At 44.7% G+C, this 67,410-nt stretch overlaps 2 protein-coding genes across 4 annotated transcripts; one reads left to right on the top strand and one right to left on the bottom strand.

Annotated features, from left to right (window-relative positions):
- Positions 1 to 39,669: 39,669 nt before the first annotated feature.
- On the top strand, positions 39,670 to 51,481 carry PICK1 (protein interacting with PRKCA 1). 3 transcript variants are annotated; one of them, XM_053405962.1, is made up of 13 exons: positions 39,670 to 39,818; positions 40,806 to 40,899; positions 41,454 to 41,565; positions 42,425 to 42,553; positions 42,668 to 42,734; positions 42,947 to 43,036; positions 43,873 to 43,926; positions 44,661 to 44,723; positions 45,565 to 45,698; positions 46,535 to 46,627; positions 47,718 to 47,768; positions 48,251 to 48,395; positions 49,726 to 51,481. In XM_053405962.1, the coding sequence occupies exons 2-13, from the start codon at positions 40,859 to 40,861 to the stop codon at positions 49,977 to 49,979; spliced, it is 1,233 nt and encodes a 410-aa protein (XP_053261937.1). In that variant the 5' UTR covers positions 39,670 to 39,818; positions 40,806 to 40,858; the 3' UTR covers positions 49,980 to 51,481. The 3 variants fall into 3 exon arrangements, with proteins under 3 accessions (XP_053261937.1, XP_053261936.1, XP_053261935.1); XM_053405961.1 differs by having other exon boundaries at positions 39,670 to 39,883; positions 40,810 to 40,899; XM_053405960.1 differs by having other exon boundaries at positions 39,671 to 39,883.
- A 6,251-nt stretch (positions 51,482 to 57,732) lies between these two features.
- Positions 57,733 to 64,104, bottom strand: SLC16A8 (solute carrier family 16 member 8). The gene is made up of 4 exons (XM_053406575.1): positions 63,839 to 64,104; positions 61,840 to 61,983; positions 60,237 to 61,106; positions 57,733 to 58,662 (listed from the first exon to the last, which is right to left on the bottom strand). Exons 1-4 carry the CDS (start codon positions 64,065 to 64,067, stop codon positions 58,277 to 58,279), a joined length of 1,629 nt encoding a protein of 542 aa, XP_053262550.1. The 5' UTR covers positions 64,068 to 64,104; the 3' UTR covers positions 57,733 to 58,276.
- Positions 64,105 to 67,410: the final 3,306 nt, after the last annotated feature.

The raw sequence follows: 67,410 nt of genomic DNA, 5'->3' as shown, positions 1-67,410 counted from the left end.
GGATCCTGTCAGAACCTTGGTTCTGAGCATATTTTTCTGGCAAGAAGCGTGGTTCTCTTGGAGGAGGATTGAGTAGAGTCTATAGGGCAAAGTAACTTCCCTGCTTTTGTCTCTCTGGGTTTCTGGAGTGTCCCAGGAAGTCAGGGGAAGGGTTAAGTCAGGAACTTTTCAGTCTGCTGCTTTGGTCCTTGTAATTCCTCCCAGGGAATAAGAATGGGAGAACAAGGAGCTCTTTCTCTTTTCGAGAATTAATAGCAAAGAGTCATCTGGGGTGTCATTCAAGCCGTGATCGGCTCCCAGAGGAATGTGTGTGTGTGTGTGTGTGTGTGTGTGTAAGTGTGCACATGTGAGAGAGCACAGGCCTAAGGCTGAGATGCTGAAGCAAGGGCAGACACAGTTCTGTTGGTAACCAGAGGTATAAACGGGCATCCAGTTTCTCCTTGTGACTCCTCAAACTCCAACAGCCCTGACTCAGAGCCATTTTAGTCAGTCTGTTCTGCCACAAAATTAAGGGTAACCAAATCTCTCCACTTTGGTTTCTTTCAATTTCTCATTTTTCCAGCCTTCAGTTCTCCATGTATCTACACAATACGATTTTTTAAAAAAAACTTCTCATGAAAAACCACCAGCATTTTAATGCATTTTTCTCCCAATATGCAGATTTTTGTATGCACATTTGCCTAATGCACACGTATTCGCAGAGCAATTTCCCCTAATATAATGCGTTTTTCACTAATATATGTGTTTTAATCCATAGTTTTCCCTAATATATACATTTTTGTACACATTATTTGGCTCGAGAACTGCATCGCAAAATTTATAGAAATGTGAATCTCAGAGAATGGCTGTGTATCCACTTGAATATGTATATAGTTTCCTGAAAGTGCAAATTAGGTAGGTTTGCCTTTAAATGCAAGCTTAATCAAATTTATGACCCCTCCATTCGCTTGCTGGTCATTGACCGTATTAAAGATATTTGATTTGATTTGATTTGATTTGACCCCTCCATTCCTATGCATAACAGGTAGCTGCTCTTTCCTTACCTGCTGCTGTGGCTTCTGCTTTTCCATATCCCAACAAGGCTGTTTAGGTGCCTCAGTTCTATCTGCTCTATGATATGTACCTTTACCCTCTTGGGTTGGGGTATTTTTAGGTGTTGTTGTTGTTGCTGGGTTGGGGGTTATTGCTGTTAATTGATTTTTTTGGTATATTTGTAGATCTTATTATGATTCATGTGAAAATTGTCGATTTTGTTATATACCGTATTTTTTGCTCTATAAGATGCACCAGACCACAAGACCCACCTAGTTTTTGGAGGAGGAAAACAAGAAAAAAAATATTCTGAATCTCAGAAGCCAGAACAGCAAGAGGGATTGCTGAGCAGTGAAAGCAGCAATCCCTCTTGCTGTTCTGGCTTCTGTGATAGCTGTGCAGCCTGCATTTGCTCCATAAGATGCACACACATTTCCCCTTACTTTTTAGGAGGGAAAGAGTGAGTCTTACAGAGCAAAAAATACGGTACTTTTTGATGTTTGTTGTTTATGACTACTTTTGTGATACAGTGGACCCTCCGGATACGAACGCAATTCATTTTGGGGGTCTGTATGTACCCCGAAAAGTCCGCAACATGAGGCGCCGCTTCTGTGCACGCGCATGGCGTGATAGAGCGCTTCTGCACATGCATGCGGCATGCAGAGCACTTCTGTGCATGCGCGCGCAGCAAAACCCAGAAGTATACACTTCTGGGTTTGCCACGTTGGCAACCTGAAAGTTATGTTACCCGAAGGTAACGTAACCCAAGGGTCCATTTGTAATTATGTAATTTTTCATGTTGTAAGCTGCCTTGAACATGGTTTTAAAGTATGGAATGGTGGCATACAAATCAATATGTATGTATGCAATGCTATTATTCTAGAAAAAGAGGTGCCAGAACTCACCATGAACACCTCCCTTGTTCTTTTAGAATGGCTATGGCGCCCACCTGAGAGGAGCTGGAACTGAGTTCCTTTGAGTTCCCCCTGATAAAAAAGCCCTTCATGTATGTTTGACCCAAAAGGAATGAAGGCTCTCAGTGGAGCTGATGCATCTATGGCAGAAGGTCTACACCTACCTTCCTCAACTTGGTACCCTCCAAATGTTGTTGGCTTACAACTCTTATCGTCCCTGATGATTGGGCATGCTGGCTGGAGCTGACAGGAGTTGGAGGCCAACAACATCTGAAAGAATACCAAGTTGGAACACGTCTGTGTGGGTTGTCTGCATGGGCTAAAACCTTCCCTTATTATAAGAACTAGGATGAAAGGCAGAATTCCCATTCCTGACTACAGGGTCATTAACAGCATCAAACAACCCATGGATTATCTCTGGTATCAATAGAGTATGCCTCTGAATGCTAGTTGCTGGGGGATCATTGGCGGGAGACAGCTATTGAGTACATCTAGCTGGCCACTGTGGAAAACAAGATGTTGGAGTAGATAGATCCTTGGGCTGATCCAGCAGGGTTCTTTGTATGTGCTTATGCCATGTTCCCCAACGTCTCACCTTCCAGAAGGTTTGGACCATCATCTCTGGCCACTGACCATTCTGGCTGTGGCTAAAATGTTGAAAACATCTGGAAGGCATGAGGTTGGGGAAGGATGATTTGATGGATGATTATTTCCATCAAGTATTACTTATGATCTTCCCACAGCATTCAAGTTGGCTGCTGTTGGCTATCCAGCACGGCTTGTGATCGGGCCACAGAATAGTCTCATCCAGCCCTGGTAGTTCAATATCAGGGAAAAATATGTGTCGGGGGGAAATAGGATTGGACTGCTGCCTTCATTGTGGATTCCCCAGCTCTTAGTCACATGAATGCTGGAAAATGTTAATCTATACGGATTATTTAGGCCAGTGGTCCATTAGTCAAAGTGCAGGAAAAAACCTGCTCTGCCCAATATCTAGATCTGCAATTACGTAAGTCACAAAATGATAGCTAACCTGTGTCGCCTTTCCTGTCTCCCCCCCCCCCCAATATAGCATACAAGTTAGAGGGATGGATTTAATTCCTGTTTTATCTACCACAGCTGTCATACAGGAATCCACAGATAGATTAATATGTAATGTTGTGAATAGCAGATTTCTCCAGAAATGAAATCTGAACTAAATTAACTACTCTTAAAAAATGCATCTGAAAGGTTTTCTGGGGGAAATTTGATTGTTGGATAGCATAGCTTCATTTCTAGGGTTTTTCCTTTGTGTCTCTCTCCTCTCCCCCCCCCCCATAAACAACACCAGCATATCCAGAATTTCAAAGGATTGTATGTACTGGTCAATCAGTGAAATCTATCACAGATGGCATAAAGTTAGTCAATACAGGTAAGCAGGCTACTGAGTTCTAATATTACGTACAAGTTCAGGAGAGCTAGCAACGTGTTAACCTTCACAAAATCCTAAAAATATTTTCTTGGAAGCAAGACTAGTTTCAGATGTGCTTAGGACTAGTGGAAAAATAAGTAGTGTGCCTATAAAAGATAGGTAGATTTAGAAGTTACACTTTTTGGTCCTGCAAATTACATTTTGAGACTATTATATTTCTAAGAAGTAGATTTAGCAAGTTGCAACATCATGCTTTTGTCATAATCATCCTCCATCTTAACAATGAATTCCAATGAATATCCAAAATGTAACAAGGGAAATGGTTATCTAATTTGCTCATATGTTGTTTTATGGACACAGCAATGATTCCTAAACTTTAATTAACATGATTCACCAACAGAATTTTGCAGGCATTTGTGAAGTACTCATTGGTTCCAAATTCTGAATGACTGAAAGTGGATGTCCTTGCAGACGGATATGTTTGCAGTTTTGCCTTTCTCTTACTTTCAACAGCCATCAATAAGGCACTTATTGGCTTGTGTGTTTCTTCAAACCCACTAATTTACTTAAAGCAATTGGATATTTCAAAGCAGTATAAGCTCAATCCATTTTCTCATAAACACGCCCAGTCTTACTACCCATAGATTTGTTTCATATTGTAAGGTGAATATAGAGAGTGGAGTGGCCATTGATAATTTGTATGTGCTGATACTTGTAAATGTTTGCAAATTTAAAATTGTTAGGCGTTGAGGCTAATGCACCCATGAATGAATGACTGGAATCCAGGTGATCTTAACTAGCCAACACATTTTAAGCATATTTTAAGATTCTTGTGGTGCCAGTTTTAAGTAGGCTCTGTTAACACCTTATTTATACTTTTAAAAATTATTATTACCTTTACTTCTACTGAAAAACTAGCAGTAGTCTGGTATCAAATGAGTCAAGTCAACTGGCCAGTATGTTGACCTTTTGACCTGTTTTATCATCTCTTTGCTTTTCTTTCCTCCCCTTTCATCTGCAATGTCCATTTGTTCTCACTTCTTAATGTACTCTCTTTGGGGCAGAGACAGTTGCTTTGTTCTGTGTTTGCTATTAATCTGCTTCCTCTTCAATATCACTGGAATCGAGTAAAATGAGCCACCATTTGGTATCAACCATCAATGGGAGCACAACGATGGAAGAATGCCTACAGTTTAATCCCTGTGCTCCTCTTCCTCAAAGGAAAGACTGTATATACAAACCCATCACCCTACAAATAAGGGCCCATTGTAGAGGAAGGGTTAATAAATGATGTAAAGAAGAGACCATTTAAGACATGGCAAACCTTGACCTTTCATAAATCATACTGGCTCGGTTGCGAGTGTGTGGGGGCTATATGCAGCTGCGCGCGACGTTGACATTGTTCCCACCATCTCTAAGTGCAACAAATCCCTCTATTGTCTTCCCAGTTTATCTGGTTCCTCTTGTTTATTAGCAGAGGTTGTTTGGCACTGGTTCCAGCCCTGGGCGGGTGGAAAGAGTGCTGGCACGCACCAAAGAGGGAGGGGGAGGGGGGATGAGAAGGCTGTATCAATGGCGTTATTGTCCCACCATTTTTGCTTCTGCTGTAATGATATGTTTGAAAAAAAGGGATTAAAGAGAGAGAGGGAGTGAGAGAGAGAAATCTGTGCAAAGGACTTGGTAAGAATTGTTGTCTGGGCCCCAAGCGGATGCTGCTGCAGCTGGGAGGATGGCCCAGGACAGAGGCGCGACGGGGCTGCAGTGCGCCTTTATTCTGTTCCTTTGGATTCTGATCTGTCGCTCTAGTGATAAGCACTGGAATCCACAGGTGCTCATGCATTTGTTTTTGCATGTGGAGGTTGTCCCCCAATTTCACCTCCATCTTCCAGAAGCTGCTGTGATATCATGGCGATTTCAAGAAGATTATTATATTAGCATGGTGGTTTCAAAGACATGACTACCATTACCATAAGCAATATTGACCACCCTAGGGGTTTCGTTGTTAACTGCTACAAAAACTGACACACTACAGTGGTACCTTGGGTTAAGTACTTAATTCGTTCCGGAAGTCCGTTCTTAACCTGAAACTGTTCTTAACCTGAAACATCACTTTAGCTAATGGGGCCTCCTGCTGCTGCTGCGCCGCCGAGCACAATTTCTGTTCTCATCCTGAAGCAAAGTTCTTAACCCGAGGTACTATTTCTGGGTTAAAAGGTAAAGGTAAAGGTACCCCTGCCCGTACGGGCCAGTCTTGACAGACTCTAGGGTTGTGCGCCCATCTCACTTAAGAGGCCGGGGGCCAGTGCTGTCCGGAGACACTTCCGAGTCACGTGGCCAGCGTGACAAAGCCGCATCTGGCGAGCCAGCACAGCACACGGAAACGCCGTTTACCTTCCCGCCAGTAAGCGGTCCCTATTTATCTACTTGCACCCGGAGGTGCTTTCGAACTGCTAGGTTGGCAGGCGCTGGGACCGAGCAACGGGAGCGCACCCCGCCGCTGGGATTCGAACCGCCGACCTTTCGATCGGCAAGCCCTAGGCGCTGAGTCTTTTACCCACAGCGCCACCCGTGTCCGTGTCCGTGTTCTGGGTTAGCGGAGTCTATAACCTGAAGCGTCTGTAACCTGAAACGTATGTAACCCGAGGTACCACTGTATTGTCTATACTGCCCCCACTTTGCTTTATCTTGATTGAATGGGCCTGTTCCTATCTTTGTGCAAGGCTGCACAATCCTCACATGGGGACCTTAACCACCCCAAGTTTCACGTGGGAAGGTATTCATCTGTAGGTGTCCCTCTATGAAAACAACTACCAACACAAACATTTTAACATGTCAGAGAGAGGGAATTCCAGATCAAACCTTCTTTCTGATGTGACATATCACTGATGCAGAGGTTATATCTGAACAAGGCAGTTTCAAACTTGAGGTGCTACAGGCCCCTTCCAATAGACTACGTATATAGAAGATGCACATGGGAATAAGCTCTTAGCTTTCTTTTGGCAAAAGAAAGTTCAGGCCGCAGTGCACTGATTGCGTTCACATTGTGTCCCCCATGGTTCTTTCCCTAGTAGTGTCTTTCTAGCTCATTGTGTTTCCCCAGTCCTACTTCCCATGCATTGTGTTGTATTGACTTCTATACTGGAACAGTAAGTGAAGGATGGAAGATGGATAAAATAAAGGCCTCAGTTCCAGTAGAGAACAAGAAGAACCCAGGAGGTTGCTCTTTTTTAAAAGAGAGAGAATGGTAAAATTATTGTTTTTGTGGTAACTGTACTGATGATATTTGACATGGTGGCGGCAGCAATATCACACATTATTTGAACCATGTTGTCTGTTTTTCTTTATATGGATGGAGACCAGGATTCTTAAAGAATTAAGGGCCCCAAAGGAAACATGAATTAGTACACATACTCCCAAAACCACAGAGTAATTGAGTTGTGAGCCCCACTGAAAATATTCATGCTCTTGTGACAATGCCCCTCTTGCCCTGCTTCTGTTTTACTGCCAATTTGCTCATCATCAGCTTGGCTCCAGCAGGGAGGTCAGAAAGTGATCAGGAGGCACTGGAAACTTCGTGTCTTTCCGCTGCTTTCAGAATCAGACCCCATGGAATCTCTCCACCAGCAGCAACCCTCCCACCAATCACATGCACATACATTTCAAGGAACCTTTAAAAGAGTTCAAGCCTATGAAAGTTTTGCATGTTTTTAATTGGATCTATCTTGAAGATTGCAAATGGAGACATGATCGCCTGGCCGAGAGTCTGAAGAAAGAAAATAGTTTGTTTCAGATTAAATGAAAGCAATTTGAAAGAGGGACGGCTGTGCATGATCTGTAGTCTTATCCCACTTTTACCTCTAATAAATAGTCATGCAGGTTTCTGTACTGTTTCAAGCCTACAAAACGTGTTTGACCTCATTGGTGACAGTTATACTCACTGGTGTGAAGAGGTGGCATCCATGTCAAGCCATTGTTGACTATCTTAAAAACTGTGTTATTGTCTTCACCAGCCATACAGGGTTATAAACTGGAGTTCCTCAAAAAACAGAGTTAATGGAGACCAATGGACACTCTGTGTTGCAAGCAGTCAATAATGAAATTAGAATACAGATCCTTTGTTTGGATGAAGAGGCAACCCCTCTGTTGCAATGGTGGAAGAATACATCTCCATATGGATATATGTATAACAGAGAGACTGAACAAATGCGACAACAGTTAAAACCTTTGAATATGTTTGTGTGTTTAGGCCTCAATCAAGGGCTGTTCATGAAAGAAAATATTATTCTGTTTCTTCAGTGAGTTGAAGGTGGTTTGAAATTCATTAGCTATTTTGTGTACAAAAGCTGTGCTGAAAATCCACTCACCCCATCATTTCTACAGGGCCTTTCAGTCCTCACCAAAATTGAGATTTTCCTTATCTTTTGGGGTGGCCACAAAATTCCAAAGACCTTTTGCAGTGACTGTGTATCTTATCTTAACTGAAATTAAAATATGGGATGTCAATGGCTTTTGGCTTTCTTTACTGCCCTCCTTTTCATTTTTTACTAGAAAAAGGCTGAGCTTTCCCTTCCTTAACAGTGTGCCCCATGGGAATGACAACACTACATAAGGTAGCACCATCTTCTCCCTTGGGCAAAATTGACCTGATACATTTTGCTGCCTGAAGCGAAGGGCAAGATGGTGCCTCCCTCCCATTCTACTTAGAGAAACTGGGCTGGCAGTTGAATCTTACTTCAACACTGGGGATGGAACAGAGTCCTCCACAACACCTGTGGGCAGCAGACTACCTTAGGGAGCATACGATAAAAACATCCCTGCTGAATCATGCCAGTGGCCCATCTGATACCAGCATCCTGTTCTCACAGTGGCCTACCAAGAAAAGCCTCCAAGCAGGACCTGAGGGAAACAGCATTCTCTTCTCCTGCAGTTTCCAGGAACTAGTATTCAGAGGCATATTGCCTCCCAACAGTGGAGGTAGAACACAGTCATTGTAGCTAGCGGCCATTTATAGCCTTATCCTCTATGAATTGACCCTTTGACCCTTTGTTAAAGCTGCTCAAGCTGGTGCCCATCGCAGGCTCCTGTGGCAGCAAATTCCATAATTTAACTGTGTGCTACGTGAAGAAGTACTTTCTTTTGTCTGTCCTGAGTCTTAAGAACATAAGACAAGCCTGCTAGGTCAAGCCAATGACCCATCTAGTACGCCCATCGTCATCTCACAGTGGCCAACCAGATGCCCATGGGAAACTCTCAAGCAGGAAATGAGCACAACAGCACTCCACCCACCTCTGTGATTTCCAGCAACTGGTTTTGTTGTGTATGCAGCATGGCCGTGACCTCTCTTAGGTGCAAGCCTGGGCAGTGTGTATGGAGGTCCTGGGCTGCCCAGATGACAAGACCCCCCCTCTCATCCTCACTGATGTGGTCCAAAGAAAAGCAAAACAGTACATTTGGCACCAGTTTGGCTGCAGGAGTTGCCAGAAGGAGGTGTACAAGTCGCCATCCAACTGTCTTAGGGAAAATTGCAATGCATGAATCTGTCAGTTTTAATTTCTTTTCTTTCAATCTGAAGTATTTTTTTTTTTGTTTCTTTCCCATCAGGAGTTCAGTTTACCTCATTTCTGCTTCAGCTTTTGATTATTATTTTTTTTAAAAAGAATAAGTCTGCATGAAAATTTGTAAGCTTTTCCAAACACATTTCTTAATGTTAGACATTTTTGAAACGGTTTTGCCTAATACACATTTTTTTGCAAATATAATGCACCGGTGTGGTGTAGTGGTTAAGAGTGGTAGTCTCGTAATCTGGGGAACCGGGTTCGCGTCTCCGCTCCTCCACATGCAGCTGCTGGGTGACCTTGGGCCAGTCACACTTCTTTGAAGTCTCTCAGCCCCACTCACCTCACAGAGTGTTTGTTGTGGGGGAGGAAGGGAAAGGAGATTGTTAGCCGCTTTGAGACTCCTTCGGGTAGTGATAAAGTGGGATATCAAATCCAAACTCTTCTTCTTCTTCATTTTTGTATGCTGTTTTCATTAATATATACTCTGTGTGTGTGTGTGTGTGTGTGTGTGTGCGCGCGCGCATTTGGGGACATTTGGAGAACTGCATTACAACATTCAGAGAAGGGCAAATCGTAAAGGATGGCAGCATTTTGGTTTGTGCATTGGTTCAGGATGTGCGAGTTAGGTAAGTTTGCATTAAAACTTAGGTAAGTTTGCAAACTGAATACATTTCTCCCCCATCCCTACCAGGGCTCCTTTGAGAGGAAGGGAAAGAAATGTAATAACATATATAAATAAGTAAAAGCAAAATTCTGCAATGTATTCCCACCACCTAGCAGAAGTATTCCTGGTCAGGATTACAGCCAGCCAGCCATGCCCTGCTCAAGCAAGCCATTCCATTCCATTTCGTACCCCTACGCACACTTTCCTTTTCTTGCTGACATCCAGTAGTCTGTAGCTACTGCTGGTTCAGTCTTCATTGGGCTGTTTTTGAGGTCTGAAGAGGCAGGGATTAAGATTTGTATGTGTGCGTGCTGCCTTCCACCAACCTTGAAAGTCCTTATCTTTCAGTAGTCCTGTTTTGCCTCAATTTTTGTCAGCACTCGTCACCTTAATTCACTATTAGAGGAAGTGATGCAGTCGCACCCAGATATTTAACAATAGACCTGAAAGAGGAATGACCCATGAAGATCTTTACTGCACATGAGTGTATTGTGCTCATTGGAAAGGCACCACCAGTATCTCCATAAAGGGCAAAAAATGTACAGTGTTTTACCATGGATAGGCAGTGTGACTAGGTGTCCTCCTTGACAAAGGGTGGCCCTCCATCTGAAGGGCTGTCAGAAGCTAGGCCTCAGTTTTGAGGCATTCTCTGAAGGGCTGCCCAGTCCAAGTCTTGATTTAAGTTTTTTTAAAAAACAAACAAACTGAAGACGGGAGAGCAGGGGTGCTGAAATTGCCCATCAACAATTAGCAACTGGACAACTGGACTGCGGACTGAGGAGACATGTAAATCAGTAGGGCACAGTCTTTCCTGTGGTGGTGAATTGTACTGTATCCCTATTTAAATTATAGTAAAAAAATAAATAAATTGTCCAGTAGCACCTTATCGACCAACTAAATTTGTTCTGGTATACCAGAGCAAACTTAGTTGGTCTATAAGGTGCTACTGGACAATTATCATCATCATCATCATCATCATCATCATCATCATCATCACTGCGTCAGACCAACACAGCTACCTACCAGAATCTAAATTATAGTAATTGGTTCTAAATCTCCCTCTCTGTGTTATGGAGATCTTTGCCCTCATATTACCCATTTTATGGCACATTACCCCACCCCTCCCATTTATAAGTGGCCACTCAAGGGACATGAACCCTAGCGATGAGACCCTGGCAAATAGAGACTGCTGGAGTGTTAGCTGCTGCTAACAGTCTGGGTTTGTGGTGAACCTTTTTGAAGCATGGTGCGCAGGGAGATCATGCAGACTGATCCCCACAGGGATAATGACAGAAGTCAAAGGAAGGCTAGGGAACAGTGCAGACTCTCCATGCCCTGCCCTGTGACCTCTAGAAGTCTTGCACAGTCTCAACAGGCTTGGAGCTTTCATCAGAAGGCAAAGGCCAGCTCCAAGTTCCTGTGGACTTGCAAGCAAGAGACTGGCTTTGTGTCTAGCACAAATGCATTTATTGGGTTGGGTCCAGACTGTGTCATGCTCAAAGCAGAGAGTTTGTCACATTGATTCCATGGATGACCAAGTCTGGAGCCACCCAGTGCAAGCAATAGCATACAACTACAAGATACGGGTGGCGCTGTGCTCTAAACCACAGAGCCTAGGGCTTGCCGATCAGAAGGTTGGCAGCTTGAATCCCCACGACAGGGTGAGCTCCCGTTGTTCGGTCCCTGCTCCTGTCCTGAAGTTCACAAGCACGTCAAAGTGCAAGTAGATAAATAGGTACCGCTCCGACAGGAAGGTAAACAGCGTTTCCATACACTGCTCTGGTTCGCCAGAAGCGGCTTAGTCATGCTGGCCACATGACCTGGAAGCTGTCTGCAGACAAACACCGGCTCCCTCAGCCAGTTAAGCGAGATGAGCACCACAACCCCAGAATCGTCTGCAACTGGACTTAACGGTCAGGGGTCCCTTTACCTTTTTACAATACAATAAAATGTAACCAAGAAATAAATTAAACATAATTTAGATCTAAATATAAAAGTATAAGAGGCTGTGGAAATAAAAAGGCCTTCAACTTGCCACCTGGGGGGAAGCATTCCATAGCTGGGATGCCAATGTGCAAATGTACTATATTTTAAATCTTTCTTTCTTTCTTTCTTTCTTTCTTTCTTTCTTTCTTTCTTTCTTTTATATCCAGAAGAGATAATGAAAACATCTTTAAAAGGTCAGCTTAGGCAGCCACAATGCTTTTTCCAGGTCAGAGTACAGTGGTACCTCGGGTTACAGACGCTTCAGGTTACAGACGCTTCAGGTTACAGACTCCACTAACCCAGAAATAGTGCTTCAGGTTAAGAACTTTGCTTCAGGATGAGAACAGAAACCGTGCAGTGGCGGAGCAGCGGCAGCGGGAGGCCCCATTAGCTAAAGTGGTGCTTCAGGTTAAGAATAGTTTCAGGTTAAGAACGGACCTCCAGAACGAATTAAGTTCTTAACCCGAGGTACCACTGTAGACAATATGGAACTAGATAGACCAATGGTCTGACTTAGCACAAGGCAGCGCCCTACGTTCCTACCTTCCTGTTCAGAATATGCAGCGAGTTAATGCTCCATTTTGTTTGTCCCTGCCTCTAGCTAGTGATTGATAATCTCACCATCTAGAATCTCACTGAGCAATGTGCGGTTTTTGAATTGACACACAAAATGTCTCCATCTTCCACAGAAGCTGCCTTCTATCCTCCCTCCTCGCCCACCAAGCAAAGTCTCTCCCTTCCACCTCGCTGCCACCCCCCAATCACCAAACCAATCTCTCTCTCTCTCTCTCTCTCTCTCTCTCTCTCTCTCTCTCTCTCTCTCTCTGGAACTTCCTTGCAGCTGCAGAGCTGGCTAGACAATCGGGTGTTTTAGAGAAATACATTTTTGGGCTAATTTGCCATGCATAAGTGTTTCTCCTACCCTTTAAAGGAAGGGAACAAAGAGCGTATTCTCCCAGCACTCTGCCCTGTTGTGAGACGGCCCTGCAGCTGTACAGAGCTGTGCTACCCTCCGCTCTCCTGCTCCATTCTCTGCTAGCTTTGTAAAGAGATGGGCCTCTGCTTTTACCAGCGCCACGAAAAGACCATGCCGTCTCCAACCCCCTCCAATGTGCTTATTCTTCTTTGGGGAGGCAGATGGAGCAGGTGGGAAGGCCGAGATGCTGCTGCAGCAACATCACCCTACCTATAGCGCCTTTGTTTGTTTGTTTTTGAGGAAAGCTCCTTATTTTAAGAGACAGCTGTTATTTTAAGGGATATCTCTCACTTGGTACATTATGTCGCATTTCCAACACCAAATTTAAAAATGGGTCAGATGCAAAAGGAATCAGGTGAAAGAAGTGGTCCTATGCAGGGAATGAAATTTAGACAATGTCTCAATACACACTTTCCATGGTTAAACCAGGGTTGGGGGACTTTTTCTCAGACCAAGAGATGCATTCCACCACGAGAAACATTCCAGGAGCCATTTTCCAGTGGGATCAAAAGGCAAAGTGAGGTATCTGACCTAGGTATCTGACCAGAGGTAAACGGCCTAGGACTCTCATACCTACGGGACCGCCTCTCCTGGTATGTCCCACAGAGAAACTTACAGTCTTCAAACAAAAACATCTCGGAGGTCCCGGGCCACACAGAGGTTAGGCTGGCCTCAACTAGAGCTAGGGCTTTTTCGGCTGTGGCCCTGATCTAGTGGAACGCTCTGTCACAAGAGACTAGGGCCCTGCGGGTCTTGACATCTTTCCACAGGGCCTGCAAGACAGAGCTGTTCCACCAGACCTCTGGCCAGGGCACAGCCTGACTCCTTCCTTTGGCAATCTTCACAGAACTCTAGCCCAATGGTTGCCATTAATTTGATTTGAATTAATTTTATAATGAAATGATTTTAGAATGTTGCATTATTTTATTGTTGTTAGCTGTCCTGAGCCCGGCTTTGGCTGGGGAGAGCGGGATATAAATAAAAAATTATCATTATCATTATTATCTACATACCCACAAGTCACCAACAAGCATTATAATGGTCCAAGGACCCATCCCAGCCAGGTAAGAACATGGAGCTGGGCCAATTATTTAAATAGCAGTTGTGGGGGTGGAGCAATTCCCCCTATTTATCTTTTCCATCATACTGAAGCCATGGCAATAATCTTCCCCCAAAGCTGATATACATGTCGTAAGGAAAGTTGATGTTGACACCAAGGGCAACTTCAGGCGTGACAATCAGAAAAAGAATCCATGAACTCTGAGAAGATTGGGTGAAGAGATTTCCTACAGGACAAAGTCCAGAAGTATCATTCTACCAAAACTCTGTGGGTGGGGAGAGAACCAGGAGTTTCCTTGGCCACCAGCCATACAGCTTAAGGTGATTGCTCCACCCTTTCCAGACTCAACTCCTGAGCTCTCCATAGAGTTCCCTTCTCCACCAAAGCCAATACCTGCAGAATCAAGCAGTGACTTTTTAAGAACCAACGTATTTCTCACAGGGGGTAGAAGTAGCATCCCTGTTGCGCCTGCAACTTAGTTAAGCTTTTAGTTGACATAAAGCAGTGATGGCCCTCCAGCTGTTTTGGGACTACAACTCCCATCATCCCTTGCTAACATGACCATTGGAATTGGGAATTGGGAATTGTAGTCCCAAAACAGCGGGAGGGCCAAATTTGGCCATCACTGACCTAAAGCGTCACTGAAGCAGCATCTTAAACTCATGGATTCGTGGACCTGCCTGACTCAGCTATGCATGGAGCTCTCCGGGGTTCTGTTTCCTTGCTGATACTTTTGTGTCACCTTCCAAATAGTCTTCACAGATTCTGCCTGGAACAGGAGAATAATGCTGCGCCAATGCTGCTTGGTTAGAAGCCTGGCTTTCTGTTGTAATCAGGCAAAGGGCTGTTTCACACATGCAAAGCTGGGTTTGCCCTAACTTTACACTTAACACAAACAAAACGGAACACTCCTGGCACACATAAATGTAGCCACATGTTCCATTTTTAGGTATGTGCTTAAAATATTTTACACTCTTGCCTTAAAAATGTAATGCATGAAGTCGCCCTAAGGAGGATAGTGAATACTTATGGTATTGTGTAGTAGGAAAAGGATTCACAACCCTGGAATTTGCTGAGATATGATTGGCTCCTAGCTGAAAATAGCAATCGTCTGGAAGAACCCAGGTGGTTCTTCAGGAAAGACTGACAGGTCTGGTTGAGATTAAATATCAGCTGGTAATTGGGGGGGGGGGGTGTCAGAAAGAGAGTGGTGAGCTATCACGGAATTTTTGAATAACAAATGAAGAAAAATATAGAGCACAAGTCAAAATTCCATTTTAAAACAAAAACAAAAATTCCATTATCACCATTCAAACTCTGAAGGCAAAACCCATATGGGTAACATGAATTTCTCACCTCACCATTTGGAATTTGGGTGTTTTAGATTTGTTGGCATCTCTTGGTTGTTCCAAAATATGAAATGCCATAAGCTTTTAACTCTCAGTGCAAATAACATGACAGTCTACCCATCAAATACTCTGGGAATTAAATATTACATGCTATCATCATACAATACCAATACTTAATGCCATTTCATTTCCATTATGAAATTTCAAAATACCAGCGGCTGAATATCAAATACTGAAATCTCATATTGGATGTCAAATACAGGTATTAAATATTTGGTAAAATGCCCCAGAAAATAAAAAAGGTATTTGGCATCAATGACACAGAAGCAATTCTGAAGAGAATTTAGAGAGCAAATTTCAGCTGAAAACAATGTACCGCGGATAAGCTGTGGAATTAATGCCACTGTATTAGTTGGACATTCCAGAACATTCCAACTGTGTGGTATAACATGGCATGAGACTCAAAGCCTTGTAAGCCTTCTAATTCTATACAAAATAGATACCATATATAGATGGATTTCCTTTGCAGAAAAATAGTTATGAATACCTATTCTTCATTTCCACTGAAGACTGGAGCTGAAATTAAGGTCGCTTGCAGATGATCCATTTGTTGAGCATTCATCCGGATTTGTTTAGACAAAGTTTGCAGAGAAGCTAGATGATGTTGGCTCTTTATTGTACATTCATTCTTTTTTTCTTTCTTTTTTCAGGGAAATTAGATGGCACTGGACCTCCTCAGATGTCCTTTTTTATTGTGCGTTCGTGATCATTAGCGGTCATGGTGGTGTTTTGGGGTGGACATGCTGCTTCATTTTCAATCAGTTCATGTCCCTTAACTCCCTAATGAAACCACATAGCTTTTATACCACAAGTGTCCCCTTTTTATGTTTTGTCATGCTTCTGTTGAATGATATAGCACAAGAGTGCCACTCCAAATGGAAATAAGGGACAGTCCAGTATAAATCCATAATGAATGCACTATTATTTTATCAATGACATATTGTAGAATATGCTCACACAAAAACACCAGTCTGGTGTTTTGCCAAACAATTGTTCCCCCACTCTTTCCATAATACTAGAACCCCACAGTTCTAGTATTATGAAAAGGGGGACGACGACGTTTTCCCTATCCACTTCCTCCATGCCATGTATAATTTTATCCACTTCTGCCATGTCACCATTTGCTTGCCTCTTTCCCAATCTTGTTGTTGTTTAGTCATTTAGTCATTTAGTCGTGTATAACTCTTCGTGACCCCCTGGATCAGAACACACCAGGCACTCCTGTCTTCCACTGCCTCCCGCAGTTTGGTCAAACTCATGCTGGTAGCTTCGAGAACACTATCCAACCATCTTGTCCTCTGTAGTCCCCTTCTCCTTGTGCCCTCAATCTTTCCCAATATCAGGGTCTTTTCCAGGGAGTCTTCTCTTCTCATGAGGTGGCCAAAGTATTGGAGCCTCAGCTTTAGCATCCGTCCTTCCAGTGAGCACTCAGGGCTGATTTCCCAATCTAAAAAGCCCCCAATACTGTAATATTTCCACACAGGATAGTTTCTCCAGCCACATAGGGATGTGATTGCATCTGAATCTAGGGCAATATCAACAAACATCTAGCGGGAAGGTATATTTTTGGGCACTGTTCTACAGGCATCTCGCTAACATATGCATGTCTTGACTTGTGCGCAACTGCGTATACGTACAGTAGAAGCAAGGAAATAATTAAATAAACCGATTTAAACTGCAAAAAGGCGCAAAAGGGACCTGAAAAGAGCAGGAAACTGCAAAAATGGCACAGAAAGAATGGGAAAATGGACAGCAATTCCAGGGGGACTTTACAACTGCAGTCCCATGAGCCTTTGCACCAACCTTTGAGGCCTGTGGAGAGTTGGAATTTGAGAAAGGAGGTTTGGAGGGGGCAATTGTGGTGGAGTTTGGCAGATTTTTGTGGATTTTTCAAGGGTTTCCAGAGGTTTAGAGGGTGTTTACAGGCTTTTCAGATGGTGTTCCCCACTATACTTGATTTCATGTATACATGCGGTACCCGCAAACGTAAGTGGGGAGACACCAGTACTCTATACTGAAGAATTGAGTACAACGAAAGGTTTGGGGTTTCACTGTGAATCTTTTAATGACAGCTAAATGCTCATCATATTAACGGCTCAGCATTGCAGGCATTTTGTTTTGTTTTAACCTGGAAGGTTAATGCCAGTAGAAGAACTGGGTTTCAGCAAGCTTCCAGTTCTTGCTTATGCTGATGAAATTACCTTGCACCGAGTCAGAGAATAGAGCCAGTGACCTCAATATTGTTCCCACTGACTGACTGCTGCTCTTCTGGGGCTTTCCTCAGCCCTACCTGGAGAACCTGAGGCCTTCTGCTTGCAATGCACACACCCTACCACTACTGAGAACCAGACCTTCCACTACCGGTGAAGTCACCTGATCTCAAGGATAAAGAAGTCAAAATGGCACAGTGATTTGCATGACGCTCTGGAAGTTTTCTGGTGCAACACCCTCTCTCCCTGGTCTCAAACTCTTGAACTAGATCTGCAGGAGCAGAGATTGCCATTGTTTGTGGTTATAGGAACGGGGGGTGGGGGGAGGAGATCAAGAGGGTGGCTGTTATGGGGGGGAGGGGTGTCTATAGATTCGTGCTTCCACATGATTTCTTCAGTTGTTTTCAAAGTGCTGCTGAACCACCCACACCCCCATGTGATCCCTCATTTACGAAAGCAAAGGCATAATCAGTGCGCAGCCAGCATTTGTTTATCATCCCACCCAACCCACATCTACCCCCAGCCCCCACCCTGCGTACATCCATCGGCATTCTTAATATAAAAGGCACTGGAGACTTGGAGACAGCTGACCCTGGAATGTCACGTGGCTCCTTGAGGGGAATCTCTTTTTCTGGTCACTCCCTGCCTCTGTGCTCCTTTAGGGCTGTTAGGCACTGAGGATACTTCTAGGCAGAGAATTGCTCTGCTTCAAATGCTGCCCCACCCCACAGGACACCCGCAAAGATCAGTGGGGAGACCACTGCAATTGATTCTGCAAAATCCCTTTGAATTACAAGGCTTTCCTCGCAAGGAAAATGCGGACAAGCCTGAAATTAGCAAGGAGGCCTTGCTGGGTACAAGATTTGTGGGGTGCTAGGTCTGAATAGGGACGTGGGTGGAGCTGTGGTCTAAACCACTGAGCCTAGGGCTTGCCAAACGGAAGGTCGGCAGTTCGAATCTCCGCGACGGGGTGAGCTCCCGTTGCTCGGTCCCTGCTCCTGCCAACCTAGCTGTTTGAAAGCACGTCAAAGTGCAAGTAGATCAATAGGTACTGCTCAAGGGGGGAGGTAAATGGCGTTTCTGTGTGCTGCTCTGGTTTCGCCAGAAGCGGCTTAGTCATGCTGGCCACATGACCTGGAAAAACTGTCTGCAGACAAACGTCAGCTCCCTCAGCCAGTAAAGTAAGATGAGTGCCACAACCCCAGAGTTGTTTGTGACTGGACTTAACTATCAGGGGTCCTTTACCTTTTTTTTATGTCTGAATTCCACTCTGTTAAAAAAAACCCTGGGTATTATCAAAAGGCCACAGAACGAAAGACAGTTCAGATTAGCTTCACTTCTGTGTGGAATGGAAACCCTATTACATGGTTTCAATATTGGCCATTTCTAATAAACAGAGGGACAGGGTTGGTTAACAACAATAATACTATATATAACAGGTCATTAGCAAGTTAGTATGGGTGGAAGAGGAGTGGGGAACTTCTACCCCAAATTAGGCACACCAAGCCGCCCCATTTGGCCTACAAAGCCATGTGGGCTAAGCCACGCCCAGTTGCCTTACATATATCATATTGATGTCAGCTACTAGACAGGTAAAGCTATGGTTGGATTGAAAGGGAGGTTTCCACCTGTAAAACTGATTGTCTGGGCTTGCAACGGGCCATGCGCAACCCTTTGCAAGCTTTGGAGATCCCTTGCATAGCATACCCCACAACTTTCCCAATTTGAGCAGGACATCGCGGAATTACAGAAGCCATGCCAGCTTCTGACTGGATCCCAGGTGTGTCCCATTTTGGCTCCCACAAGAGCACAACCCCAAAAGACGCCCATTTTGGGAGGGCGTGCTCTTGCACAAGTCACCTGGCTCCCACAAAAGAGTGCAGCCTCTCAGCATGGGGCCCACTGGGGTTGGCCATCAATTCCCACCCTCCCTGCTTGCTCTTCTTCCTCATCCACTGTGATGCTACCTGCTCACCTGTCCTCTCCAGGTGATTGACAAGAAGGAGGACGAGGAGGAACACCCACTTGCCTTGCCCTCTCCTTCTTGGCAGAATGAGCTCATAAGAAGAAGAATGAATGAGGAGTGGTAACACAAGCAAGGGGAGGAGCCTGCTCAGTGTGGGGGACCTGTTAAGGACATCCTGCTCATTGGCCTTCCAAAATCTGGGCCCCCCTCCTCTTTCCCCAGTGCTTCTCTGCTCCCACTGCCTTCCAGATGACTGTAGTCACCTGGGTTAACCCAGCGTAGACAGAATAGATAACACTTCCTTGGCATGAGTAACAGAGCTATTGCTGTGAATTGGGGGAGGAGGAAATACAGAATTCCCTACAGAATTCCCTGTGTGACTGCCTAGAGGCGGTTGGAGGATGGATGGCAGCTAACAGATTGAGGTTAAATCCTGACAAGACAGAAGTACTGTTCTTGGGGGACAGGGGGCGGGCGGGTGTGGGGGATTCCCTGGTCCTGAATGGGGTAACTGTGCCCCTGAAGGACCAGGTGCGCAGCCTGGGAGTCATTTTGGACTCACAGCTATCCATGGAGGGGCAGGTTAATTCTGTGTCCAGGGCAGCTGTCTACCAGCTCTACCTGGTACGCAGGCTAAGACCCTACCTGCCCGCGGACTGTCTCACCAGAGTGGTGCATGCTCTGCTTGGACTACTGCAACGCGCTCTACGTGGGGCTACCTTTGAAGGTGACCCAGAAACTGCAATTAATCCAGAATGCGGCAGCTAGAGTGGTGACTGGGAGTGGCCGCTGGGACCACATAACACCAGTTCTGAGAGATCTGCATTGGCTCCCAGTACGTTTCCAAGCACAATTCAAAGTGTTGGTGCTGACCTTTAAAGCCCTAAACGGCCTTGGTCCTGTATACCTGAAGGAGCGTCTCCACCCCCATCATTCAGCCCGGACACTGAGATCCAGCGCCGAGGGCCTTCTGGCGGTTCCCTCATTGCGAGAAGTGAGGTTACAGGGAACCAGACAGAGGGCCTTCTCAGTAGTGGCGCCCACCCTGTGGAACACCCTCCCTTCAGATGTGAAAGAAATAAGCAGCTGTCCTGTCTTGAAATGACATCTGAAGGCAGCCCTGTTCAGGGAAGTTTTTAATATTTAACGCCATACTGTTTTTAACACTTGATTGGGAGCCGCCCAGAGTGGCTGGGGAAACTCAGCCAGATGGGCGGGGTATAAATAATAAATTATTATTATTTTATTATTATTATTATTATTATTATTATTATTATTATTATTACTATCATCATCATCATCATCATCATCATTACAGAATGAACTTTTTAAAGAGGAGGAAAAGGCTTTACAGCAGGGCTGGGGAGCCCATGCCCCCCCAGATGTTGTTAAACTTCAGTTCTCATCAGCCCAAGCTGGAATGGTCAACAGCTAGGGACAATGTAGTCCCGCCACATCTGGAGAGCCACAGGTTCCTCATCCCTCCTCTTCAAACAATTCATACAGCCAGGATAAAGAGGGACGCTTTTCTTATTTTAAGCTGAGATTGCTCATGAAATATATATCATTTATTATTAGTAATGATCTGATACGACTTACCATGAGTAATGAAAGGTCTGTTGCAGGCTCAATTTGTAACTTGTCAGTCACCACTCAATTAAATATTTGATGTGGGAAGACCAACCGCAACCAGGCCTGCTAATGAAACCCTCAGATAATCTATTGGCTGGGGACATTTGGTGATCTGGGTTTTAAAAACAACAGCAGAAGTGCCTCAATAGCTTCAGCGTTCATGTACATTTAAGACTTTCCCTAACAGGCCATCATCTTCATCCATGTTGAGATCAGTCTTGGCGAGACACACCAATACCTGCCTCCCCTCATGCGGAAATAAACTGTGTCAATAACAAAAATGAGGAAAAAGTCTACGCCTCGTGTTGCCTCCATGAAGGGTTAATTCAGCCAGGCTCTTTTTGCTCTGAGTTGTTTTTTAAGAAACAGAAAGAATAATTCTCTTGTTACAAACATGGCTTCTGGGCATTTAGTGATGCTTTCTCCCCCCCACCCCACCCCACCCCACTCTGCCACAAAGCCATCTTTTGTTCCCTCTTCCCAGTCTCCTTTGCTCCCTCCCCCCCTTCCAGCTCCTGCCTCTTCTCCTCGTTGGCTGCCAACTCACTCCAGAATGGCAAAATAAAATGAAATAAATGACCACAGCGCAGTCATGGCAAATATTTCTTTGGTGATTATGTGAGTGGGACTTCGGGGATTTCTGCACTGGGAGCGTCCCATTAGCAGGCCACAGTGATGGTGGAGACAGGTTGATTCATACCATGGTTTATGTATGTGTATCTCATGCAAATTGTATGTCATGCCATGTTGTTTAGGGAAATCAAGTGGACAGCACCCGTAACGAGTAAGGAAGCATAATAATATGCAGCGTTGTGTAGTACAGAGAATATTGTGCTTGTACATGGAAGACCCAGGTTCAGATTCCTCCTAAGCCACAAGGGTCATAGACTTGAGCAGGTCAATCTTTCTCAAAGTCATTTCACTCAATGAAAACAAGCATCAGCAAAATCATTCAGCCCGGACACTGAGATCCAACTCCAAGGGTCTTCTGGTGATTGTCTCATTGTGAGAAGTGAGGTTACAGGGAACCAGGCAGAGGGCCTTCTCTGTAGTGGCACCCACCCTGTGGAACGCCCTCCCATCAGATGTCAAGGAAATAAACAACTATCTGACTTTTAGAAGACATCTGAAGGCAGCCCTGCTTAGGGAAATTTTTAATGTTTGATGCCTTGCTGTATTTTAATTTGTTGGAAGCTGTCCAGAGTGGCTGGGGTAACCCAGTCTGATGGGAGGCATATAATAATAATAGCTGTTGTTGTTTAAAATGCATTCATTCTATAGCATCCTCTTTCATTATATACTGCCTTTCTTCCAAAGAAGAAGAAAGCATGCTTCTCACCCCAAACCCAATTTCATTTTCACAACATTTTCACAACACAACCCTTTGAAATGAGTTAAGTTGAAAAAGACTATGGAAGCTTCACAGCCGAGTGGGGATCTGAGCTACTGTTTCTCTGCCATTCTCAGTCTAACACCCAGCCTTGAGGTGGCCCCAAATGGCAACCTCCAACCACACCATTGGCATCTGGTAAGTTGTGGGTGATTGTTTTGGTTGGTGCTGCTGCTTTGGGGGCTGAAATTTGACCTGGGGCAGACCCTAGAGCCTAGATATGTTCAGGGATGCAGCCCAGTGATGTGGGACAGGTGTGGAGACAAGCAGTTTGAGTTAGGCCCTGATGAAGTCCAGTGCAGAATGTGTTGACCTAAGCAAAAAAATAATAATGACTGAAGCGAGATAAAAATGGCCTTCCCCCTTGTTTTTTGGGCAACTAGACTGGAAACAAAAGGCTGGAATAGATTTCCCTGTCTTCCCCCTGAAGAGCTGGCAACCCTAATATGGCTGAAAAACATCAAGATAGCCTATACATTTTAATGCAAATTTCCTTCCATACACTAAACATATATGAGGTCATGTCCAATGCTAGTTTTACTGAGAGCAGACCCATTGGAATGAATGGACTTAATTTAGTTTTGGCCATTCATTTTAATCAGCCTACTCTGAGTAGTACTAACACTGGAAAGGTATACTCAGTGCCTGGAATTAGCTTTGTGTTAAACTATGTGGGCTACCTTGACTTTTTGCATCCATAGGTTCTTGTTTTGGTTCTGATCACCCTAATATGATGACCACAATGGGGAAATCACCTTTGATCATCCAGTGGGGAGTTGCCATTGCTGGAAGCAACAGAAATAGCTGGGAAGCAGGTGGATGGCCTTGCTATATAGACACTGGAGATGCTACTTACCTGGGCTATATTCTGCATGTTGGCCTGCCTTCAGTAACTGTGGACGGTGAGTCACTTACCATGCAGCTAAGCTCTGTAAAAACAAGTAAGGCCATTTGCCTTCCATGGGATGAAAACGTCCAAGAAGAAGAAAACTTAGGTCAGCCTCTAGCAACCTGGTATCCTCCAAGGTTTTGAACTGCAACTCTATCAACCCCAGCCAGCACTGTTTCTCACATGAAATGATATTTTACTTGCAGAAAATCAGTTCTGGCCAATAGTCCGCAATACATTTTAGGTCAGAAAACAGAGAGGCTAGAATTGGATCTCTCCTTCATTATAATTGTCTGTATGTTCTGGACTGCAAGAGACCTGTGAAAGGTTTACACGCTTGGTTGTGGTGGGTTTAAGGCAACTAATTTCTCTAGGCATTTTCTGACATACGTACAGTGATGTATTTATGCAGGCCAGGAAATAAATGCCTAATGGATAGCACAAGTAATAATAATAATAATAATAATATCCCACCTTAAAGGTAAAGGGACCCCTGACCATTAGGTCCAGTCACGGCTGACACTGGGGTTGTGGCGCTCATCTCGCTTTATTGGCCAAGGGAGCCGGCGTACAGCTTCCGGGTCATGTGGCCAACATGACTAAGCCACTTCTGGCGAACCAGAGCAGCGCACGGAAACACCGTTTACCTTCCCGCCGGAGCGGTACCTATTTATCTACTTGACTTTGACATGCTTCCGAACTGCTAGGTTGGCAGGAGCAGGGACCGAGCAACGGGAGCTCACCCCATCGCGGGGATTCGAACCACCAACCTTCTGATCAGCAAGTCCTAGGCTCTGTGATTTAATCCACAGTGCACCCGCGTCCCAATATCCCACCTTACTGGGATGTAAAATAATGTCTGCTTTTTATTCCTTTATTGGCTGCATATTTAACTAAAAGTTTTTAAAGGGTTTCCAAAGAGTCATCAATTAATTTTTCAGAGCAACAGGAGGGCAGATTGTGGATTCTTATTTAGATTACTGTACATGAATAATGAAAGGCGGGGCATGGGGGGCTAAATAAAGCCCATGAGATCACATGTTCCGCCTTTTTTATCTGCGTCTCTCGTTCCCCTTTTGGATAACAAGGCCTCCATTGATACTCCACAAGAAAGGGGTAGGGAGGGCAGAGGAAAAGGGGTGTCACTGTCACCCCAATGGCCCCCGGTCACTTCTCCACGCTCCGTAATGCGATGTTCCCACCGACAGAGAAAGGCAGAAAAACACAGTGATCTCATGATTCCAGAACTGACTCATGCAAACAACACCCAGGGATGGATGGAAATGAGATGGCGGGGGCAGGAGGACAGGAAGGGGAACAAGGTGCAGGAGGAGTAAAGGAAAGGGGGCGGGAGCAGTAGGGGAGAAATGGGGGGGGGGAGTCAAGGGACAGGTGCACAGGTGGGAGGGTGAGGGAGCAGAAGTGGTGGCAGGTAAATCACAGGGAGCAGAGCGCCAAGAGAGGCCTTGGAAAGGGTGAGATAAGAGGAGAGAGGATTTAGAGGGCTTGTTGCAGACCACCAAGAAAAGCAAAGTGCAGGTACCTTACCAAACAAATGCAGACATCCAGACCTCCCTGTTAGCACCTGCAGAGATCCATCCAGCAGCAGTACTTGCAAGATCTTGTGTCTACCACACAGTGCTGGAATTATGTATAAGCTAAACAAGCTATAGCTTATGGCCCTACTCTCTGGGGCCCCCCAAAAAAATTAAAGGGGAAAAAATGGATGTACATTTCCAAAATATAAGTTCAACAATTACTTTGATAAAATACATATTTTGTTATGTGCAAATGGCTTTAGATACCTATTAGGTCCATAAATTACCATATAGCATACATTCAACACAAAAAAACAGCGACAATTTGTTGTTGACAAAGGACAGCTGGACATATAAAGAGCCCCCATTGCCTTCAGTAGCTTAGGACCTCATCAAACCTAAATCCAGCCCTGCTATCACATAATGGGTAGGGACAGTCAAGATCATGTTTTCTGCTTTGGAAAATAAATTAGAGATGTACAATGAACCGTGAAAACACACCAGTCTTCGAGTAATCCTTTTTTAAAGGTAAAATAAAATATAAGCCTAATGGCAAGGGCACATAATAGCTCTAGACCGGGAATGGGGAACATGAGGGCCGGAGGCTGAATAAAGCCCTCCAGGCCTGTCTATCTGGATCTTGGGCTCTCACCAGACCACACACCCCTCACCAGCCCTGCTTCATGCCCCCCTCGAGTTCTTTTGCCTGGCTGAAATGTGTCCTTGAACCGTGTGGTGTTTCTTGCTTCACTGGATGGAGAATGTGAGCCTGTGTGCATGAGAGAGAGAGAAGAGAGAGTTTGTGTGGCTGGAATAATAATAATAATAATAATAATAATAATAATAATAATAATAATTTATTTATATCCCGCCCTCCCCAGCTGAAGCCGGCCTCAGAGCGGCTAACAACAGTAAAATGATACAACATTCTAGTGAGGGATGGGAGAAGCTGTCAATATTGGTTTCTCTCAGTTTCTCACTGCCCCCCATCAATCTTAAGGTCACTTCTCCACATTTCCAATTCAGTATGCTATATATACAAAAAAAAGTTCTTACCAAAAAAGTTAAGCCAAATTTCAATTGCAGCTGTTTGTAAGTTAAAACAATTGATTGTTCCACCATGTGAGGGGTATTGCGCTTTTTCTGTTTGTGCATTTAACTGTGTTCCATCCACACCTTCCCAAGGCATGGCATAACTAATGTGTGTGTGTTGCCATCTGAAGCTCAGCACACACTCAGTATAACCCTCGCATTCACTGTGATACCGATTTTAAAAACTTTTGATCACCATAGTGCTTTTCTAACTATATTCTTCTAAATGAAAGAGAAGCATATCACTATAACAGCACAAAGCAGTGTTTATTGTGTTGCTGTAGTGCTATATACAGCAATAATACTGGATTTTTAAAAAAAATATGTTTCAGCAATATATTTCTATGAATCTATCTATCATCTATCTATCTATCATCTATCTATCTATCTATCATCTATCTATCTATCTATCTATCTATCTATCTATCTATCATCTATCTATCATCTATCTATCTATCATCTATCTATCTATCTATCTATCTATCTATCTATCTATCTATCTATCTATCACCTATCTATCTTGCTATGAGTCTATTTTTATATTTCATCCATTCTGTATAATAATAAATAAATAAAGCCCCCGGTCACAATCATTTTAGCAATATGCTTAATGAAGGATGATTGGAAAACACTTTAATCCACTTCAGTGGTATGATGCTACATTTGCTGGTATGCCATTGAGTCTTATATGCTTAATAGTGACAGTCCGGAGGGGGACCAAAAATCCTGCCAGGATTTTTCTTAAATAGTATTCACAAACTGGCAAGTGGCCATCTGAAAACATATGAAGAGCTCTGCTGGACTAGACCCTTGCACCCTCTGGGCCAGCATCCTCTTCTCGCAGTGGCCAACCAGATGCCTATGGGAAGCCCGCAAGCAGAACCTGAGCGCCACAGCACTCTGCTTACCTGCGATTCCCATAAATTGGCATTCAAAGCATACTGCCTCTTAACTGCGGAGGTGAACACAGTCCTTGTGGCTAGTTGCCGTGCATAGCCCTGCCCTCTGTGAACTTGTCTCATCTTCCAAACCTCAGAAGCGCAAGGTGTTCAATAACACAGGAAGAATGCATTTATTTTCTGAGGCAACCTCCACAGAGGAAGACTTCCCATTTTGATCTGAACAGGTGGGCAGGCTGGTCTGGGAGAAGGGAGTCCCTCAGGTATCCTGGCTGCACCCACTTATGGATCTTAGTGGTTGTGGAAACTGTGCTGTGGTGTGTGCTCTGATCACCCAGGCTTCATGCCCGATTAATCAGTTTGATATAAAAGATGGAAAACGCAGCCTTGTGCTGAGTCAGGGCAGAGGGCCAGCCAGTTCAGTATTGTCTACATTGACTGACTGCTGCTCTCCTGGGGATTTCCCCATCACTACCTGGGAACACTGCGGGTTGAATCTGGGGCCTTCTGCAGGCAGATCTACTACTACTGAGCAGTGGACCTTTCAGGACAGGTGGCTAGAAATGTAATCTAGTCTGGCAGGTCTGGACTGAATTAGGCAAGGGCTGGAGATGCAAAGAGGTGGAAGGAATGTTCTTCCATATGTGGTGGTCTTGTAAAAGGGTAAAAGAGTATTGGGAAATGATCCATAATGAATTGGGGGGGGGATATTTAAAAGTACTTCCCCCCCAAAACCAGAGTCCTTTTTGTTGGGGATAATTCAGACTGAAATTCCCAGGTGTCAAAAAAGGTTATTTATGTATGGCCTGTGTTTTGTTAGCCCCAAAATGGAAAATGAGCGAGGTCCCAACCAAAGAAGAATGGCAACTTAAATTGACAGGATATGTGCAGCTTGCAGACTTAACATATAGAATTAGAGAATAAGAAGAACATATGTTTAGAGAAGACTGGAAAATGTTTATTGAATATATGGGAAACAATTGTGTACAGCTGAAAATGCTGGCAGCATTAAGATAAATTCAACAGTGTAAATAAATTTTGATTGATGCAATAATGGACTACTGAATGGTATAGTTTTTGTAAAAGAGGCAGGGATTTATGATATGTAAAATGAACCATGGAAAGAGAAGAAGGGAAGTTATTGATATCTTAAGGATGTAAAAATGAGAATTTTAAATTGTAAAACAGAAAATTTAATAAAAATTATATAAAAAGAAAAAGAAAAAAAGAATTGTAATCTAGTCTTACTGGGACCCCACCTGCACCATATATTTAAAGCAGTATCCTACCAATTTATACAGTTATGGCTTCCCCCCGAAGAACCCTGGGAAGTGCACTGAGCGTTGTTAATCTCTTCACAGAGCTACCATTCCCAGATTGGTTGAACAATCAATCCCTCTTTTTCCAGAGAACTCTGGGAATTGTAGCTCCATGGGGCATCTACTCTCTGCAACCTTAATAAACTACACTACCCAGGATTCTTTAGAGGGGGTGCATGGCAATTTAAAGTGGCAGAATGCATAGTGCATATGGGGCCTGGGTCTTATGCGCCATGTGCCGCTAGAAGGAACATCTGAGGCAGCTAGGAATTATAACCACATCAAAGGCTGAATCCTCTGAAGTCTCTCCTCTTTCCCCTTCTCCCTAACTGGGCTACGTTCAGGGGGTGCATTTCCCCACAGCCCTCTCCCCGAGTGGTGCAGTGACGATTAGGTGACCTCCGGACAATGTGCTCCCATCATTCAGCTCAGAGCACAATACAGCAATTAAGCTCTGACCCTTTGCTCTTTATATCCATATCCTCGGTGCAGTGACACCCCCGCTGCAGGAGGATGTGGGGGCAGGAGACTTGGTTTACACTGTTTCCATTTAATGAAGATGGAGAGCCCTGGAAGAAACAAAGAGCTCTAAGCATAAGAGGAAGTGAAAGGCTTCCAACAGAGAGACTACAGGCCTCCCGCACGACCAGATCCACAAAGCACGCTGCCGTGGCCTTGTTCTTTCAGTTACCTGACTTTTGAGGAACCCCCCACTGCAAGTTCTTAGTAGTCATGATGTCCTCTGGCAGGCTTTCCCAGGACTCCAGGATGTGATGGTTCAGCCAAAGCTCCTATATCAGAGTAGAGAAGCTGCGGCCTTCCATATGCTGCTGGACTACACTTCCCATCATCCTTAACCATGCTGGCTGGGGCTGATGGGAGTAGGAGTCTACAGGTTGCCCATCCCTGATGTATATTTTCCCTAGCCCTGACATGGACATTAGTTTGTGCCTAGGGATTGGAGGAAGGAATTCTATTCAGTTCACACTGGAAATGAATTTACCTAATTCAGACTTTCCAAAACAATACATGAACATCTTCACTTCTCTGAATTTTGCAGCATATTTCTCCAGCCTAGAAGTTTGTGCAAAAGAATGGAAGAGAAACATTCTGTACAGCACTAACAGATAGATACTGCAGATCTGCAGTGGCCCATATCAGACGTAATGCTAAGCTATAGTTTAGCATTATATACTGTACACAAGCAGCAGTACATTATATACTCCAGCTGATACACGTCCCCTGCCATTTTCTCCTCTGGCGTGGCCACAAGATCAGAAGCATTTGCTTTTGCATTAACCAGGATTCTTCAATAAGTCTGAACTTGAGGAACTGTAGTTAGTTTAACTATGGTTTGTGAACAAACAAACTGTGGCTTCATATAGGTTTGTTTGAACAACCCATACTTTAAATCTAAGGTGGCTAGCCTGTGGCCCTCCATATGTTTCTGGACTATGGCTCCCATCATCCGTGATTGCTGGCTGGGGCTGATGGGAGCTGTAGTCCAGCAACTTCGGGAGGGCCACTGATTCTCCATTCCTGGAACTGAAAATTAGGGAAAATTAGGGTTAGGGAAATGTGGGGGTAATGCGGCCTTTCATCCTTCCTTTGACACAAGACTACAACCACTGAGGGGGAAGGGAGCTGTCTCCTTGGGAAAGTTCTAGGCCCCTTCCTTGAATTTATCTCTTCTACTGTGGAGATGCACAGGGGGAAAGTTGTGCAGGGATTATTTTATTGAATTGATAGTCTGCTCCCACCTTCTCTGTCCTGTCCCATAACCACAAAGGCACTTTTGATTGGCAAACACCTGGAAAAAAAGAGTCCAACTTACTATTTACCCCAACTTTCCTTACCCAAACAATCTTAAAGTAGCTAACAGCAAAATAAAAATAAATTTAAAAGTTCTGGTTAACTACAATAACAATTTTTCCCCCTTTTTTGGTAATGTACATAATATCTTTTTCAGTTTTGTTTTCTACATGCTACTGTTTCTTGTTTCTTCTTTTTGTGTCTTATCTTACTCTGTGCACTTGTAATTTTGTACTTTTTATTTTTCAATACAGACTATACAAAAATAAAAATAAAACAAATAAAAGCAAAGCAATTTAAAAGAGCAATTACAAAAAGCAAATACAATGGTTTAAAATAAAAAAGCACAACAAGGAAACTCCAACCATGGCAGTTCAGGTCTTTACATAGAATACAGTAAAAGAATCTACGGCCCAAAAGTCTTCTTAAGGCAAGTTCTGACTACTTTCAGGAAGGTCATTAACCATCTCCAGCATCATCATGCTTCTATATATGCCACTATTTCACAATAAAAAGGAGTCAGTATGTGCCTGTAAACCATTAAGTTATTTTAAGCCTATTTGGCTATTTGCTTTTAGGTTCTGAGTGGTCCGCACTTAAATGCTTTATGTGCTTTAACCTTGTCGTACCACAAATATGCATGCCACCCAAAAACGTTGTTAAAACCTTCTAGGTCCAAAATGTCTGTGTTCTCAAGAAGCAGCCAGTCTTTCAACCAGCAGAATGCTGCTGATTCATAGTAAAGTTTAAGGTCTGGCAGGGCGAATCCGCCTCTTTCCTTTAAATTTTATTCTGGGCTTCTTGCCCTGCCAGACAAATCTAGAAATGTCTCTCTGAGTGGTCTGCACTTATCCTTCTCACTCCTTCCAGAGTGTACCTAGCCTCCTCCACCTTCACCACAAAGGCACAGGTATTCATAGGCATTTTACCCCTTCGGAACTCACTGAAGAAACAGAGAGAACTTTGCCTGGAGAGGAGCCATAATTCAGTGGTAGAGCAGTTGCTTTGCGCGTAGAAGGTCCCAGGTTCAGTCCTCCAACATCTGCAGGTAGGGGTGGGAAAGAACCCCATCTGAAATCTTGGAGAGCCAATGCTAGCTTTGTTTGTTCCTAATCTTATGCCACAAAAAGAGGGCAGGGCATTTTCACGGAGGGCTGTAGCTCAGTGGCTTTACATGCAAAAGGCTCCAAGTTCAATCCCCAGTGAAGGTCTGCCTGAAACTCTGGAGACGGGGGGTGCGGGTGGCTCTGTGGTCTAAACCACTGAGCCTCTTGGGCTTGCCAATCAGAAGGTCGGTGGTTCGAATCCCCACGACGGGGTGAGCTCCTGTTGCTCTGTCCCAGCTCCTGCCAACCTAGCAGTTCAAAAGCACCCCAGTGCAAGTAGATAAATAGGTACCACTGCAGTGGGAAGATAAACGGTGTTTCCGTGCGCTCTGGTTTCTGTCATAGTATTCCATTGCTCCAGAAGCAGTTTAGTCATGCTGCCCACATGACCTGGAAAGCTGTCTGTGGACCAATGACGGCTCTCTCAGCCTGAAAGCGAGATGAGCGCTGTAACCCCACAGTCGCCTTTGACTGGACATAACTGTCCAGGGGTCCTTGACCTTGACCTTTTTACCTAAAACTCTGGAGAGCTGCTGCCAGTCAGTGATGATCATCGGTTGTCAACATGGTGGTCTCCAGGTTTTGTGGGACTCCAGCCGCCATCCAGCCCACATGGCCAATGATCAAGGATGAAGGCAGCTGGGGTCCAGCAGCATCTGGAGAGCAAAGAGTAGCTCATGTGGTGTCTCCAGATGTTGTTGGATTCCAGCTTCCATTGGCCATGCTGGCTGGATGGCACGACTCAGTAAAAGGCAAGTTCTCACATTTTCTCCTCTCGTCTTCTTGGGAGTTAGATGGAGGGAAGCCATGTGAGGCGTTCTCATTAGGGAGCTTAGAAGGGTGTACAAAATGGCAACCATCTTGAACAGAAAGATGGAGAGGAGTTGGCTTCTGGGCACTTTCTTGTGGAGTTGGCTAGTTCCTACCACACACCATACTTTGACAAAGGGTTTTGAAATTACGCAGACAGAGAAGAGAGAGTTTCCTTCTAACCAAGGGTAAAAGAAATAAAAAAGTTGCCTCCTTCCTACGCAGGACCAGTGGGTGTGGGGCCATCGAGGGAAATCTATGATGGGTAGAGCAATGCCTCAAAACAATTGAGCACTGTCCCCAAGCCCTCAGCACCCGAGCTTCTGGAACAAAAGGCTCACACACAAGGGACCTGACTGTGAAGCTTCCATCTGCTTTCATCAGTGACCCCTGGGGGCAGCCAGGTCACGGGGTCATCCCACTTAAACTCAACATTTTCAGCCAGAAATAGAGTTGGGAAGTGGGAAGGGGCTAGCTCAGTGCAGGGGTCTCTACTTCTGGAGGGGAATCTTTGACTAAACCACTTCATCCATTTTTCGTCAGACACCCCCCCCCCATTAGTAAGAAAAAAGAGGGTATCATTGTGAATTACAACTGCTCTTAACAAGAATCTTTTTACATTCCGAAGGTGAAAATGTGGTGCATTGATGGAGAGGGTAGGCGAGACCCCCATGAGTAATGAGAGCAAACGATGGCCTTGCTTCTCACCCATCAGCTTTGCCACTCCACAAATCTTGTCAAGGGGCACTTTGACCCACAGCACCCCTGACAAATCCCCTCAGGGCTTCTGGAGGCATAGCCCAGTGCAGATTCCAAGTCTGGTCTCCCATCCTGCTGATGGAAAGCCTGGATAAGCAGAGATACGCTTCCAGATTGTATCTATCTTGGGGTGGGATTCAGTCGCATACTAGCAAATCCATGTTGTGGAATGATAGCTGATTTGGTGGTTTTGTGCAGCAAACCTGTGTCTCCAAGATTGTGGGTGGTTATGACTGGATGATGCACTGGAAAGTGTTGGCTGAGACTTGCTTTCCTGCAGCAGCATCTCGCCTCTCTGCAAACACATTGGGATGAATGGTCAATGAAGAGTTGCTGTTGTCTAGCCTCCCTGCAAACAAATGCTCAGTAAACACATCATGTGGAAGCAGCCAGTAGCTCCTGAACAAAAGAGTAGATGATCAAGGGTCTGGAAACCAAGCCTTATGAGGAATGGTTGAGGGCGTTGGGTATGTTTAGCCTGGAAAAGAGGAGACTGAGAGGAGATACGATAGCCACCTTCAAATATCTGAAGGGCTGTCACATGGAAGTTGGAGCAACCTTGTTTTCTCCTGCTCTGCAGGGTAGGATCCGAACCAATGGCTTTAAGTTACAAGAAAGGAGATTCCGACTAAACATCAGGAAGAACTTTCTGACAGTAATTGCTGTCCAACAGTGGAACGGATTCCCTCAGGAGGTGGTGGACTCGCCTTCCTTGGAAGTTTGTAATCAGAGGTTGGGTGGCACTGCAAGGGGTTGGACTAGATGACCCTCGAGGTGCATTCCAACTCTACATTTCTATGATTCTATCTGCCATCAACATTTCATCAATGAAACCAGTATGTTGGAAAGCCAGACAGAATCACGCACAGAAGAATCATTTCAAAGAATCATGTTATTTCAAACTAATAATCCTATTATGCACAATATAATGCACTATGAAGTGCGGTTTACATTTCAGATTTTCCGTCTTGTAATAAAATATGCAAATGACACTCAAGCTTAGATACCAACTGGCATACACAGGTGAAGCCACAAGGTGGTGCAATTGTGCTACAAATGAATTTCAAAAAGCACCCAGGGAAAGAACTTGAGGGCCGGTCCTGCTAACTCTGTAGACAAGATTCCTTTGCGGAGAAGGGTTTGGAGGGCAAAAAAACATCATCTGCAACTTTGTCTGTCCTCAGGGTTTATTATAATTTCACCTTTCTGGAAGCATTCCAGTATAGGGTCACCATAAAAAGGTAAAGGGACCCCTGACCATTAGGTCCAGTCGTGACCAACTCTGGGTTTGTGGCGCTCATCTCGCTTAACTGGCTGAGGGAGCCAGCATACAGCTTCCGGGTCATGTGGCCAGCATGACTAAGTCGCTTCTGGCGAACCAGAGCAGCGCACGGAAACGCCATTTACCTTCCTGCTGGAGCGGTACCTATTTATCTACTTGCACTTTGACATGCTTTTGAACTGCTAGGTTGGCAGGAGCAGGGACCAAGCAACAGGAGCTCACCCTGTCGCGGGGATTCGAACTGCTGACCTTCTGATTGGCAAGTCCTAGGCTCTGTGGTTTAACCCACAGTGGCACCTGCGTCCCTTTAGGGCCACCATACTCACACCTATTGCCAACATCATCCCACCTTTTCTCCAACTCAAGGTGCTCTCCACACTTCTCCCTCGTCTCCATGTTATCTTCACAACAACTCTGAAAGGTAGGTTAGGCTGAGAGACAGTGACTGGCCCAAAGTCACACCATGGGTCTGCTTTCTCATTTTTCTACCCACGTTTCCTTGCAACATATCTTACAATGAAAACATAAAATAGTGCCCCTTATAGTACCATGGTAAAGGAGGTGGTGAGGCAGGAAACATTACCCAATCTACAGCCCTGCCCAAATGTCAATGTGCAGGTAGGCCTCTTGTGCATATGACTTGCCCATTCAGCTAACTGGAGGGGGCAGATGCACAGATAGAAAGCAATGGATCCCTAGATCTGCCTCCAAGTCCTCATCAAAATCAAGAGAGCAGCGCTGGCAGGCAGAGGAATGTGAAGTATGCATAAAAGCATTTGTATCTGATAGCATTATAAGAGGGCTTGATTCTTTTATTTACAGCACTAGATTTTGGGAGCTACAGAAGTCCCTTCCAGTGCAAAACCTTCCTGTTCATGGCAACTCAGAAGTAAGCCCTACTCCCTAGTCAGCATGTTTTAGGATTGCAGCCCCAAGCCATTACAGATATCCCTCAGCACCACAGATTTCAAACGGTGAAATCTGGGGGTTTGTTTGGAAATGTTTCAGGGATTGAGACTGTGACTAACTTTAGGCAAGTTGCCACCCTGTTCAATCTTCCCTTGCAAATGTCAGGAATCTCACTGTGTTCCAGAGCACATGGTAGATTCACATGGGCTGATGCTGTCTGTCAATGGCTATGTTCTGCCGCCACTATTGGAGGCAGCAACCTCTGCGTACCAGATGCTGGGAATCACGAGTGGGGAGGATGCTATTGACCCCTGGTCCACCTTGCAGGCTTCTCATGGGCATCTGGTTGGCCACTGTGAGAACATGATGCTGGACAAGACAGAGCTTTCGCCTGATCCAGCAGGGCTCTTATGTAGCAGCATGCAACAGAGTCCTCTAAAACACAAAGGGGACGTGGCTGATGCAAAGGGATTTCTCAGTGGATGAGTTAATATGGAAAGTATTCTTTGAAAAAAGAAAGCACCCAAACCCCCGCAACTCAATCAAAAAACAATATTATTAATTAGTACATCTTTTCCACAGACCAGGACTCAAGGCGGCTTACACAAAATTAAAACAACACAGATAAAATACGGAAAACTAACACCATATAAAAGATAAGAGTTAAAAAGCAATTAAACTATATTTTTTTAATAAAATATTTATTGAGATTTTACAAAAAACAAAAGTTTACAGAATAAAAAGAGAACATATAAAAAGAAAGAGATAAGAAAAAACATACAAAAATACATAAAAAATAAAAAATAAAAATAAAAATGCAAAAAGCGAATAGGTAAGAAAAAAAATAAAAACAAATCCATTTTTTGTATCTTTAAACTCATTAGCTTATTTCCTTGACCTCCTCACACCTCCCCTTTTTGTATTCCCATTTACATAATCAAATCAGCAAATCCTTACCCTCTTTCATTTATCTTATCTCTATATCTTAACATATTATAACTCTATATTTTCATCCGTTATCAATCCATTTTTGCATATTCTTATTAACTTTGTTGTTAGTACCCCCTATTCAATCCAATCATCATTTTAACATTCATAAATTTTACAGTGTTTCTGTAGATAGTCTTTAAATTTCTTCCAATCTTCTTCCACCAACTCTTCTCCCTGGTCTCGGATTCTGCCAGTCATTTCCACCAGTTCCATATAGTCCATCACCTTCATCTGCCACTCTTCCAGGGTGGGTAAATCTTGTGTCTTCCAATACTTTGCAATCAGTAATCTTGCTGCTGTTGTTGCGTACATAAAGAAAGTTCTGTCCTTTGGCACCAATTGGCCGACTATGCCCAGGAGAAAGGCCTCTGGTTTCTTCAGGAAGGTATATTTAAATACCTTTTTCATTTCATTATAGATCATCTCCCAGAAAGCCTTAATCTTTGGGCATGTCCACCAAAGGTGAAAGAATGTACCTTCATTTTCTTTACATTTCCAACATTTGTTATCAAGCAAATGATATATTTTTGCAAGCTTGACTGGTGTCATGTACCACCTATATATCATTTTCATAATATTCTCTCTTAAGGCATTACATGCCGTAAATTTCATACCGGTGGTCCACAACTGTTCCCAGTCAGCAAACATAATGTTATAACCAATATCTTGTGCCCATTTAATCATTGCAGATTTAACCGTTTCATCCTGCGTGTTCCATTTTAACAGCAAGTTATACATTCTTGAAAGTATCTTAGTTTTGGGATCTAACAGTTCTGTTTCCAATTTTGATTTTTCCACCTTGAAGCCAATGTTTTTGTCCAAATTATAGGCCTCTCTTATTTGATAATAATGAAGCCAGTCTCGCACTTTATCTTTTAATTTCTCAAAACTCTGCAATTTCAATTTCTCTCCTTCTTGTTCCAATATTTCCCAATATTTCGGCCATTTGGCCTCCATATTAAGCTTTTTCTGAGCCTTTGCTTCCAAAAAAGCAATTAAACTATAATGGAATTAAAATGATACAAAAACAAATCTATTAAAATAAAGGATGGTAAGAGCAGTGCAGCATTATTAAAAGCCCTTTCCTTAACAAAACAATCAGTTCCCGAGAGCCTGTCAGAATGAAGCGGATAAAAATATGGCATTCAGTTCACCCTGAGAGAGCGGCGGATGCCGCCTTGTTGTGCAGGAACAAGATGTGCAAGTTCCTTGCGCTTCCTGTTCTCCCTCAGCAACATTGCCTGAAACAGAAGCCTTTTGCATCTCCCCTGCTGGCAAGATGTGAAGGTTATACTCTGGATGGGATGTTGTCGTGGAGGAAGAGGGAACATGGGAGACCTGCACACCCTGTTCCTGTGCCGGAAGGCAATGTGCATCTCTCTCAGGGTCAAAATGAACCTTCAAAGCTTGTCTGGGTTAGGAGTGGGGCAGAAATTTGATCTGTTAATGGTGAATCAACTGTATTCACACTTTATGAAGTAATATGCAGATTGTGATGCAACCATCCTTCACAATTCACATTTATTCAAATTTTGCCATGCAGTTCCCCAGCCAAGTGATGTGTAAAAAAGAAGCACATACTAAGTAAAGTGTGCATTAAAAAAGCATTGGGGAAATGAAACACCCGAATACATCTGGTCGGCCACTGTGAAAACAGGGTGCTGGACTAGATGTAGACTTGTCTTAGGTTGTTGTGTATTGTATTGGGGGAATTGCTTTGCAAAAAAATGTGCAGATTAGGAAAAATTCACACTGAAATGTTGATGACTTTTCATAAGAGCTTTTAAAAAATGCAAACTGATGTGAAAGTATGAAGAACTTTAAGGCTGGAAAAATGAGAAACAGAAACTCTGAGAGATTCGCCAGTTCCTAGTAGTCTGAGTGTATAGCAAAAAAAAAAAAAAAAAAGTTTATTGTTTCTCTATAACACTCTACTGACGTAAGAACACAGACAGTTGCCTTGCACCAAGTTAAACTATTTGCCCACCTCCTGTGATTGGGAGTAGCTTTCCAGAATCTTGAGCAAAGGTCTATCACACCACCTGCTCCTTTAGTACTGGAGATCCCTGGGATTAAATGTGGTTTCTTCTGCATATGCCCTCCCACTGAGCTATGCTTCCTCTCTCATACAGACCGAGCTTGTAACAGACCCTTCACCATAGACCAGCTTACTTGGAAGAATAAACCACTTGTCTCCCTCTCTCACACACACAGCTTCAGCTCTTAGCTACACACGTCACGCTGTCCCTTCGACATGGGTGGTTTCACCTTCAGATGCTTTGATCTGTGTGTTCATTCATGTCACTTAACTGCACGCACAAAACTTTTATGCACTGAGGGAAAGAGAAGCAATTGTTAACAAAGCCATGATCCACACAGACAAATTTCCAGATAAAAGAGCGACTCTCTTCTTTGTGTCAAAAGTCAGGTCGGAAGAACCTTGGTACTTCAGACATTTAACAGTGGTTGGGGAAAATATGACACATGAAGCAATAGGCTTCCTTCTTGATTTTCTTTTTTTAATTTTAAATCAAAGCCCTCTTTTAGTTCTTGGAATCTTCTGCCGAGGTAAAAACGCTATTAAACATTCTGACTGTCAGGCTTTTGGTTTAGAGAAAAGGCGAGTAAGAGGTGACATGATGGAAAAGTGGATAAAATTATACATGGCATGGAGAAAGTGGATGGAGGGAAATAAGTTTTTCTCTCTCGCATAATGCTAGAACTTGTAGCCATCCAATGAAAGTGAATGCTGAAAGATCCAGGACAGATAAAAGAAAGTACAGTGGTACCTCGGGTTAAGTACTTAATTCGTTCCGGAGGTCCGTTCTTAACCTGAAACTGTTCTTAACCTGAAGCACCACTTTAGCTAATGGGGCCTCCTGCTGCCGCCGAGCCACCAGAGCACGATTTCTGTTCTCATCCTGAAGCAAAGTTCTTAACTATTCCTGGGTTAGCGGAGTCTGTAACCTGAAGCGTATGTAACCTGAAGCGTATGTAACCAGGGGTACCACTGTACTTGTTCAGACAGTGAAATTAAAACTATGGAACTCACTCCCACAGAAGGCAGTGATGGTCACCGACTTGGATAGCTTTAAAAGAGGATTAGACAAATTCGTGGAGGATACAGCTATCAATGGCTACTAGCCACAATGGTTATGTTCTACCTCCGCTATCAGAGGTGGCATGCTCCTGAATATCAGTTGCTGGAAACAGGAGGGGAGACTAATGCTCTTGTGCTCAGGTTCTGCTTGGAGGCCTGGCCACTCTGTGAGAACAGGATGCTGGGGTAGAAGGCAGACTCTCCTCATGTTCTCAAACCAGTGACCCCCAACTTCTGGATAAGACTTGGATTGAAAGACTAAAGGAAAGCCTGAGTACACGGAGGATGAACGCTAAGTGACAACACTGTGTTAGGCCATATACGGTAACTTACATAACTTACATATAACTTACTTGCTTACATAGCAGGGAAGTTAAATTGGGTAAATTTACTATTTCATATCAGTGCATGAGTAAATCAACTGTTTGTGCCTCAACTCATCTTAGTAAACCACTTGGGTCTTGTTTTTTTTAATCCCACATTCCAAATGAGGTTCACATTTCTTTGCATTTGATTATGATCCGAGGGACCTCGTGCCACTTTTTTTTTTTAAGGCGCCACAAAATAAATGTCGCAGTTTCAAGGAAGGTTGTGACCGACCGATTGATGGCTATTTGCGTGCGCACACACGCGAACAAATGTAGGCAGCTGCACTGGTCCATTAGAAATAAAAATTCCAGAGCAACACTGTTATAAAAATTCCAGATCCTCATGCATGCCTCAGAATTAAATCGCCTAATAGACCGTAATTGTGCGGTTTTGCAGCGGACCCGTCACACGTCACCGGTCCCGCCCACCTACCACGGGAAGCTGCTAGGCCCCGCCCACATCCCCTTCTCGCTGCGACGTCGACGCGTTCTGCCTCTGTTACCGCGGCAACCAACTGCTTTCCCCCCCTCCCATTCTGACGCCAATCCGCGGCCTTCGAAGTGTTGTTATCGCGAGAGACGAGCGGGCTCGGGTTCCTTCTTTCCTCCTAACCTCCTTCGACAGCCTTTGGACCTCGAGGAGAGGGGCGTGGCTATGCAAGTGAAGTGGGCGGAGGCTTCCGGCGAGGTTTGGCACTGACGTGGAGAATCCAGGGGGAGCCTCTGGGGCTTGACAGGTAGAGGAGGAGAGGAGAGAGCGAGCAGGTGGATGCGGATGCTGAGCTCGAGGCAGGCGCTTCCGGTGAGGGGAAAAGGCAGGGCGACCCCCCCTCGCCCCACCAATAATAATATTAATAATAATAATATCCCGCTCCTTCTTAAGGGTTGTAAAAGGGAACTCGGACGGTACCTGTGGGAAGGAGAGCCTCGCAGTTCCCCCCCAAGCCTACCCCGTAAGGGCTGTTGTGAAGGAAAAATAGCGATGGCATGTAGCTGCTGCTGGTTGTTGTTGTTGTTGTTAACCACTGTTGGTAGTATTGTGATGTTTGGAAGAATGTGATGTTTAAGTAAAATTCATTTTCTAGGCTTTTCCCACACACACACACACACACACACACACACACGCAATGCTAGATAAGTAAAAACTAAATTTATCTAGTCAAAGCAGACTTCTCTCTCTGTTAGGTATATGAAGCAGGCCAAAAGGTAGAGCAATACAGTCATGCCTGAGCTACAGAAAGTATCCATGCTGGTGCATGAATATAGGATTCTGCGCATTAAAAAATATGGGAGCCATGAAATGATAAAACAAAGAAAATGGTCTGTTCTGTTATTGTATGGCATCCATTCTGTGCATTTCGGAGGAACTGCCAACCAGTCAGAGCAGATTTAGATGTTGCTTTGAATACCGGGATGGGGAAGCATAGTTTATGCCGTGGCATTGACATGGTACTTACCTGCAGTGAGATTTGTTTGCTCTGGAGCACTTTATTAATTTATTTAATACCGTTTTCAGACTGCCCTACAGCCAAAGTTATCTGGATGGTTTACAGGGATTAAAACCAACAAAAATGAACAAACAACAACATACAACCAGAATAACGTCACAAAATCACAATTCACTTTAAAACAGCAGCAGCAAATCAATTTAAAACTGAAGGCAGAGAGCTTTCAGAGGTAGCAAGTCGCTTCTTAGGTGATGTGGTTTTTTCTCTCCTTTCCAGGTAGTTTGGAGCAGTCAGAGTCTCTCACAAGAAGCCCTCAATAATTTGGAATCATGTTTTCAGACTTGGACTATGACATTGAAGAGGACAAGCTGTAAGTGTCTTTGCTTTTCTATCTTTTTTTACTCAGTAGGTTTGTATGTATATATGTTTTTTCTGGAAAAAAGGAGCTGTTCAGATAAGGCATTAGTACTGTCAACTTTTTGGACTGCACCCACAGAATTTGGGTTGGAAAAAAGTGGAATGAGCACCCTAAAAAATAACCCTGAATATCCTTAAAGGGTTGAATTTAGAGCTGATTTGCATATGACTTGGTTTGGGGGCTTAATTCAGTTCATAAGGACATATCTCCTACTTGGGTTGGATACTATGATTTTAATTTTACGAGAGAACAGGAATGAGGTTTTGTATCTGGAAAGGAATACATGTACTAGAAGGAGAAGGTATTGTTATTACTCTTATGTATGTAAACACATAATACGATTTTCCTTTCTCTGATAATATAATTACTATGTTTCATGTGTGTTATGTTTCTTATGTGATCGTTGCTGTCCCAATATATTCTACAATATATTCCAAAAGCAGAGATGACACGTTGATGGTGGCACCCACTTTTATGCAAATTTCTGTACCTCTGTTTTATTCTAGGGGGATTCCCACTGTGCCTGGGACAGTGGTCTTGAAAAAGGACTCTCAAAATCTGATTGGTATCAGCATCGGGGGAGGAGCTCAGTACTGTCCCTGCCTCTATATAGTTCAGGTTGGTGTTTTTAGGAGAGGAGTGTTTTATCCTAGAGAAAAGAAGGACAGTTAGGATTGCACTGAGGGTGAGATTGGACCACACAGTTTTGAGCATAGTGTAATTCTCAGCTTCATTGGACTTCCGCCATCAATAGCCTTACATATAAATGCAAAAACATTGTCTCCCAATGCCTTTCTGTCTGTCACAGGGCAACTTGAGTGGCAGATTTGGCAAGTTAACTGTATTGGTCTATTGGTCCGTTGTTATTTGCTCTTTTTCTCTTTAAAATACTTCATAGACTTGTAAAGAACTATATTATTAAGTTTACTGAATTTCATGTGTGTGACCTAAAAAGAAATCCCGTGGGGAAATCTCATGATCCAGTGAGAGCTGTGAACATATTCAGCATTTTTCATCTGCAAGGGATGTGTCACAAGTGACACTAAGGACATTTTCCCAGTATCTAACAAATTTGAATTTTTGACCTACATAAATGTGAAGAACATCCATTTTTAATTTGAAATTAGGCTGTTTAATTTGGGTGATCCAGCAAATATGTGAGCAGATGGGATCATGAATATGTTTTTTATTGGTCTCTAATATTAGTTTTTCACGATAGAGAAATGCAGATTCAGAGGTATCCCTCCTGGGAAAATGGTGTTTCTGTAAATTGGGGGGGGGGGGAACCATTTGATCATGATAGTGTGTGCGACAACAACATTCATTAAAGTGATATGATTGACAACTCTGAGATTTAAAGACTTTTTATAAATAATATGAGCAAAGGGGCATGAAAACAGACGTGCTGCCATTCTGGTTCCTTACTCCTGTCTTTGCCTTTTTCCTGCTTTCACCTTCACTGTGTTTTCCTCTTCAGGTATTCGATAACAGTCCTGCAGCTCAGGACGGAACTTTGGCAGCTGGTGATGAAATCACAGGTGTGAATGGGAAGTCAGTCAAAGGGAAAACCAAAGTAGAAGTGGCCAAAATGATACAGGTGGTGAAGGTGAGAGGTAGGAAGGGGTTTCTGGAATGCAAAGTGTCCATTGTTGCTTTTTAGTGGAAGCCGTCTCCGTTCCTCTCAATTGCAGAACAATAGCTCTGGCTTTTCCTGTTCCAGGGAGAAGTGACGATTCATTACAACAAACTCCAGGCTGATCCGAAGCAGGGGAAGACATTAGATATTGGTATGTCGTGCCGACCTCTCAGTCTCCCTCGTAATGCTGATGTAGTAAACAGGACTGGCTTTTCTGTGGCATTTCTTTTATAATTAGCCCAGTTATGATTTCCTCTTCATTTGGGCATCTTCTCTTTGACTAGATATAATATTATAATTGCTGTGCTATCGGCATAGAGAAATGATTCTGCTCACAGAGTGTGTTTCTTTCCTGGAATATAGTGCTGAAGAAAGTGAAGCACCGCCTGGTAGAGAACATGAGTTCAGGGACAGCAGATGCCCTGGGATTGAGCCGAGCCATCCTCTGCAACGGTAAGCATCATTCAAGGAGGACATTCACACTTGGCCTCTGTGACTGTTCCAAGCAATGCCAAGGACCATGTTCACATCCTCACACACTTACAAAGTGTGTGTTGTCCTGAAAGTGGCCTTCTGTTCATAATTTTGTGGCATGGAGAGCTGGGCTAAATAATGAGATGTGAACCAGAAAGTCCTCGGTTCAAATCTCGCCTCCATTGGCAGCCTACTCTGTCTCATCCTTAGCCCCTCATCTGCCGTGTAGGAGTAATAATACTTCCCCTTACCTACAGAACTGTTGTAAGGATTAATGAGATAATATGTGTGAAGTACTTGAACATTTCATTGTGCTGTATCATAAGGCTGACAGTGGAAGTTGGCAGAAATTTGATGAACTGGAGAATCCAAATACAGTATTCTTTCTCCTGAATTTGTGAAAAGATGTGTGATTTCGGGACCCTCTCCTTCAGCTCTAGGCAGTCTTTTCCTGCACTAAAGTCTGCCTGAAAACTTTTCTCTTCCTCTTTCTCACTTACCTCACCACTGCTCAAACTTTTGGTAGTTTGCTCTCTGGACTCCACTGCTTTGTCATTCTTCATTCTCTTTTCTAGGTGACATGAAGAGGGTTGCCTTTCTCTGCACAGCATATACACCCGCACTTCCACATTTGTTTCTATGTGATTTGATGCCTGTTTCGTAAATCTGTATCATGAATGCGCATTTGTGAAAGCTCTGACAATGGGAACCCAGCTAGAGGATTTCAGCTCTTATGGCATCAAACTCTCATTGTAATAATGGATCCCTACCCCTTTCCCCGTCTATCTCTTTCTCTCTCTCTCTCTCTCTGGTAGATGGGTTAGTAAAAAGACTAGAAGAGCTGGAGAGGACCGCAGAGCTATACAAAGGTAAATAGACATTTTCCTTCCTTGCTGTGAAACGTAGAAAGGGGTTTGTGTCTTGGGGCTTATGTTGATCATTTATTGAAGGATTGAATGCTTTGAGAAACATATCTCAGCCTCATGGCCTATAAGCTTTTAAGGTTTCAGCCCAGGAGGCTACCCCTGATATATGCATAGTAGATAAGAGACAAGATTTATTTTCTTTATTAGATTTATATCCTGTTTTTCCACCACTTAAATCTTTAAGAGGGCTTGCAGAGTTTTTTTCAATGGGGACAGTTAAATATTTCACCCTAGAACAATATTTCACCCTAGGACAAACCAACAGACAACCTTAACCTATACAAGATGGTCAATAACCTTTATGTTACCACAGTTTTTTGCCTTGGTGTTGCTGGTAGGGCAGAGAGTAAATCCTTCCAAGAATCACTTGCATGTCCCTGTGTGCGCGCACACGCAGAAACCAACCCAGGAGCAGAGCAGTTAATGACATCCAGGTCAGTACTGCTCTTGCCACACAGTCTTTCCTGCAGGCAGTCTCACTGACAAGAACCCACATAGGCTACATTTTTCTCATGGTACGAAAGGTGACGTCAGTGGAGATTCCCCCCAACCACACTTGGTCTTTGTTTTCTTTTCCCAAAAGCCTGCTGTGGTGCTAATGTCCTGAATTTAAAAGTAATGATACCCCACCCCTTGTCCATAGTGAATGTTTTGTTTTTTTCTCTAACTCTGTCTAGGCATGACGGAACACACAAAGAGTCTCCTCAGAGCTTTCTTTGAACTTTCTCAAACTCACAGAGGTAAACATGGACCAGAAGACTTTCAGGCTGTGGCCAAATCATGGCACATGCTTCTCTGGGCAGGAAATCTCTCATCTTAGATCTTGAAAATGCTATAATTGTCATCCAAGACGATTATGAGAACTACGGGTCTTAGTGCCAGTAGTTTGTGAAGTGTTTTGGGATTTGCTTCTCTCAAGTGTGTGTGCTGACAGGTAAAAAAATCCTTTTGGGATTCTCTCCTGCTATTAGCCTGCAGAAAAGCAGTTTAAAATGTACCTGTATCAGGTGCTCAAATCAATAGACGTGCTATTCCAAAAGATGGGCTTAGGATCTTATTTGAATTGTTTGTGTCACCCATGGACATATGCATTCCACTAGAGGCTCCACCCCTGCTTGTGCTGCTCACCACCCTGTCTACACGCCCCCCCCAGCAAAAAAAACCCACCCCACACCAAAACCTACGCCACCTAGACCTTGACTACCCCCACAACTCACTAGATCAGGGGGTTTTCATAAACTACTTGGAGGAAAGCCTTGCCAATTTCTCTGGAGAGCAGGGAACATCATGAAGCAAATTACTGATAATGGTGGGCTTGGAGGATACCTGTTGGGTTGCCGCCAAGTCTAGTCTCAGAGCAGTATGGGCCTCCATTAAGGGTAGGTAGGTGGGGCAGAGTCTTCTGACCTTGTTGGCAGGGGTGTGGTGTTATTTGAAGTAGTAAAAGCATGGTGTTTATACTACGGTAATGATCATGAACTGAAATGAGGAAATAGTCCAGATTGATAAACATCAAGCCTGAAAATGCACCTGTTATTTTGACTATGGTCCCCAATTGCATGTTTTGCTGTTTTTGCCCAGCATTTGGTGATGTTTTCTCGGTCATTGGTGTACGGGAGCCTCAACCAGCTGCAAGCGAAGCCTTTGTGAAATTTGCAGATGCCCACCGCAGCATTGAGAAGTTTGGAATCCGCCTTCTAAAAACTATCAAACCGGTAAAGAAACATAGAATCGTAGAATTTTGTAGGGTTGGAAGGACCTCAAGTGTTGTCCAGTCCAACCACCTTCAATGCAGGAATCTTAGCTAAAGCATTTGTGGTAGATGATCATCCAACCTCTGCTTAAAAACCTCCAATGAAGGGGAGTTCATCACCTTCCAGGGAATGTCTGGGGTATTTTACAGAGACTAAGGTAACACTGCAAACCACCATGAGACCCCCAGGTATAGGGAAGTATATAAATTCAAATAAGAATAAGAATAAATGGTTTGCAGTCTCCTATAGAGGGCAAAAGTGAGCCGAGGCAGATAAGGCTCGATAAAAGGGATGACAAAGGGTGGCATTAGGCCAGTTGTAGTACAACTCTTTACTCACTGTTACGTGGGGCTTTTCATCCAGCTCTGCTTGTCTGCTCTCTCCACATCACCTCTCCCAGCTAGACAGGGTCACATCAAGGTCCATTAAAACAGAGGAAGTCAGAAATGGGGTAGGGGGGGGGAGTGGGGCTCATAGACCTGGAATGCCTTGAACTAAGACAGGGGAGTAGGTGGAAGTGGCAGGGTGCTAATTTTACGTGGCTTTGGATCGGACCAATAACAGGAGTGGTGAGCAGATTGGCTAATAGATGAGCCACAAATGTTGCATCAGGTCCTCTTAAGTGAGAGGGAGGCTCCGTTGTGCATCAAGTGTTTTAACTATGCTGAGAGCTGACGGAAGGGTTGACATTCACAGATCACATCCACTTCTTGAGATTACTAGGCTTGTTGCATGCAGAAGAACCTTTTCTGCTCTGTTTGGTCCTACATTTTTCACCGTTCAGCCTTTCCTTACAGATGCTGACTGACCTGAACACTTACCTGAACAAGGCCATTCCTGACACAAGGCTAACTATCAAGAAGTATCTGGATGTCAAGTTTGAGTATTTGGTAAGCTGTTCTTTTGTTGTTGTTAAGAATGCTCAAGAGAGTGCTCCGTGTAGCCTGAAATACTGACAATAGTGGGTCCCGGGTGTTATGCCAGTAGTGAACAAGGAGGAGGAATCACAGAAGGATCTGTTTGTTCACTCAGGCTTCCTAAAATGGTAAGTCACGGAAACATTCAGAACAAGTAGACATTTCATGCAAGGGACCTACCAATGACTTTGCCTTGCACTCCCAGGTCAGATATATCAAGCCAAGGGAAACTGGCAGCACCAGAGTACAGCTCCTAAATGGAGCAGCTTGTGCGATCGGATTGTAGTAGCATTCACAGCATGCTGTTGGTAGCTAGACAGGGTGCTGTTTCTTTCAGGTCTGCTCATTTTCCTGTTTTAAAATAAAAACAAGAGCTAGAACAAGACCCAAGGGGATAGGTCAAGGCCCCGGTGCAAACCAGTAGCGCCATACAAATACGTACCATTCCACAGCTGCAGCAGCTATGCCTTCCTGGCAGCAATTCCATCACAGCATGAATGTTGAGACCTAAGAACTAGCTTTGAATAGGACATGTTTTGTCGTATTCAGGCGCAAATCTTACTTCTGTTTAATTTCTTTTCATTCCCTTGGCTTGGGCAATCGGGGAAGGAGAGATGTTGTGAAATACCACCTCCTTTCTTTTTCAGGGTTTACATCTCTCTGATCTTAGTGTGTGATTTCTCCTCATTGCCAAGCCTGACCATTGAGGAAGCAGCACACCGTTACTTTTTGACACATGCGTCCATTCACTGTTTTTCTTTTTGTTTATTGACTGCGATCTCCTTAGAATAAGTTCCTACACTAGCATGTGCCTGTTTCCCCTTCCTATGTCCTGGGAACTGTAGTTCATTAAGGATACTGGGAACTGTAGTTCTGTGTGGGGTAAGATTTGTTATGTGCTTTCAATGCATGGTATGTGTACAGCCACCATTGGAAGAAATGTGGAACTTGGAGAAATTAGAAGTGACAGTTCTGTCCATCCCCACTTAAAAGCACATCCCAATCTGTCTGGATGGATGGTAGGAGTAGTTTGTAACATTGCTTATTTCTTATTCCCTTTCAGTCTTACTGTCTCAAGGTGAAGGAGATGGATGATGAGGAATACAGCTGCATTGTAAGTACTGAGCACTAGCATGCACAGTGGTTACATCCCATCATAGTCCCATCTTTGCTCGTGGGCGCTCCTATTGCCTGCTTGCCTGCTTCCACAGACTTAAATGCAAGGGTGAGTGTACTATGCTCATGCTCACCAAAGTGGCGTTCTTCTGAATCTTGCATTGATGTGCAGATTGACACTATTTATGACAGATCCCCCCAACTCTAAATTGTGGCTCAGGGGAAGTCAGTTTATGAACTAAGATTGGAACTTACTTCAAGCGCTGTGGTCATTTGTACCTTGCCAAGCAAGCAGCTAACAGAATGTATAGCTTTTAATGTTTGGCTGTTGGCCAGCCAGGGTTGCAGCATGATCAAGTGAGAAGCTTGATCAGGGCACATTAGGGCAGCATTAGGGCACATTAGGGAAGCATTTAGCCACACATGAGGCCATTGCACGATTTGTGGTTGGTTGCTACATTGATGTCGTATTTTGGGCAGGCGCTGGGGGAGCCTCTCTACCGAGTCAGTACTGGGAATTACGAATACCGCTTAATCCTGCGTTGCCGCCAGGAGGCACGGACGCGCTTTGCCAAGATGCGGAAGGATGTGCTAGAAAAGATGGAGCTGCTAGACCAGAAACATGGTGAGTGGGGTTGCCTTTTCCAAAGACTAGTTTGTGGAGACTCTGATGTCTACAACTCCCTTCATCCCTGACCATTGGCCATGCTGGCTGGGGATGATGGGAGACGGACTCCAACAACGTCTTGAGGGCTGCAGGCTCCCCTCCCCTGCCCTGGAGCCAATAATGTTCACCTGCCATCAAGCATGCTACTGCTTCTTACCTGAGGCTGGCTGTGTTCTTCCCTGCCCCGTCTTGAAGTACACCAGCTGTTCAGCCAAATGTGCCATTGCTCCAGTGTAGGGATGGGTAACTGGCAAACCAAAATCCGGATGTTTTATGAGCCAGCAGCTGAGCCAAGATGTAGAGAACCGTGTTGGTCTTCGCAGGAAACACACCCAGATTCTGGACCTTTCTATCACTCTTCTTGTGACTTTTCCAGATCTCTCTGTGTGTGACAGATAGAAACTTATTTGCCTGCCTTTGCTGTAGTGGGATAAGAACATTAATGTCGCTGGAACTAGAAAAGCAGAGTGACTTTAGGACATCAGACATACAGTGTGGAGGGAGATTGAATTGGAGAGGTGTCTTTGTGCTGGGGGAGCTCTCTGAGGTGAAGCTGAAAGATCAAGGATAGAACACTGTGATGTGTGATTTTTAAAAAACCAAACTTTTCTTTTTTTGAAAAAGTGACCTTAGAGCTTAAGGAGTGTTGAGCAGCATGAACAACTGTGTCCTTGTTTAGGAGGAAGAGTGGGTGGAGATACACACAGGAACACCTTTTCAAAATGTTGTATCCAGTGCTTATTTTTCTAGAAAAAGAGGTGGCAGAACACCTCCCTTGTTCTCTTAGATTGCCAATGGTGGCCCCCTGAGAGGTGCCAGAACCTAGTTCCAGCTGGAAAAAAAAGCCCTGGTTGCATCCCATAACAACACAATAGGGTCAGGTATAATAATAAATAGCTCGGTTGTGGAGCTGCTTCCTTTTGAGACCCCTGCACCTTGAGATCTCTCCCATGTATGTCAGCTTACCTTCCTTTTGTCTATAAACAATTGCTGACTCTGCTTGGTTGAATTGATCCATTCTGGATCCTTCACTTTGCAGTGCTGCATATATTAGACCAGGAAGTCATATCCACTGAGTTCCAAAAAGCCTATTTCCAAGGGCTTGCTCTTGGTTCCACAATCTTTGGCATTTAGGCATTTTGCTTTAAACAGTAAGTAGCATTTGAACTCATAAGCCAGGCTGCCAAAAACAAGGGTTGCAGTAACTGTGAGGATTCTGTAAGTTGGGTGCCTGCTTCCTACACACATGCTGCACCACCCCTTAACCGCTGTCTGTCCTCTCTTGCAGTGCAAGACATTGTGTTCCAGCTCCAGCGCTTTGTCTCAACCCTTTCCAAGTACTATGACGACTGCTACGCGGTGCTGCGGGATGCCGACGTCTTCCCCATCGAAGTGGACCTGGCACGTACCACGCTGAGCTATGGCCAGAAGGATGTCTTCACAGACGGTGCAGAGGATGAGGATGAAGAGGAAGGTTGCGGAAGCCGCGAGTGCAACAGGAAGGAGGAAGAGAATGGCGAGAAGCTCATTGATGATGCCTGAGCTCATGGACTTGATGGAGTGGGAAATCCCTTCAGAGACTGATAAATTCTATTTCTCTAGGCAACTTGTCCACATTGACTTTTTTTGTCTGTATAAGCCCAGTTGGGGAATCAAGATTCTGTTCTGGATGTGGGCAGGGGAGTGGGGCTTGTGCCGAAAGTGCTTTTGCACAATCCCTCTTTCAGAAAACCCTTTCCTCCTTCCTTGTCTCTCTTTCCCCCAAATCTTACTTCCCATCCCTGGAAGTGGCAGGAAAGAGACAACTACCTGGGAGAACACCCTTGAACCTCATCCCATGGTGGCTCTCTGTGCAGAGGGATTGTGACTGAATGTGCAGGACACACACAAACATATCCTTTCGTTAACTAAAATGTCAGAAATGTTTCTTGCAGTCAGCCTGACCTCCTTGTGCATCAGCTAAGTCCAAAAACTTGTCCCCATTCCTACTTTCCAGTGTGTGAGAAGAATGGAAGTGGATAAGTTTGGTCTCCTTCCTTCTTTCTCTTAACTTACCTTGCTGTTAGTAGGCGGGTCTTACAACATGCCCCTTCCCTACTACTAGGCATGGCTCTTATTAGACAAGAAAGGAATCAGGGTGAATGGAAGCTGGGTGAAGCCAGAACGATCAGCCTCTGAGAGACTAATCAATAAAGGGCTTCGGAAGGACATCCAGGAGAATCAGTTTTTGTCTCTATCATTCTTCTCATCAGGATCAAGTCAGTATGGACCAGCAATATGGGACTTGACACTGGGGAGAGATTACCCAGGTTTACATTCCCAATCCCCTCTGGTTTTAAGGATCTCACAGCCTGCCTTTATCTTGCATAGGTGCTTTGCTGCATGAAGTTTTCTAAAACTTAAGCCTTATATAGTATTTAAGAAGGTGTTAGATTTGGAAAAAAGCAAACATATCTTGGGGTGGGGGGATGATTATCCGTGGAATGAGGCCCATAGATCTGCTGAGGTTAAAGATCAAACAGCCAGTTTAAGCATTAAAGTTCTCAATTCCTACACTGCACTTTCATTACACCTACACATTTACTTTTATTCCTTTTGAAATGCTGCTTCTGAGGACAGAGAGCCTATTATGCGCCTTGACCAGTGTCCGCACCCCCCTCACTCGCCCACATGAATCTCCCGACACCAAAGCAAGAGGGGCGGGGAGAGAAGGCTTGTTTGTTTTCTGAGGAATTATTCCAATCCTGTATCTGATATTTTTTCATGCAATGGAATGGCATTTTGTCCTGATTAGCAAGAGTGATCTTTTGGTAATAAAGGGGTGTTGGTTTCACTTTAACTCTTACATAGATTGTGCCAATTGGCAAGGAGAAAAGCTACAGAAGAGCTTAAAATTTATGACATATATGCTTTCCCCTTGGTTTTTTATTTCTGTTGTGTCTTTCTCTATGACTGGCCAAGAAAAGACCATGTGGGTCCAGCGTATTCTTCAGAGCGCTTTTATGTGTTGAACTGTGTGACCAATAAAGAAAAATGTGAACTTTGTTGTCTTACCTTTTTCCTCCTGGCTTGTCCCTCCTTGATCCTTTTGTTCCTGGTCACAGGAAGAGACATGAAGGGCAGGCACTATTGATCAATTTTGCAGTCGGAAAGTATGGCACGGAGACCAATGCAGTTGCACTTCTCCATATACCTCGGTTCTCAAATGGAATTCCATTCCCGAAGCCCGTTCAGCTTCCAAAACATTCAAAAACCGAGGCACGGCTTCCCATTGGTTGCAAGAGCTTCTTGCACTCAGCGGAAACTGCCTCGCACATTCGGGTTCCGAAAAATGTTCGAAAACGGAAGCATTTACTTCTGGGTTTTCAACATTCAAGAACCGAAACGTACGACAACGGAGGCGTTCGGAACCTAGGTTCCACTGTATAGGACTATCCCTTGGCTTAAATTTCAGATCATCCCCTTCCAAATCAGGTATTCACCTAAGGATTGCTGTGCAACGCTTTGCTTAGTGAACATGCTTTAAAGTTACACATATATTCTTTCAAAGGGAACCAATTCTTAGCAGTTCATAAATGCTATGCAAGTAAGAAACAAGCTGCCCTAATGTCTTGCCATGTTGAATATGCAGCTGGCAGCAAAACTACATGTAAGGAATGAATTGAAATGGCATGTAAGGAGCTTAGCAGAGCGTCTCGAAATCTCATTTCTTAGGAAACCCAACACAGGTGCTGTATATGGTGAGCACCCATACATTTTCTGCACAAGGATCTGATACTGTTTGGCATCTTGAGAATCTGAACATTTTCAAGCATGTTTGCAGAGAAAATCCTGAGAGAGTATGTGTGTGTGAAGAAAGAGAGGTTGGGAAATGAGACGGCTCTAGTAAGCAAAGGCTGGGGCTGTAGTGTTCCACACTGCCTGCACCTCTCTAAGATTTTGGATAGAACTGCTGAGACTTCTGGCCATAACATTGGTCTTTGTGAGCAGTGTGTCTAGCTGTAAACTCTACAGAACATGTGTGTGCATGATGAACATGCCCACAGAGGCTAATCTGTCCTCAAACTCATATCTCATAGCTGGCCCTGTCATATCTGCAGCATCTCTTGGCACCAGGAAGCGGAGACTGGGAGAAACCAGACATAAAGATTTGTTCATGGAGATACTAATGGCCATATCATAGCCGTAGATAGTAACGGGCTTGTGCTAGGTTGTTAGAGAAACTAACAAGCTTTTGAAAGTGTCTGACCTGCTTGGATTTATTTTCATTTCTGCGTGATTCTTCAGAGGTGTTTTGCCCTGAAATTGCCCACTAAAATACATTACATTTTCCCCCCAGTTCTTAATTGGGCTTTTGATGAATGTGGTGGTGTGCTTCGTCCTGCTCAGAAGGCAGTCAAGTCTGATCACAAAACTTGTTCTGGCTACTCAGTCAACACATCCAAGAACCTTCAGCTTGTGCGGGTCCTCGACTCCTCTCAGGGATGTCTGCAAGATCAGTAGATTGGCTACATGCTGTCAGTGTTAGTTGTCACAGAGGGAAAGGTCTGGGCTTCTTCAAGACACAACCTACATGTCTGGCTATGTACAAAAGCAACCAAGCAGGAACCATGACAATTGCTGAATGGACATCCCCAATGTCTTGCTTGAATGTAAGGGAGCATCCTTTTGACCCTTGCAGTTATGGTGGTGAAAAGCCCACCACATGGGCACAACATTGCTGCTGCTCTTGCTGCTCTTAGACGCTCTTAAACAGGGGTAGGCAAACTAAGGCCCGGGGGCCAGATCCAGCCCAGTCGCCTTCCCAATCTGGCCCACGGACAGTCCGGGAATCAGTGTGTTTTGACATGAGTAGAATGTGTCCTTTTATTGAAAATGCATCTCTGGGTTATTTGTGGGGCCTGCCTGGTGTTTTTACACGAGTAGAATGTGTGCTTATATAAAATGCATCTCTGGGTTATTTGTGGGGCATAGGAATTCATTCATTTTTATTTATTTTTCAAAATATAGTCTGGCCTCCCACAAGGTCTGAGGTACAGTGGACCGGCCCCCTGCTGAAAACGTTTGCTGTCCCCTGCTCTTAAAGGAAAAAGAAACCTTGTAAAGGCACCATGTGATGAAAGCTTCAGTCACCTAGGCTACCATGTGCTATTTAGTTATTGCAGGAATAATTTGATCTGCTGCACTTCATGGCTTGTTAAAAATGAGCTCATCGCTCTCTTCCTAGCTTCAAAACACTTTTTGTGGTGGGGGAAGGGAGACTTCATTATGATATTTTTTCTGAGTGCCAACATGGCCCAGTGGCACACTCTTCCTCATACTGAGTCCGCTGACCATTGCATTTAGTGTCTGATCCTTCAGTGATGTAACAGTTCCTCTAAGGTGCTGCCCTGGGGCACCTGAGGTCAGGATGATGAGGCAACCGGAAGGAAGGGATTTGGCAGAGGGTGTCTCTGGGAGACCTGGGAGTAAAGCAGATTAAATGTGATTTAGGCATGCCCAAGGAGGTAGCTTTCCTCCAGAAATCCAGGTCTTTAATGACCTCAGCAGCCCTTAACCTAATTTGCTTGCTGCTCAAGTGCATGGCTTAATTTCAGCCTCTTGGCTGCTGTTTGCTGGTCACTGCTAACATTGGTTTCTTTATGTAAGGGGGGGGGCGTGGAATTACAGCTTGTGCAACATTTCTTGGAGTGGATTATTGCTCAAGACATGGGGGTGTCTTCCCTGAGACCGCAGATACTTCTGTTAAGGAATTACCTGTGTGGGATGATTACCACAGAGTAACAAACATGCTTTCAATTCAGATGCTAATGTAACAGTCATGTACCAGTAGATGCTGTTTTTCAAGTCATGCACCAGTAGATGCTGTTTTCAAGCAGCAGCACTCTGAAGGAGAAATGTTCCCACTAAATGTAAGAAGGGAAAATAAAAATGCAATCCTCATAAACTGAGTTTACCGTGACAAGATGGTTAAGGGACCGCCAGCTAGTTTTGTTCTGAGTCCCCTTTCTAATTTTCTTTCTTCTCTTCACCCTGATTGCTTTCAGCCATTTTGGGAAGGGGATACTGGTACAAAATACTTCAAAAATATCAAGCAGACCTCTGTGGCACCTGCCATTCTAGTTTTGTTTTGCAAAGTTCATGAGATTTGGTTATATGTACACATTTTAAGGATATCTAAGAAAGTGAGATTCTTTGGGATGCGGGTGGTGCTGTGGGTTAAACCACAGAGCCTAGGACTTTCCAATCAGAAGGGGAAATCCCCACAATGGGGTCAGTTCCCGTTGCTTGGTCCCTGCTCCTGCCAACCTAGCAGTTCGAAAGCACGTCAAAGTGCAAGTAGATAAATAGGTCCCGCTCCGGCAGGAAGGTAAACAGCGTTTCTGTGCGCTGCTCTGGTTTGCCAGAAGTGGCTTAGTCATGCTGGCCACATGACCCGGAAGCTGTACGCCGGCTCCCTTGGCCAATAAAGCGAGATGAGTGCTGCAACCCCAGAGTCGGTCACGACTGGACCTAATGGTCACCCCTTTACTTTTACTTAAGAAAGTGAGAGGCAAGCAAGGACTCCACACAAGACTGCTCTGAAGCTATTGGGTCAATAATATTTACAAGATAGCAAATTACCCATGGCCAGTCCACATAATCAAGCAACAGTTCTAACAAAAACTGTTCGTACAAAACTTCCTCAGAAGTTATACATTACTGCCTGTATCAAACTATCATCGTGACAGGTTTGTGCAGAGGTCATAAGACAGCATTCTGTTGTTATCTTGCACTTTCTGGTGCAATTTCCCATCCCTTTTCTTATCTGCCTTTTTGTGGTTAAAAAAATGACAGGGTAGTTGCACTCAAAAGTGTTGGATGGCAACCAAATCTGGAGAAAATAAATAGCCCATCTGGAAATGCTGCCACGTTAAAATAATATTTACACTGAGGGTTGCGGTTTGCAGTCTGCTGCTTTTTGTGCCCTCAGTTTGGCTGAAGAGATCCTGTTGCCAGGAGCTGCAAAATTGCAAGTGATGCCCTTTCAGGAGGGCACAGCTGTAATGCAAGGGGTATAGCATAGTTATGAATCCCACTCAGTGCCCAGTATGCTTATCAAAGCCAAAGCACCGTATTTTTCGCTCCATAAGACGCACCCGACCATAAGACGCACCTAGTTGTTAGAGGAGGAAAAGGATAAAAAAATATATTCTGAATGAAACAGTGGATATATGGTTTTTGTGGTTCATGCTGTGGCCACAGACATGATATGTGATTTGACGGTGAGTTTGGGGTAGCCCAATGCAAAAATCCTGAAAATCCATGTGGATCCGTGCTTTGTAACCACGTTTTTGCACCATTGCGTCCCCACGAAACAGTGGATGCATGATTTTTTTGGTGCAGGCGGTAGCCATGGACATGCTATGTGATCTGATGGTGAATTTGGGGTGACCCAATGCAAAAATCCTGAGGATCCATGTGCTTTTACCTCCCCCTTCCCAGGCAGCCTCCTTTATTGCTAGAGTCCCTTATCTTCGTCCCGGTCGCTTGCCAATCAGCTGCTCAGTGGCTTTGTTTCAACACCCCCTTCCCTCTTTCTAAAAAAAAAAGAGCATGATCTGCTTTTTGCCCCTGGGCAATTCGGCTCCAGGGCCCACACATTCGCTCCATAAGACATTTCCCCTTACTTATTAGGAGGGGGAAAGTGTGTCTTATGGAGCGAAAAATACGGTAACTTCAGCTGCATAAAGGACTGGCTGAAATTCCAGGATTGTCTGGAAATGCGTTGGAATCAGGCAGGTTTAGGATGTTGTGGTAGCTGCTGCAGCAGCAGAGATTGTGCCACATTATGCTGTTGTTTGGAGATGCAAATTAGTAGCACTGGGCTGCCAAGACTGAAGGACTTGTCTGTGACTGAATCTTTGGTGCAGTACAAGAATTAAGTTAGACAATTGTTTTTTATTGGATCTATGGTGTGTGTGTGTGCATGTGTGCATGTGTGTGTGTGTGCATGTGTGCACACAAGCTTTCAATTTCCAAAGGGTAATTCTTCCAGTAGAATGGAAGGTAAAGCAAATTCTGAATTGGCATAAAACAGCACAAATATAGGGCATTACTCATGGGTGCTTGGTATTTCTACCTCTGGCTATAGAAATGCTGCAAGCAGCCCTGCTGGGTAAAGAACAAAGGATAGATTTATGTATTAAAGGCAGACTCAGAAGATGCATCCACTTTTTCTTAACCCCTGCCCAGACTCCTGTGACCATCTCATACCATGCAATGAAAGGAAAAGCTTTTTTGTTTATAGATGATGGATGCTGCTTAGTTTGGCCTCTTTCCGGCCACAAACCTTTCCCACCAAAGGAGGACAATTGCACAGTGGGGCAGAGGCTTTGAAGTTAAAAGTAGCTAGAGCTACCCTGGCCTGCAGCAATCCCTGGCCAATGGACTAGGCTGGCCATACTGCAAAAAGAAGAACAAGGTTTCTTTCCCTTTTGAAAGACTACAACAACCAACAGGTACAGTTTTTCCTGCTGTAGCAACACTGAAGAACTTTTACCTGCCGTAGAACGCCTTAAAGGGACAGAAGCCCTGTTGTGGATAGAACACTAAGGGTGCATTTTTGCCCCCCCAAAATAGAAGGCATTTTCCTCTCATTAGGGCTACATTAGAGGGCTGAGCTAATGGCATGACTTACCTGAAATGTTTGCACTGAACATTTACTTGGCATGCCTGAAAGCGTAATCATTCTACCGTCTTCCATCCCTGTTTTAAGCCAGAGGGGAAAACCCTCTCTCGTTACACAGTCTGGTCTACATAACAACCACCTGACATCCACCTAGGACTGATGGAAGTTTCTTTTTCCAACAGAAATGTGGCCAATAGTTGGCATCTCCTTAGCCACATACCTTCTCTCTCGTTGAAGATTTGGCACACAGCCAGTCTTTCAAAATGGATATATGACTTTCCGATCTATATGGTACAGTACTCCTCTCCCCGTTCTACATACGGAAACTGTTAAAGGCTCTGCATGCAGAAGGTCGCAAGCTGACATCTCTAGGTAGAACTGGGAGAGACCTTGGTCTGAAACCCTGGAGAGCGGCTGCCAGTCAGTGCAGACAATACTGACTGCGGTGGACCCAAGAGTTTGACTCAGCATAAGGCAGCTTGCTATGTTCCTAATATGCTCTATACCTTTGACAAAACTGGGAAAACCATGTCGAAGGGTAAGGATTACAATGTGGTGGCCTCCTTTGCTGAGCTCTGGATTAGTAGAGGTAGCTTAGAAAAAGGTATCAGAGATAGACTGATCATTACAATCTCCTAATTTAAGTGTTTGTCAGTACATGGGGGACAACCCCCCGCTGTGTTGAACAGCATTACACAATTCTGCAAGCCATTCACGGAAGCCCTATGGCTTGTATTCCTTCAAATTTCTGTTCACAGTACAGTGGAACCTTGGTTTTCGAACTTCATCCATTCCGGAAAACCATTCGACTTCCAAAACATTTGAAAACCAAAGCATGCATTTCCAAAAGCAATTACATCCGGAAAACTCAATGCGGAAACCACATGGCATGTTCGGTTTCCAAAAAGCATTCAAAAATGGAAGCATTTACTTCCAGGTTTTCAGCATTCGAAAGCTGAAACGTTCGACTTCCGAGACGCTCAAAAACCAAGGTACCACTGTACCATTGTGCCTTTACACATATAAACATCACTATTCTTGAGACTCCGTCTATCTCATCCCAGCATCCAGAAACATCAGTTTTCCATATACACTTCTCCTTAGGTTGGACCAGACCCCATACAATAGCAACATGGTCTCTTGTTCATCAAAGCTGAGCTCCACATAGCTAAAAACTGTCTCTTTCCACTGTCTGGTCAGCATCACAGCCCCCTGGTACCAAAGCTACACCCTCCCCTTCCGGCCTGCCAGCTCCATCCACATTCCTGTTCTCTGCAATGTGGTTCGCTGCACCACCCCCTGCATTGTTAATGTTGTGGGAGAGGTGGTGATTGTCTCCGGGGTGGTCCTCTGCTTCCGGGACATCTGATTCTGCTTCCTCTGTTTCACTGCCACCTCCGCCTGCAAGAGGGTTCTCTGGCTGAGAGTTCTTCTTTTCCTTCCTGCTCAGGCAGCAGTAAGAAGCCACAGCCAGGAACAGAGACGACAACACAACCTCCGAGCCAGCCAGGTAGAAGATAACCTCGTATTTCTTGAGCGCATCCACCAATCGTCCTGGGATTTTAAAAAAAGACAAAGAGAGAGAGCATAGCATACCTGTATTATAGCAACCTCCCACAATTTCATGTTGATGCCGTATTAAAGCACTTCCTCAGAAACTGGAACCTGTGCTGCTTTGAAAGCTCACAAAATGTAGACATCAAGGCAGAAAATGGTACCCACAGTCAGTATATTTCCCCCTCTTCTTAGTTCCATGCATTCCCCTGCCTGGTCATTGAAGCATCAGAGATGGTAGGATACAACTATGGAAGGAAGAGGATGAGCAAGTTGTTTCTTTAAGGCAGGGGTAGCTGACTTGTGGCTTCCCAATGGCCCATGATGATGGAAGCTGCAGTCTAACAACATCTCAAGGGCCACATGTTATCCACCCCAGCTTGGGTTGGAGGTGAATCTGGGCTGGCCTGTACACACACAGCTCACAACCCTCACTTCTAAGTCTTACTCCCCCAAGTCTCTAGTGCTTAACTCTGTTCTCATTGCTGCTTCAGGGTTCAGTTAATGGTGATGTTAGGTAGCCCATAGGGCTAGCAGGTAGAGGGACTGTGTGCTTGTGGAAGAAAAGCAACAAAGGGAGAGTGATGCTGGGGACTGCAAAGGTAGGGATCAGGTTCCTTGGGCTACCCTGGAACAACACACTTGGCAATAAATACGCTTTGCCACCACGTAGTATATTAAATGAACCAAGGGGGACTTCATAGGACTTTAAGGCATATGTGTGTAAGAGGTGGAGGGGAGTCAGAATGAAAAAGGATTTAGAGAAAAATAAGATGGGTGTGTCACTTACTCCCAGCACTGTCAGTCATCCCTTTTTAAGCCAGCCAAGAAACACACAGAAACTGGGAAGGCAGGCAGGCAGGAAAGTGTGCTTTCCGTAGTAAGCTGCCTGTTCTTCTTCAGAGAGCCCATGCGCATAGGTGAAATGTCAAGTGGGATCTACCTGCAAACTGGAGATGTCCTATCCTGTGAAATAAACCAGTATTCTGGCATGATAGGAAGCCACCATGTTAGGTCAGGTTGGCGGAAGAGAGAACAGAATCCCCAAGGTATTTGCAAGCTATTTCAGCAGGAATAATGGCATTTCCAGGAGAAACACATGGTTAAGGTGTTGCGGCACCTTCACGTGGCCAAATCTCCTAAGAAGCCACACACCCCTGACTTGCCAGTGTGATGATTACAGGGTCAGTCTAGGATCAGGGAAACCTGAGTTCAAATCTCTACTCAGCTGTGAAGTCCACTTGGTGGTCCTGGGCCAGCCCTTCTTTCAGCCTAACCTACCTTAAAGGATTGTTGTGCAAATAAAATGGGAGAAGATCAGGCATGAACTCCCTAGAAGAAGAGTGAGCTAAAAAATTAATAAAAACTAAACCCCCAAACCCTGGCTCCTAACCACAAATATACTGAGACTCATCAGTGGGATGGGATAGCTTTCAGCACATGTTCAAATGCACCCTGCTCTTTATTATTACTTTTATGAAGTTTTTGTCTTGGGGTTGGGCTCTTTCGTGGAAGCCCTGCCCACAATTAAGCTCTGCAGAAATGAGTGCAGGTAACAGGTGCCCAAGACTTACCTGCAGAGGGTGGTCCAATGAGCACAGCAAAGGCCTCAATGAGCAGCACAAGCCCGATGGCGCTGGAGAACTTCTGGGACCCAATGATGGCCATGAGCACTTCAAACTGCAGGGCCCCCACCATCCCGTAGGAGATGCCAAAGAAAATGCAGAAAATGACAAGGGCCGTGTAATCGGTGGCCCTGGCGCTGAAGATATCTGTCAGGCCATTGAAGAGCATAGCGAAGCTGAACAAGTAGGTCACGTGGGGCCGCACCCGCTTCATCCCAGCAAGTATCCCGCAGGATGGGCGGGCAAAGATGTCTATGAAACCGATGATGGACAGGAGGAAAGCAGCTTCTTTGTCTGGCACTCCTGAGTCTTTGGCATAGTTGACTAGCAATATGGTGGGCACAAAGAGACCTAAGACCATGATGAACTTGGCAATGGCGTAAATGACGAAACCCCGGTTTTTGAAGATAGAAAAATCCAACAGCTTCTTCCCTTTCTTGGGCTTCTTCTTCTTCTTGGCTTTATTTGACTTCTTGGCGCTGTCCGTGGTGCTGACAGCCTCTTCAGCCCTTCCTCCCATGGGCAGCATTTCTTTGGCTTCATATTTGTCCTGGGCTTCCTCTCCTTTCTTCTTCCTGTTCAGCTCCAGGGGTCTCATGACTGCTCCGCAGGTGCAGCAGTTAAGCAGGAGTCCCCCCATGATGAGGAATCCCCCTCGCCAGCCAAACTTCTCCAACAAGACTTGGCCCAGTGGAGAGAGGGCTGAAAGGAAGACGGGACTCCCGGCCGCAGCGAGCCCATTGGCCAGAGGTCTGCGCTTGTCAAAGTAGGAACCTAACATGATCAGAGAAGGCTGAAAGTTCAGAGCCATGCCTAAACCTGTGGGGTATAAAGGGATTTGTGAGTAATAGGTGAGAAAAGAGGGTTGTGGCTTTAAGAGATGTACAGTGGTACCTCAGGTTACAGATGCTTCAGGTTATGTGATTTCGGGTTGCGCACGGCACCGAATCCAGAAGTACTGGAACGGGTTACTTCCGGGTTTCGGCGCTCGCACATGCGAAGAGACGCTAAATTGTGCTTTGCGCATGCACAGAAGCACCGGATCTCGACCTGCACATGCGCAGACGTGGCACTGCGGGTTGCGAACGGTGCGGGTTGCAAACGTGCTTCCAGCACGGATCACGTTCGTAACCCAAGGTTCCACTGTATAGATTTCAAGATCCTGGTTTATCAACTGAGGTCCCCATTGCACAGCCAGTTCCTGAATATAGAATTCATCCATGCAATTTATAACACTTCAGAGTTATTTCAGACTATTATCTGAAGTTCTATGTCATGAAGACAGTACCTCTTGATTGGGCTCCACTCAATCACAGAATTTGCAAAGCAAACACAGAAGCCTAGCTGATATCACCAATAATGCTCACAAGGAGCCCAAAGGAGCCCAAGAGGTGCATTTAGCATCACGTGTGTGAAAATGCTGCGAGCATCATGTTCTTTCCTCCTTTTTGCACTTTCACACCACTCCGACAATTTCTCATGCCACCCATCACTTCCAGATGCATTCCCATGTGGCACTGCTTTCCACCCAGCCCCCTTGCCCAACGCTAACCTGTCAGCACACCAGCCGTCAGGTACAGCTCAATAATGTTGGTGGTGAAGGAGGCTAGAATCATCCCAGAGGAAGCCAGGAGCCCCCCAACAAGCATCACAGGCCGGCACCCAAACTGGTTCACCAAAATGCTGCTCACAGGCCCTGCAGAGAATCAGAGAAACAAGAAAGGGACGAAAGGCTTGGGTTAAATAAAAAGGGGAGGAAATTGAAGCAACATGTGATTTCCTGTCACCATGTGATTGGTTGCATTATTATGAATAGAAGAAATGTCTGCCATCCTTAAGAACAAGGGTGGAGGAACTTTTTTTTCTGTTGAAGTTGACATTCCCTTGTGAGTAATCTGTTGTGAGCCACATGCCAGCACTGGGCAGGGGCAGATCAAATGCTGGTGGAGTTTTCAGCACTACAGGATTATCTAGCTCGCTCTCTAGGCCACTACATAGGGACACGGGTGGCGCTGTGGTCTAAACCACTGAGCCTCTGGGGCTTGCCAATCAGAAGGTTGGCGGGGTGAGCTCCCGTTGTTCTGCCCCAGCTCCTGCCAACCTAGCAGTTCCAAAGCACACCAGTGCAAGTAGATAAATAGGTACCACTGTGGTGGGAAGGTAAACGGCGTTTCCATGCACTCTGGTTTCTGTCATGGTGTTCTGTTGTGCCATTAGCAGTTTAGTCATGCTGACCACATGACCCAGAAAGCTGTCTGTGGACAAATGCCAGCTCCCTCAGCCTGAAAGCAAGATGAGCGCCGCAGCCCATAGTTGCCTTTGACTGGACTTAACCGTCCAGGGGTCCTTTACCTTTTTTGCCTTTACCTAGGCCACCACAGCTCTCTCCCTGCTTTCTCCTCCCTTTCCATCTCTCCATCCATTTCAGCTTTCTCCCTCAGTCCCTCCTCCAAAGTAATTGCTTTGCAGGGAGATTGCCCCAACCATCTCAGCTCCTTCCGCTTCCATTTTCTCCTCCCTCTGGGGTCTCCCCCTGCCAACACACACACACAGTGTGCTGAAAGACTCCTGGGCTCATCATGTGGTTGCTGCATCTCCTTCTCCTCTCGACATACAGTATACTGAAGAGAAAGTGATTCCCAGAGGGGTGGTCCAGGAGAGCAAGAGTAGGCACACAACATCCACAGGGCCATATGCCATAGGTCCTGTGGTGCCAATCAGGGTGGGCAGAATCTGTCAGAGGAGGAGGAGGAGGAAGAAGAAGATGGTCCCAATGATGGAGGTGGGGGAAGCCTGAGTAGCAAGTTGAGAGAGGTCTTATCTGTTATTGCTGGACATCATATAAGGGGGTAGAGAACCATGTGGGCCAGTAAGGTTTTCATGCTAGTTGGAGAGACTGGCATCCAGTCAGTGGGGCAGCTGAACTAGAGGTGGAAGGGAACTGGCCAGTCAGACTTAAGTCTTGTTGTTGAGGATGCACTGTCATCTGCACCAGCACAACAGACCCAGCCCACTCCCCAAAGTGCACTGCCGCAAGCTCAATCTTCTCGCTTGGGAGAAGAACTGCCTGAATGTCTGCAAGATGCTCTCTGGCACTGTTATACTTCATAGGCAAACAGGAAAGGAGCCTCGCACCTTAGACTTCTGACTGCTGGCTATTTGGCTGCAAGCCTTTCGTTCTCTGCCCCAGACATTGGCATTGCAATGTGCAAAGCAATGTCAAAGAATGCTTGCCAGCATTCAACCACTGCAACACAAGAAAGTTTACTCAATTAGTTATTTGCTTTCCCACCCCCCAGATCTGGGGGCCAGAAATGCTGTGGACTGCAGGGGTCTGGGGCAGTTATAGGAATCCAGGGGGGGAGCTGGGTGAAAGCTCAATCTGCTCAGAATAGCGGCAGACTGTCGGTGGGAATGAAGGAAGGTGGTTAAGGAGGCTATTCACAATAAACCAGTGAGATCCTTGGCTAGATCTTTGCTTTCATGGCTGTGTACATCTTACAAGCACAGACAAAGAAGTGTTTCACGGGACAGAGACGTGGGATCCTTACCTGTTCCATACAACATAGCCAGCATGATAGATGAGATCCAAGCTGTGTCACTATAGCCCACATGAAAGTCATGCATCAGCTCCTTGAAATATATGCTCACTGCCTTTGGAAAGGCATAGGAAAAGCCAGTGATGACAAAGCAACCAAACAGTACTACCCAGCCCCAGCCACCATCTGGAGGCTTTGCTCTTTCTGGCAGGTGGCCGTCCTCAGCATGGCCCTTCCCCATTGGTCAACCAGGGGCAGGAACCCGAAAGCGAGCGAGATGAGTGGTGCTGCAGAAACAGAAGAGAACAGAGGATGCAGATACAGACATGCAGCTTCCATTGTCTCCCTTCAGCCTTGTTTCTGTTCATGTGCTTCCCCTCCCTCTTTAAATCTGAAGTAGGGCAATAACTATGTCCGAAGGCAAACTCATGCAAGAGACTAACAGTGCTGCTCAACAAGGCAATAGCTGCAGTAAATAATACTGCAGCATCAAAATGCAGTGTAAAGCAATAGGAACTAAAGACGATTAATTAAGAGTAAAATGCAACTGAAACACAATTTAAAATTCAGTTCAGATGTAAGAGGCCCAGTTTGTGAAACAAGTTGCTTGAAATGCCTGGGTGAGTAAAACGATACTTCCCCTGAAAATCCCCTGAAAATCTCTGAAAATCCATAAAGTTGGCACCAGCTGAACCTCTCTGAGAAGGCTATACCATAATTGGGATACCACTACTGAAAGGGGCCTCTTCCTGTTTCTTACCCACTTGGCTTCATTTGCAGGATCACTCAGAACAGGGCCTCTGAAGCAGATCTTAATATTCAGTCAGTATATAATGGGAAAGGCACTCTTTCAGGGAATCTGGTCTCAAGCCACTTAGGTTTAAATCTCAATTCAACATCAGTAATACAACCAAAAACCAATGAATTGTTGTACAACATAACATACAATTTTTTGAGGGAGCTAGGTATGTTTAGCCTGGGGGGAAAGGCAACTGAGAGGAGATATGATAGTCATCTTCAAATATTTCAAGCCTGTTTTCTCCTGCTCTGGAGGGTAGGGCTTGATCCAGTGGATTCAATTAACAAGAAAGGAAATTCCGACTAAACATCAGAAGGAACTTTCTGACGATAAGAGCTGTTCAACAGTGGAATGGATTTCCTCAAAAGGTGGTGGACTTTCCTTCATTAGAAGTTTTTAAGCAGAAGTTAGATGGCCATCTATGATTCTATAATACTTTCATGGAAACAGCAGGAAGCAAAGAACTGGCATTTCTGGCACAGCTACTTCCTCTGGACAGTCAGGAGACATAGCAACGTATCTCCAACTTGGAGCCAGAATATCTAGGCTCTGACACTTTCTCTTTTCCCCTTGAGTTTCAGGCTTGTTTATTCCCCTCTGGTCCTTGGATTTCCTCTCCCACTCTTTGTCTAGCTTTAAATGTTAAAGTACCATGATCTGTGGTGTGATTAAAAACCATTAATACCATCTTTTGCTGAAGGCTCTGCATGCTGCTGTAATGCAGAAAACAATGGCCCCTTCTTCTGAAAGACCTCAAACGCAGACAAATAGGCCAAAAGTTGTGACCAAGAGCACAAATTAAGCAATTATTGTGTGAGTGCATGCCAGACAGATTATTTGCCTGTGTGCAATTGCTATGGTTGAGTACAAAAGTGTGGGTGTAAACAGGGGATTGGAAGGGGGCAGTGGAGGTGTCTCAAAGCCTTAAGCTGGTCAAGAATGTCTATGTAAGTTTGCTACCCCCTCCGCAAGTTTTCCAGTGCAACAACACATGACCTTTGTGATACTGAGCATGCTGGCAATGGGGAGGTTATTACAGCATTAGCATCAGGAGGCCATGCTGCCAGATCCTGTGGCGCTTCAGTGGCTGTGGCAACACCAACAGTGTCTCGCAGTACCGTAACTACCGTGGTAGCTTATCTGTACCCAAGAGGAAGATGTGTGCAGCTTATGCCCATTGCAGGGAAACTCCAGGTACTTCCCAGGCACTGGGCTGCACCAGCACCTGTGGGATCAGCACTGGGCAAGTGCTCTTAGGCTGCATTATCTCTGGGGTTGTAAGAAGGCGTATTTCCCACTTCACTCTCTATTTATCGCATGCAGCTGTGCTTCCATTCTGTTGCAGTTCATCTTCCACATATCACGACGTTATTCAGCTCACTGTCCACTATGGTGAAATTACGTAACTCACCTAATTTATGTAATTAGTTACATATTTTTTGTAATTACATTAGCACTGCATTATTCCACCCCATTCATTTCAGTGCAAAGGAAACAGAATGCAAATGGAGGGATGGGGAAACCTAACACCTGCAGACTGAAAGCACCACCAACAGCCAATGCTGATCATATTCCTGGGATTTATTTCCATTCTGGACATGGGACAAATAGTAAGTAAGCATGGGCTATTTCTGCTCTCGTTTCCATTTTTCGCTAGTAATCTCTGGCATCCCTAGTTGTCTCTAGAGGAGAGCCAACACAGCAATACTGATAGAAGCTGCTGCACTGGGACTGGTTTCTGCACTAGATGTCAATGTAATGCTCAGGGCCAGTCCTACCATGAGGCAGAATGAGGCAGCCACCTCAGATGGCAAATATTGATGAGCAGGGAAGACCTGTGCGTGCCTTGTGGCATGCCCTACACCCTCTAAGCTACAGGTGCCATCCTGTCTTTTGCTTCAGGCAGCCAAATGTATTGGGCCAGCCTGGAGGACACTTGTGCATTTTTGCTGACATGCAAATGATTCAGCAGGGTGGATCCTTTTACAATGATGTTTTGTAGACCGTATTCATGGCAGTTAATACATTATAGTTGCCACACACAGAATTTTCAGTGGCACAATAAAAAAGCACTTGCGCTGCAAAGTTTTCTGCTCCACACAAATAACTCACTGTATTATGACCCATCATTTAAAATGGCCTTTGCATGGGATCTATAACATGAAAACCAGGGGTGGGGAAATTCTGGCCCTCCAGATGTTCCTGGACTCCAGCTCCCATCATCCATCGCCACTGACATGCTGGCTGGGGCTGATGGGAGTTGGAGTCCAACAACATCTGGAGGGCCAAAGGTTCCCCAGATCTGATATAAACCTGCCTTGGGAGCTTGTTTGCCCCCCTTTCTCTCAGTTTTGCTAGCCTTCATGGATACAGAGACAGGCTTCCACTTTACTTGTAAATTGCCTCAGTCTGAAGGCTCCAGGAATATAAAAATAAGCAACACCTAACACCTGGGCAGCAGACTAAACTGGCACAAAAACCACCAGGTAACAGTCTTCCCCGTTTTGTATTTCTACTTAAATTATGGTAATTATTTCCACATATGCATATATACATATAGATCAGCACATGCCATTTTTCATGCAGATTGGTGTTCTCTTTCGTCATCTTCTTCTTGTTGTTGTTGATGTGTCTCCTCTTTTTTGGCCACTCTGTCTTAGCCAGAGGCCTACATGTACATATCTATACAGAGCATGTACACGCACACAGAGTCTGGCAGAAAAATAATCAGACTCCAGGGGAGAAGAGATTTCCCTTCAGGTCCAGTAATCAATATGGCTCATAT

This window comes from Podarcis raffonei, chromosome 10 (genome assembly GCF_027172205.1).
Source record: "Podarcis raffonei isolate rPodRaf1 chromosome 10, rPodRaf1.pri, whole genome shotgun sequence".
In the NCBI taxonomy this organism is placed as follows: Eukaryota; Metazoa; Chordata; class Lepidosauria; order Squamata; family Lacertidae; genus Podarcis; species Podarcis raffonei.
Note: the sequence above shows the minus strand (reverse complement) of the source record. Positions and strands in the feature narration are given on the sequence as shown.

What these genes read in the sequence shown, in the direction of transcription:
- SLC16A8 (XM_053406575.1), bottom strand. Translation starts at nt 64,067, where the DNA reads ATGGGGAAGGGCCATGCTGAGGACGGCCACCTGCCAGAAAGAGCAAAG. An exon ending in GGCTATGTTGTATGGAACAG is followed by an intron (nt 61,984 to 63,838) that starts GTAAGGATCCCA and finishes GATTCTCTGCAG; the next exon opens with GGCCTGTGAGCAGCATTTTG. An exon ending in CATTGGACCACCCTCTGCAG is followed by an intron (nt 58,663 to 60,236) that starts GTAAGTCTTGGG and finishes TTAAAATCCCAG; the next exon opens with GACGATTGGTGGATGCGCTC.
- PICK1 (XM_053405962.1), top strand. Translation starts at nt 40,859, where the DNA reads ATGTTTTCAGACTTGGACTATGACATTGAAGAGGACAAGCT. An exon ending in GACATTGAAGAGGACAAGCT is followed by an intron (nt 40,900 to 41,453) that starts GTAAGTGTCTTT and finishes GTTTTATTCTAG; the next exon opens with GGGGATTCCCACTGTGCCTG. An exon ending in ATGTCAAGTTTGAGTATTTG is followed by an intron (nt 46,628 to 47,717) that starts GTAAGCTGTTCT and finishes ATTCCCTTTCAG; the next exon opens with TCTTACTGTCTCAAGGTGAA.